The sequence below is a fragment of the Manis javanica genome, chromosome 13 (genome assembly GCF_040802235.1).
Source record: "Manis javanica isolate MJ-LG chromosome 13, MJ_LKY, whole genome shotgun sequence".
In the NCBI taxonomy this organism is placed as follows: domain Eukaryota; kingdom Metazoa; phylum Chordata; class Mammalia; order Pholidota; family Manidae; genus Manis; species Manis javanica.
In genome coordinates this window covers 82,351,862-82,423,950 of record NC_133168.1, presented here as the reverse complement: position 1 = coordinate 82,423,950, position 72,089 = coordinate 82,351,862, and the positions used below count along the sequence as shown (strand labels likewise).

At 42.6% G+C, this 72,089-nt stretch overlaps 1 pseudogene; it reads left to right on the top strand.

Annotated features, from left to right (window-relative positions):
* The first annotated feature begins 32,477 nt into the window (after positions 1-32,477).
* LOC118971471 (olfactory receptor 7A17-like) lies at positions 32,478-33,606 on the top strand (annotated as a pseudogene).
* Positions 33,607-72,089: the final 38,483 nt, after the last annotated feature.

The following is a 72,089-nucleotide window of genomic DNA, read 5'->3' as shown; positions in this document are numbered from 1 at the left end:
AGGCTGTCCTTATGTGAGGGGTACTTCAGCGGGCTGCCCCTGTGAATGGGGAAACAGTGTATCATCCTCCAATGGGTATGTGGTCTGAGATGGTTTGCCTCCTAAAGGACTGGGCCCCATCCCAGGACTCGAGGCAAGTGGAGGTGACACCTGAGGCTGTAGGGGTGGCTCTTGGTAGAGTGAGCAGATCCTTTGAGAAGTATAGTGCCCGTGAGGCAGTGGGGGCTGTGGGTTTGCTGCTTCTCACAGTCTTAAAAAGGTCTACAGAGGAGACCCAATAAATGGCAGCATGAGAACTAGATCTGCAAACTTCAGTAGATTTCCTGAGGAGGGAAATGCCATTGATGTGAGATGTGGCATAAGAGCATGAGCTGCAGACTTCTGTGGGTTCCCTGAGGTAAATGGCATTGATGCAGGAGGAGGTGGCATGAGAATGTGAGCTGCAAACCTCTGTGGATTCCGGGAAGAAGGAGATGGCCTTGATAAGGGAGGAGGCAGCAAGAGATTTCCGGCAGCAAGATGCCATTGGAGACAAGACGGCAGCGCTGCCAGGTGTTCTGAAGGAGGAAATGGCCATCAAGGAGAAAGGTGAACTCCTGAGAGAAGCACAGGCAGAGGTGGCACGAGAACACCAGCTGAAAAGTATTGAGCTGAAGGTAAGAGACCTTCTGAAGACTCAGGTAGCATTGCTGTGAGGCACATTAGAAAGCATAAAGGTTGTAGCAGAGGAGGCACTTGGGGGAGGGGAGAAAAAGGTGCCATCAGGCCCAGAAATGGAGGAGCTGGAGAAGGATGAAGGCATAGTGCCAGAGGCACTGGCGCTTCCTGTATTGAAAGAACGACCAGTGGTTGTAAAGAAAATAAAGACTCAGCAGCTGAAAGTTCCCCAAGAGAGGAGCAGGCCCTCCCCAGGTTGTGGAGCACTATATAGTCTGCACCTATAATCTGGCTATGCTGGTGGATTTGGGCTCCTGGTTTAGGCAGAAGCTCTCAGAGTTAATATCAGCTTGGTTCCTGGGTCTGTGGGACTTTGGGATGGATGGAACTGTTCTGTCAGGATCAGAGATGGGAAAGCTGTCTTCCCTGACAGTGAAGCCTGCCTTGACGCAGTGATTACAAAATGCACATTGGACCCCAGGGAGTCACTCCCTCCTAAAATGGCTTATGGCTGCACTTCATGCTGTATGGCCCAATGTGGGTGATCTGCCATCCTCTCCTGTTAGATGGCAGACATATGCTGAACTCCAACAGGTGCTACGAGAGCTAGGCATAAGAAATGCCATGTATAGTCCAGAGAATTATGGCCCAGATGAAGAGATTTTCACTACTGGGATGAGAAATGTTGTACTTCCAATGGCTCCTACATCCCTCTTAGGGTCTCTAGTGGCCATTCTTTCCCCTCACTTAGGGCAGCCCACAAGCAAGGTGACATGTACAGTAGCAGACTTAGCAGAGGCAGAAGAAATGAGAATCTGGAAAGAAATAAGACCTGTTACTCACAAGAAGAATTTACAGGGCCCTCTGAAAGTTACAAGGACCCAGATGTGGGTTGATTTAATACAGGCAGGATCAGATGGAAGGAAATTAGATGGGAAGTCAAATAGGCTCTTACTAGAGCTATGGCAACAGCTGGTACCAGATCAGCAGTTCCAGCCATTAAGACCAAAGAGGCAGAGGTCAGAGGCAGAGCCACGAGTCCGGCCTATGGGTTTGCAAGACTTCCTGATGGAAAATAAGCCAACCTCAGTTGAGCCCACACAGAAAGGTGATTGGGGAACATGGTTTGACTGAGGGAAAGGTCAAGGTATCTGCCCTGAGGGACAAGGATGTGACTGGAGGCCACATGTTGAAATAGCTATCCATTGGTTGCCAGTGAATATGCAACATGTTCTAGCTCTGGTGGACACAGGGTCTGAATGTTTACTGATTCATGGTAACCCTGAGCAGTTTCCTGGGCCCCCACTATCATAGATGGATATGGGGGGAAGGCTATATGAGTGATAAAAGCCCAAATCCCTTTGGGAATAGGGCATCTACCCCTGAAAGAGTATACTGTGTATATATCTCCTATTCCTGAATATATTTTGGGGATTGATATCCAGCAGGGTCTATGGTTGCAGACCACTGCAGGTGAGTTCAGACTGACAGTATGTGTGGTGAAGGCAGTTCTGAGGGGACATAATAGGCACCTGCCCATAGCTTTGCCTGTGCCTCAGCAGGTGACTAATACCAAACAATATAAACTGCCTAGAGGGCATAAAGAGATTGCAGAAACTCTCCAGGAGCTGGAAAAGGTGGGTATTATAAAGTTCACCCATAGTCCTTTCAATTCCCCCGGTGGCCAGTAAAAAACCAGATGGCTCCTAGCATATGACTGTGGATTACAGAGAACTGAAGAAAGACATACCCCCTATGCATGCTGCTGTTCCCTCTATTGCAGACTTGATGGATACCTTCAGCCATGAACTAGGAGCATACCATTATGTGGTAGATCTTGCTAATGCCTTCTTTTCCATTGACATTGAGCAGGAAAGTCAGGAACAGTTTGCCATCACATGGGAATGATGGCAATGGTCTTTCACCGTCCTTCCACAGGGATACCACAGCCCTACCATCTATCATGGGCTTGTAGCCCAGGACTTGGCTACATGGGAGATATTGCCAAGGGTGCAGCTGTACCATTATATTGATTAAGTCCTGCTCATGTCTGATTGTCTTTCAGATCTAGAATGTGCAGCACCTAGACTGCTGCAACATATACAGGAGAAAGGATGGGCTGTGGACAGCACCAAGGTTCAGGAACCTGGTTTGTCTGTTAAGTTCTTGGGGATCATCTGCTTAAGTAAGACCAAAGTTACACCAGAAGCAGTTATAGACAATGTCCAGGCCTTTCCTACCCCCACAACTGTAACATTGCTACAGGAGTTTCTGGTTGTTCTAGGCTACAGGAGAGTGTTTATACCACACTTGGTGCAAATACTGAAGCCCTTATACTGGTTGGCATGAAAGGGCGTCAGTTGGTACTGGGAGGAGACATGTGCATCTGCCTTTACTACAGCACAACAGGTATTCAAGTCCGTGCAGGCCTTGAGTGTGATAGACCAATCGAGGACCAGTGAGCTGAATGTTCATGTCACTGAAGACGGCTATGTCTGGGGTCTCTGGCAGAGGCTTGAAAGAACTCTCCAACCTGTTGGATTCTGGTCACAACTCTGGAAAGGGGCAGAGGTATGATACACTTTGATAGAAAAACAACTGCCTGCCGTGTATTATGCCTTTGCTGGCTACAGAACCCATCACTGGAATTGCCCCAATAAAGGTAATAACCACCTATACCATCTTGAGATAGGTACAATACTGGACCCAAAAGCCATGGAGTGGTGTGGCACAAACACCCACACTAGCCAAGTGGGGTGCTTACCTACAGCAGTGTAGTGTCATCTCTAGTAGCCCCTTGAGTGAAGAACTCCAACACTTGGGGCCGGTGACATATACTAGTGAAAAGCAGGAAGAAATTTCTTTTGAACCATTAGTAGCGCAGAGTCCCTACTTGAGGTAAGAACCCCTATGCCCAAAGATGCATGGTACACAGATGGCTCCAGCTGTGGGCAGCCCCCAAAATGGAGTGCCATAGCTTTCCATCCTAAGACTAAGACAATATGGGTGGAATATGGTGAGGGGAAGAGCAGTCAATGGGCAGAGTTGTTGGCTGTGTGGCTTGTGATCAGCCAGGAGCCCCCCCCCCATAGTTGTCTCACTGACAGCTGGGCTGTCTATTGGAGCTTGACCCTGTGGCTACCAACCTGGTAACATGCTAACTGGCTGGTTGGTCACTGACCCCTTTGGGAGCAAGAATTATGGCAAGACTTTTGGGCCTGTGGTCAGACTAAAATAATTACAGTATACCATATGAGAGGTCATTTGCCACTGGCATCCCCAGAAAATGATAGGGCAGATAAATTGGCCCAGATATGTTGGTTAGAAGGAATGCCTGCTTCTGATGTAGCCCAATGGCTACATCAGCATTTGTTTCATGAAGGGCAAAAGACAATGTGGGCTGTAGTCTTTCAGTGGAGCTTGCCTTTGACCTTTGAAGAAGTTATTAGAGCCCAGCAGGAGTGTGTCATGTGGTCCAAAATGGACTTACACAGAGTTCCACAGCAACATCGGACAATAGCTAAGGGGTCTATACCCCTCATCAGGTGGCAGATAGACTATATTGGGCCTCTACCTGTGTCAGAAGGATATCGGTATGCAATGACTTGTGTGGCCACAGCTACTGGACTTCTGGCTGCTTTTCCTACCTGTTGTACAGACCAGAAGATGACTAAAAGAGGTCTGGAGCATCCCTTTGCTGCCTGTGGCTGACCACAGGTGATTGAGTGTGATCAAGGCACCCATTTTATTGGACATACACTGCAAGAATGGGTACAGTAGCTGGGAATCAAGTGGAAGTTTCATGTGCCATACAATCCTACCACAGCAGGCATGATAGAGAGGCACAATGGCTTTTTAAGATCCAGACTAAAGTCAGATACCAATAGTCTGCGGGGATGGTCAATCTGCTTATGGACCGTGCTATGGCATTTGAATGAGAGACCCTGAAAGGGAGCCCTGAGCCCTGTGGACATGTTAAGACATGGCTGCCTCCCCTATACAACTGCAAGTACAAACCAAGGAAGAATCACTGAAGCCCAGGTTTGGCCACCAGAATAACATCTTACTGCCAGCACCAACTGCACTGAACCCCCGAGACTCCATTGAGTGGACCTTTCAACACATGGATGAACCATGGCTGGCTCTCCTGGCACCTTGGGGACAAGGCCTGGAAGCTGGCCTCCTGTGTAATCCTTGAATAACAGCAGGGTGGCTGCCAAAGGCCGCAGTAGTATATCCTGAATGGCCAGAAGGTAAGAGCATCTTACCGGGGAGTTTCATTTTATCATTGTGGCCAGTGCATGCACCTCCAGTAGCACTATATATAGACCCTTCAGTAGCCCCCACAGGGAAAGGGGTTAAAGTATGGTATAGTAGACCTGGAAGGGATCCCCTTCCTGCTGCAGTGCTATCACAGGACCACTGTCTTGCATGCATCCTACCTGATGGACAAGATTTGCCCATGTTGGTGGCATTAAAATCTGTATCTTATTGCCCCTAAATTCTTTTTGGACTGGGAACTTCCTCTGGCTTGAGAATTATTATAATTTTTATTAAGACCCTCCTCTGGCTTGAGAATTATTATAATTTTTGTATCAAAATCTTGCAGTATCTTAATTTTTGTTTTCTCTAAGTTGTTGCTGTCTTCTGTTGCTATTGTGCAATATGGTTTCAGTGCTCCAGCTTTCTTGGTTAGGGACCACTGTGGAAGATTTAAAGTATGTAGACTGTAAGGTGAGAATCCTGGAGGGATAGAGTGTGGGGAAGTTGGGGTTCCTATGGCCAGGACTCTCACTGAGCTTAAATCACCTGATGATGTAACTGGCCTGTTGATGGTATGCCACTTCCACACCTTTAGGCAATAAGCCATTATTGTGCTATATAAATAGCTCAGCCCAGTGCACTGGGTTTAGGAAGAAATGCTAGTGCTCGACCTACCACTGGAGAACAAACCAGGCAATAAACGCTTTCACCCCACAGAACGTTTTGCTGTCAATTTCTTTGGTCACACTGAATCCATAGTGAACTTGCCCAGGGCTGAAACCCATTGGCGAGATAACTCCTGAAAACTGAGCTGGAATTGTTGTGAGGCACTGTAGCAAAGGAAGCACTTGGGGGAGTGGAGAGATAGGTGCCATCAGTCCCAGAAATGGCGGAGCTGGGGAAAGATGAGGCACTGGCCCCTCCTGTATTGAAAGCACACCCAGTGCTTGTAAAGAAAATAAAGAGCCTGCAGCTGAAAGTTCCCCAAAGAGAGGAGCAGCCCCCTTCCAGGTCTTGGAGCACTCGATGGTCTGCCCCTATACTCAGGCTGTGCCAGTGGCTGTGGGACCCAGGGGTGGACAGAATTGTTCTTTCAGGATCAGAGATGGGAAAGCTGTCTTCCCTGACAGTGAAGCCCACAATGAGGCAGCGATTACATAATGCAAGGTGACACATACAGTAGCTGAAGCAATGAGAACCAGGAAAGAAACAAGACCTGTTACTCAAAGGAGGAATTTGAGAGGCCTTGTGAAAGTTACAAGGACCCAGATGTGGGTTGATTTGATACGGGCAGGAGTAGATGGAAGAAAATTAAGTGGGAAGCCAAATAGGATCTTACTGGAGCTATGGCAACAACGAAACCATAGGAGAAGTTCCAGCACAGGGACCATTGCAGAGGAGTAAGGGCACATAGATTGAGAGGAGAGAATACTGGAGGGGTGGAGTGTGGATAAAATGAGAGTTCCTGTGACCAGGATTTGCACCTGGCCCTGGTTTACTAGCTCACTGCATACCTGTGGGCAATATATGGCTGTTGACTCTATATAAAGAGCTCCACCCAGTATGCTAATCACGACATGGTGGCATGGCTGCAAGGCTGAAGGAGAGCAGAACAGAGGCTGGAGTAGTGGCAATGCTGAGGACAGAGGCCCAGAGAACAGCTGTCTGGAAAGGCTGTGCAGGCTGAGGGGCCCAGAGGACAGCTGTGCAGACAGAGGGACCCAGAGGCAAGGGGAGAGACCAGCTTGTTGCATGCAGACTTGCTCTGTGTGAATGGGATTTTAGTGACTGACCTGCCACCTGGAAATCAAGTTAGGTATAACCCTTTCACCTTAAGAGCATTTTACTGTCAATTTCTTTGGTCACACTGAATCCATAGCGAACTTGCCCAGGGCTGAAACCCATTGGTAAGACAACGTCCCTAGTGGAAATACAACCTTCCCCTCTGCTGCTAGGGTACAGTCCTGAGGATCCACTACACCATGCAAACTCCTACTCTTGACGTAGGAATAATTTCCTGGTTATGATGGATCAGTAACAGCTCATAGAATCAGACACAGGTTTCAGGCCCGATTACCTGTGCTCACAGAGGATCTGTGGGTTTTGAGCACAGCACATGTTCTAATCATCCAAGTTAGCCTTTGTTGCATGCAACTAAGAATGCTAATTGATAAAACCATACCGCATATCAAATAGATTGAAAGGATAAGAGTCTGCTGAAGAAATCCTCATTGATTTCATGGAAAGCTTCTCAGATGGCTCCCAATGCATCTGCATCTCCTGGTCATAACTTGCATAATCTCTTCTCACATTGTACCAGATGGATCTGTTTGATCAATACAATATGGATGAGGTGGTAATCTATCCTTCTAAAGATGGGGATAAAAGACAATATAGTTTCTATATAAGTTCACTCTTAGAATAAATATTTTGGAAGGAATTTGCTGCTACATGATGAAGATACTTTACAGAGAGTCCTACATGGTAAGGACATAAAGTTTCTCTGTCACCAACCAGCACTAACTTGCCATGCATGTAAGTGAGACATTTTGGAAGTGGACCTTTCAGCAGGAAATACTCTAACGATTGTAGCTCCAATTGAAAGCTTGACTGCAATATCATAAGAGATCCTGAGCCAGAACCACACAGCTAAGCCATTTCTGAAGTGTGACCTACAGAAATGTGGTATATGTTTGTTGTTCAAAGCCTCATTGTACGGAGGGAAATGCAGAATACTATAGATAACTCATACATCAAGTGTGAGGTTTCTCAAAACTTCTGGGGGACAGGAAATCAATAAATGATTTATCAATAACTGTATCTATATCCACCTTTTATGTGTACCATAAAGGTAAATGTTAGTGGTGAAAGAATTTAGTACAGTTATGGCATTCATAGGGTTTCTCTCAAGTATGAATTCTGTTGTGCACAATGAAACAAAAGCTATGACTGAAGGATTTTCCATGCTTATTTTTGCTCATATTTTGTTTTTTCCAGTATAGTTTCTCATATACTACATCAGATATGAGATTTTCCCAAATATTTTCCCACAGTTACAGTATTCATAATGTTTCTATCCTGTATTAATACTATTGTTCCCAGTAAGGGATATATCATGATGAAGGCCTTGACACAGTAATTTTATTAATGGTGATTCTCTATCATATGGATTTTCTTGTGCCTTTTGAAGTTATAAATACTGCTGAAGACATGAAAACACTGATTACATTCATAAGGTTTTACTACAGTGTGCCTTCTGACATGCAATGTAAAGAAACAGGGGTCTGTAGGTTACCTACCATAATTTCATTCATATAGTTTCTCTTATTTATGAATAGTAAGATAAAATTAACAGCCAAATTATTTCCCTCATTGATTATGGTCATGAAGTTTTTCTAAAGCATAAATTATCTTAACTGAGAATTGCAAAAGTCTGGTAGATTTTTGTGATAAAGACTTTAAAACATTGATTGTATTCATTGAGTTTTACTTTAATATCACACCCTTCATGTTGATTGAATGAATTATAGTGAATTGTACCCATACTTTACAGTTGTTCAAATATTCAATGCAGTTAAGCTAATTTTCTTTGGCAGAAATTCTGTAATTTATTAAATTGATTTTTGGCTACTATTAGATCTTCTTCAAGACTTCTACCCAGTTTGAGCTCTTAGAATTTAAGAAAATGACAGATGCTTTGACAGTCTTAATAATATTCACATGGCATTTAATTTGATAAATTTAAGATCAGTTTGTGTTTCAAATAGTCATTAATTTTGTCATTTTAAGGAACAGCTTGTTGAAATTCTGAACAAAGAAACAAGTTTAGTGCTAAACATATTTTTCTCAAAGTTCACAATATTTTCATAGTATCTTAAGAGAGACATTTTCTCAAGTGTAAATGATACTTTCCTTTAGTGGCTTTCCTGGTTGTTGCTTGGCTTTTCTAATTTATGGAATTTTCCTACTGTGCAAAATCAGAAATCATGCTTCTTAGGAGATAATATTTGGCTTTAGGAATAGTCTTCAAAAATAGAAAATAAATTTAATTTGATGGATACGAGAAAGTAAAGTACACACATGTGTAAAAGCATATTTTGAGGGATTAGCAATTTTGAGGAGGTTTGTGATAAAAGGGACATGAACATGTAAATTGTAGTGTTAAGAATTCTCCAAATTGAGGTAGAGCCAAGATGGTGGCATGAATAGAGCAGCAGAAATCTCCTTCCAAAAACACATATATTTTTGAAAATACAACAAATACAACTCTCCCTAAAAGAGAGACCAGAAGACACAGGACAACAGCCAGCATACATCCACACCTGCGAGAACCCAGCACCTAGCAAAGGGGGTAAGATACAAGCCATGGCCTGGTGGGACCCAAGTGTCGCTCACCCCAGGTCCCCAGTGGGAGGAGAGGAATTGGAGCTGTGAGGGAGAGGGAGCCCAGGACTGCTAAACACCCAGCCCTAGCCATCCACACCAGAGCGCAGACACACAGTGCATGTGTGGGGGTGCTGGAAATTAAGGAAACAGGACAATAAGACCTGTGAGCAGGTCCTCACAGCTGGCAACCCTGGGACAAAGAAAAGCAAGTGCTTTTTTAAAGTATTAAAGAGACAGGGACCCCACAGCTGGACAGAAGTGCCCAGGACACTTAGCCCAGCAGCTGGGAATCCTAGGGAACTCTGGGCACCCCTAAACCCCTGTGCATCAGGGTGGCTCAGAGGCCCCTCACAGAGATAAAGAACCTCCTTTCTGTTTTCCCACCAATGTGGCTCCACCATATCAGAGCAGCAGCCCAAGGCAGGCCACGTCCATAGCAACTGTGGAGCTAAACTCCATAGTGGCCGGGCAAGAATCAGAGGCCCCGTCTGCATGCAGCTGTGCATTACAAGCCAATAGAGGTCACTGTTCTCCCAGGAGAGGAAGGCCACAAACCAACAAGAAGGGACATTCTCCCAGCCACCACTTGCCCCAGCTCTGCAAACTATCTCTATCACCATGAAAAGGCAGACTCCGAGACAGACAAAAATCAAAGAGTCAACACCTGAGAAGGAGAAGTGAAACAAGTTTTAGAAGCATTTATAAGCAGAATGGATAAGATACAAGAGGCCATTGATGGAATAGAAACCAGAGAACAGGAACACATAGAAGCTGACACAGAGAGAGACAAAATGATCTCCAGGAATGAAACAATATTAAGAGAACTGTGTGACCAATACAAAAGGAACAATATCCAGATTATAGGGGTATCAGAAGAAGAAGAGGGAGAAAAAGGGATAGAAAGTGTCTTTGAAGAAATAATTGCTGAGAACTTCCCCAAGTTCTGAGGAAATAGTTGCTCAGACTATAGAAGTACACAGAACTCCCAACAGAAAGGACCCAAAAAGGACAACATGAAGACACATAATAATTAAAATGACGAAGATCAAGGACAAGGACAGAGTATTAAAGGCAGTGAGAGAGAGAAAAAATATCACCTACAAAGGAAAACCCATCAGGCTATCATCAGACTTCTTGACAGAAACCTTACAGGCCAGGAGAGAATGGCATGATATATTTAATGCAATGAAACAGAAGGGCCTTGAACCAAGGATACTGTACCCAGCATGATTATCATTTAAATATGAAGGAGGGATTAAACAATTCCCAGACAAAAAAGCTGAGGGAATTTGCCTCCCACAAACCACCTCTACAGGGTATTTTAGAGGGACTTCTCTAGATGGGAGCACTCCTAAAAAGAGCACAGAACAAAACACCCAATATATGAAGAATGGAGGAGGAGGAATAAAGAGGGAGAGAAATAATCATCAGGCTGCGTTTATAACAGCTCAATAAGTGAGTTAGGTTAGACAGTAAGGTAGTAAAGAAGCTAACCTTGAACCTTTGGTAACCAGTAATCTAAAGCCTGCAATGGCTATAAATACATATCTTTCAATAATCATCCTAAAAGTAAAAGGACTGAATGCACCAATCAAAAGACACAGAGTAATAGAATGGATAAAAAAGCAAGACCCATCTATATACTGCTTACAAGAGAGTCTCGTCAAACCCAAAGACATGCACAGATTAAAAGTCAAGGGATGGAAAAAGATATTTCATGCAAACAATAGGGAGAAAAAAGCAGGTGTTGCAATACTAGTATCAGACAAAATAGATGTCAAAACAAAGAAAGTAACAAGAGATAAAGAAGTATATTACATAATGATAAAGGGATTAGTCCACTAAGAGGATATAACCATTATAAACATATATGCACCCAATACAGGAGCACCAATATATGTGAAACAAATACTAACAGAATTAAAGGAGGAAATAGAATGCAATGCATTCATTCTGGGACACTTTAACAAACCACTCACTCCAAAGGACAGATCCACCAGACAGAAAATAAGTAAGGACACCGACTCTCTGAACAGATGGACCTAATAGACATCTATAGAACTCTACATCCAAAAGCAACAGGATATACATTCTTCTCAAGTACACATGTAATATTCTCCAGAATAGACCACATACTAGGCCACAAAAAGAGCCTCAGCAAATGCCAAAAGATTGAAATCCTACCAACCAACATTTCAGACCACAAAGGTATAAAACTAGAAATAAATTGTACAAAGAAAGCAAAAAGTCTCACAAACACAAGGAGGCTTAACAACATGCTTCTAAATAATTAGAGGATCAATAACCAAATTAAAATAGAGATCCAGCAATATATGGAAACAAATGACAACAACAACACAATGGCTCAACTTCTGTGGGATGCAGCAAAAGCAGTCTTAAGAGGAAATTATATATCAATCCAGTCATATTTAAAGAAGGAAGAACAATCCCAAATGAATAGTCTATTGTTACAATTATCAAAATAGGAAAAAGAAGAATAAATGAGGCCCAAAGTCAGCAGATGGAGGGACATAATAAAGATCAAAGAAGAAATAAACAAAGTTGAGAAGAATAAAACAATAGAAAAAATCAATGAAACCAACAGCAGATTCTTAGAGAAAATAAATAAAAAGAAAAAATCAATGAAACCAACAGCAGGTTCTTAGAGAAAATAAACAAAGTAGATAAGCTTCTAGCCAGACTTTTTAAGAGAAAAAGAGAGTCAACACATATCAACAGAATCAGAAACGAAAATGGAAAAATCACGATGGACCCCACAGAAATACAAAGAATTATTAGAGAATACTATGAAAACCTATATGCTAACAAGCTGGAAAACCTAGGAGAAAGGGACAATTTCCTAGAAAAATACAATCTTCCAAGACTGACCAAGGAAGAAACACAAAACTTGAACCAATTACGAGCAAAGAAATTGAAACGGTAATCAAAAAACCACCCAAGAACAAAACCCCAGGCCAGACGATTTACCTCGGAAATTTATCAGACACACAGAGAAGACATAATACCCATTATCCTTAAAGTTTTCCAAAAATATAGAAGAGGAGGGAATACTCCCAAAATCATTCTATGAAGCCAACATCACCCTAATACCAAAACCAAGCAAAGACCCCACCAAAAAAGAAAATTACAGACCAATATCCCTGATGAATGTAGATGCAAAAATACTCAATAAAATATTAGCAAACAGAATTCAAAAATATATCAAAAGGATCATATACCATGACCAAGTGGGATTCATCCCAGGGATGCAAGAATGGTACAACATTCAGAAACCCATCAACATAATCCACCACATCAAAAAAAAGAAAGACAAAAACACATGATCATCTCCATAGATGCTGAAAAAGCATTTGACAAAAATTCAACATCCATTCATGATAAAAACTCTCAGCAAAATGAGAATAGAGGGCAAGTACCTCAACATAATAAAGGCCATATATGATAAACCCACAGCCAACATTATACTGGACAGCGAGAAGCTGAAAGCTTTTCCTCTGAGATTGGGAACAAGACAGGGATGCCCACTGTCGCCGCTGTTATTCAACATAGTACTGGAGGTCCTAGCCACGGCAATCAGACAAAACAAAGAAATACAAGGAATCCAGATTGTTAAAGAAGAAGTTAAACTGTCACTATTTGCAGATGACATGATATTGTACATAAAAAACCCTAAAGACTCCACTCCAAAACTACTAGAACTGATATTGAATACAGCAAAGATGCAGGATACAAAATTAACACACAGAAATCTGTGGCTTTCCTATACACTAACAATGAACCAATAGAAAGAGAAATCAGGAAAACAATTCCATTCACAATTGCATCAAAAAGAATAAAATACCTAGGCATAAACCTAACAAAAGAAGTGAAAGACCTTATACCCTGAAAACTACAAGTCACTCTTAAGAGAAATTAAAGGGGACACTAACAAATGGAAACTCATCCCATGCTTGTGGCTAGGAAGAAATAATATCGTCAAAATGGCCATTCTGCCCAAAGCAATATTCAGATTTGATGCAATCCCTATCTAATTAAAAGCAACATTCTTCAAGGAAGTGGAATGAATAGTTCAAAAATTCATATGGAAACACCAAAGACCCCGAATAGCCAAAGCAATCCTGAGAAAGAAGAATAAAGTAGGGGGATCTCACTCCCCAATTTAAGCTCTAATACAAAGCCACAGTAATCAGGACAATTTGGTACTGGCACAAGAACAGAGCCACAGACCAGTGGAACAGATTAGAAACTCCAGACATTAACCCAAACATATATGGTCAGTTAATATTTGATAAAGGAGCCATGGACATACAATGGGGAAATGACAGTCTCTTCAACAGATGGTGCTGGCAAAACTGGACAGCTACATGTAAGAGAATGAAACTGGACCATTGTCTAACCCCATACACAAAAGTAAATTCAAAATGGATCAAAGACCTGAGTGTAAGTCATGAAACCATTAAACTCTTGGAAAAAAACATAGGCAAAAACCTCTTAGACATAAACATGAGTGACCTCTTCTTGAACATATCTACCCAGGCAAGGAAAACAACAGCAAAAATGAACAAGTGGGACTATATTAAGCTGAAAGCTTCTGTACAGCAAAAGACACCATCAATAGAATAAAAAGGTACCCTACAGTATGGGAGAATATATTTATAAATGATGGATAAAATAAAGGCTTGATGTCCAAAATATATAAAGAGCTCACTCACCTCAACAAAAAACAAATAATCCTATTAAAAAATGGGCAGAGGTACTGAACAGACAGTTCTCCAAAAAAGAAATACAGATGGCCAACAGACACATGAAAAGATGCTCCACATTGCTAATTATCAGAGAAATGCAAATTAAAACCACAATGAGGTATCACCTCACACCAGTAAATATGGCTACCATCCAAGAGAAAACAACAACAAATGTTGGCGAGGTTGTGGAGAAAGGGGAACCCTCCTACACTGTTGGTGGGAATATAAATTAGTTCAACCATTGTGGAAAGCAGTATGGAGGTTCCTCAAAATAGACCTACCATTTGCCCCAGGAATTCCACTCCTAGAAATTTATGCTAAGAATGCAGCAATCAAGTTTTAAAAAGACAGATGCACCCCCATGTTTATCACAGCACTATATACAATAGCCAAGAATTGGAAGCAACCTAAGGGTCCATCAGTAGATGAATGGATAAAGAAGATATGGTACATATACACAATGGAATATTATTCAGCCATAAGAAGAAAAACAAATCCTACCATTTGCAACAACATGGATGGAGCTAGAGGGTATTATGCTCAGTGAAATAAGCCAAGTGGAGAAAGAGAAATACCGAATGATTTCACTCATCTGTGAAGTATAAGAACAAAGGAAAAACTGAAGGAACAAAACAGCAGCAGAATCACAGAACCCAAGAATGGACTAACAGGTACTAAAGGGAAAGGGACTGGGGAGGATGGGTGGGTAGGGAGGGATAAGGGGGGGAGAAGAAAGGCGGTATTATGATTAGCATGCATAATGGGGTGGTGGCAGAAAGGGGTGGGATGCACAACATGGAGAAGACAAGTAGTGAGTCTACAACATTTTGCTATGCTGATGGACAGTGACTGTAAGGGGGTTTGTGCGGGAGACCTAGTATAGGGGAGAGCCTAGTAAACATAATGTTCTTCATATAATTGTAGATTAATGATAACAAAATAAAAGAAAGAAAAGGGGGATTACTCCCTGATAGGATAAAACTAACTGCAAATCACCAATTAATGCATGCTTTAAATATTCTTAATTTTGATCATTTATAGGGTGTCAGATGATCAACTATGGAAGTACATTTTTCTGATATATTCCTTTCTCTTAAAAAAATTAAAAAAGCAGTTCCAGTGTGGTGATCTCCATTAAGTTCTTCACTATGGTATAAAGGTCATATCAAAGTGTGAGCAAAGGGTTTGTTTTTGTTTATATAGAGGATCAAAGCCTAATTTGGCTACCCAGAAAACGAATTAAGATACAATATGAAGAAGAACTTCCAACATCAACATTCTCAGGAAGAGTCATTCCAGAAGATGATCATCAATAAACTTCAACAAAGATCCTGGTGCTGTTGCAGTGGTAGCTGCATTCATCCCTCTGGTTCCTGAACTTGCCATTGGAATGAAGAAGGAGATATCTAAGCTGGCCTGTGCATACAGTCAAACAACAAATTTGACTGGATCCATACTGTCGGAACTCAACCAAGAATTAGGAGAAGTGCTAGTTGCAGCACTCCTTGTGACTATAGAGTATCTACTGTTAAAAGAACATATGGGATGTGAACAGTTCCCAGGAATCTGTTGTTTTAATTTGTCTGATTTTTCTGAAAATAATCAAATTCACTTAGACAATATCCATCTTATCATTGATAAATTTTCACAAATGCCTAGGATGCCTAACTGGTTTTCTTGGTTTCACTGGATACGGCTGGTAATTGTAGGTCTGCTTTAGTTATGTAGCTGTATTTCTATTATGTTAATGTGTACATGCAATTTAATTAGTAATTTAAAACCTATACATGCTTATGTTACACTACAAGAAGATATGTCAAGGAAATAATCAATCTTCCCATGTTTTCTTTCATCTGCTACTTCTATAGCTTCTCTTCTTCCTTCATAATTACAGCCCCTAAGTAGAATTCATGCCTCATATCAAAATTACCGAGTATCATAATTCTTCCAAGTGGTAAAGACACCTCGAGGCAAATGCTGGGCATAGAAGTCACAGGACATAAATCTGCAAAGAAGTAAAAAGCTAACCTTTTCAAACAATATGGCTTCTCTCTCACTTACCAACTTTACATTTCCCTGTATGGCTCCGGAAGATGACTGGTTAGCCAGAGACGGGTAAGATTCCTCAAGGGAGGAACAACCTAAGACAGGCACAGTCCCAGGGGGGCCATCAGGTGAGAAATTGGGGATCAACAGAGGTGAGGCTCAGAACCTCACCCCCCTTTCTTTGAGAGAAATCTTCTACATCCGTGGATGTTTTGTTGCCCTCGTCTAGCTTGGATTTATACTTAGTCTACAGGCACACACCTGATCATCTACATTTGTCCTCTTACAGCACTAAACTATGTTTTCTAACTTTATCTTGCATCTACCTACCACTTCAGCATTTTATTAAAAATAATAATAATAATAATAACTAATAATAAGGGGGAAATGTGGGATTCACATATAAATCAAGTATAAAAATCAAACGAATAATCATAATTGACCTGATTGTGTGTATTTCATGATGCGTGATCAAAACCAAAAGTTTCTGTGATGACTGCCCTTGCACTGTTCACCATGTAAGAACTTATTTACTATGTAAGAACTTGTTCACCATGTAAAAACTTGTTCGTTATGCTTCAGAAGATTGGAGACTGTTGAGAATTAGGCTTAGGGTTGATTAATGATTGTGCATTGAGTCCCGTATACAGAATTTTATTGTTGTTAATAACCATATGATCAATAAATATGAGAGATGCCCTCTCAAATAAAAAAGAATGCTAACCATTTTGATGACAATATAAAAAAATGGGTTTTCTACATCGTTGATTGAATTGTACATGGGAATAGCTCATCTATGGGTCAGCTTGGCAACATATGTCAAAATCTTTAAAATGTGCATGATAGTTTACTCATATCCAAAAATAAGAATTTATTACAAAGAAGTATCTAGACTTTGTGCACAGATGTTAACTGTAGTAATTTCTGGTGATGTGATTTTGGGTTAAGTTTTGCCTTTGTACTTTTGTTGTTTTCCAAGTGTTCTGAATTAAGCTTGCATATCTTCCTTAGAGATAAGAAATAAATGAGGATAGACACTGAAAAAAAATAATTATATATCTAATATGTTGCAATATACTTTACATTATATATTATATATTATACACTGAGCTGAGTAAATATTATGGATACATTGTATTATATTATTCAGGCTACTTTTGTATGAGTTTAAATTTTTCTATAATAAAAAAGGGTATTTAACAACAAAAAAAGGACAAAAACAACATGATGCTGAAAAAGCTTTCGACAAAATTCAACATCCATTCATAATAAAAACTCTCATCAAAATGGGCATAGAGGGCAAGTACCTCAACATAATAAAGACCATATATGATAAACCCACAGCTAACATCATACTGAACAGTGAGAAGCTGAAAACTTTTCCTCTGAGATTGGAAACAAGACAGGGATGTCCACTCTCCCCTCAGTAATGCAACGTAGTACTGGAGGTCCTAGCCATGGCAATTAGATAAAACAAAGAAATACAAGGAATCCAAATTGGTAATGAAGAAGTTGAACTGTCACTATTTTCAGATGTCATGATATTGTACATAAAAAACCATAAATACTCTACTCCAAAACTACTAGAACTGATATCAGAATACAGCAAAGTTGCAGTATACAAAATTAACACACAGAAATCTGTGGCTTTCCTATACACTAACAATGAACTAATAGAGAAATCAGGAAAACAGTTCCATTCATAATTGCATCTAAAAGAATAATATACCTAGGAATAAACCTAACCAAGGAAATGAAAGACCTATAGCCTGAAAACTATAAGACATTCTTAAGAGAAATTATAGAGGACACTAGCAAATGGAAACTCATCCTATCCTTTTGGCTAGGAATAATTAATATGGTCAAAATGGACATCCTGCCCAAGCACTATACAGATTTGATTCAATCCCTATCAAATTACCAACAGCATTCTTTAACAAACTGGAAAAATAATTCAAAAATTTATATGGAAACACTGAAGACCCCAAATAGCCAAAACAATCCTGAGAAGGTAGCATAAAGTGTGTGTGGGGGAGCGGTATATAGCTCCCCAACTACAAGCTCTACTACAAAGCCACAGGAATCAAGACAATTTGGTACTGGTACAAGAACAAACAACACACAGACAAGTGGAACAGAATGGAGACTCCAAACATTAACCCAAACATATATGGTCAAGTAATATTCGATTAAGGTGCCATGGACATACAATGGGGAAATGACAGTCTCTTCAACAGATGGTGCTGGCAAAACTGGACAGCTACATGTAAGAGAATGAAACTGGATCACTGTCTAGCCCCATACACAAAAGTAAATTTGAAATGGATCAAAGACCTGAATATAAGTCATGAAACCATAAAACTCTTAGAAAAAAAACATTGTCAAAAATCTCTTGGACATAAACATGAGCGACTTCTTCATGAACACATCTCCCTGGAAAAGGGAAACAAAAGCAAAAATTAACAAGTGGGACTATATCAAGTTGAAAAGCTTCTGTACATCAAAGGCACCATCAATAGAACAAAAAGTCCCCTACAGTATGGGAGAATATATTCATAAATGACAGATCCGCTAAAGGGTTGACATCCAAACTACATAAAGAGCTCACGCACCTCAACAAACAGAAAGGAAATAATACAATTATAAAATGGGCAGAGAAGCTTTACAGATACTTTTCCAAAGAAGAAATTCAGGTGGCCAAAAGACACGTGAAAAGATGCTCCACATCACTAGTCATCAGAGAAATGCAACTTCAAACCACAATGAGATATCACCTCACACTAAGAAGGATCGCCACCATTCAAAAGACAAACAACAACAAATGTTGGCGAGGTTGTGGAGAAAGTGGAACCCTCCTACACTGTTGGTGGGAATGTAAGTTAGTTCAACCATTGTGGAAAGCAGTATGGAGGTTCCCCAAAAAGCTCAAAATAGACATACCATTAGACCCAGGAATTCCACTTCTAGGAATTTTCCCTAAGAATGCAGCACTCCAGTTTGAAAAAGAAATATGCACCCCTATGTTTATCGCTGCACTATTTACAATAGCCAAGAAATGGAAACAACCTAAGTGCCCATTAGTAGATGAATGGATAAAGTATATGTGGCACATATACGCAATAGAATATTATTCAGCCATAAGAAGAAAACAAATGCTACCATTTGCAACAACATCGATGGAGCTAGAGGGTATTATGCTCAGTGAAATAAGCCAGGAGGAGAAAGGCAAGTACCAAATTATTTCACTCATATGTGGAGTATAAGAACAAAGAAAAACTGAAGGAACAAAACAGCAGCAGAATCACAGAACCCAAGAATGGACTAACAGTTACCAAAGGGAAAGGGACTGGGGAGGATGGGTGGGAAGGGAGGGATAAGGTGGGGAAAAAGAAAGGAGGTGTTACAATTAGCATGTATAATGTGGAGGGTGGCATAGGGAGGGATGTGCAACACAGAGAAGATAAGGAGTGATTCTACAGCATCTTACTACAATGATGGACAGTGACTGTAATGGGATTTGTGGGGGGAACTTGGTGAAGCGGGGAGTCTAGTAAACATAATGTTCTTTATGTAATTGTAGATTAAAGATAACAAAATGAACTAAATTAAAGAATATCAGTATCCAAATATATTGTGGAGGATTTTTGCACCTATGTCCATATGGGTTACTGGTGTGTAATTTTATTCTTTTGGGTGCAATTTCAAGCAATGCTTTTTACTAGAGGATACTTGGCCATGTCTAGATTTTTGTTTGTCATCCCTAGGATGGGCAATCCAAGGATGCTGGTCAACACCTTATAAGGTTCAGGAGAACCCCCTGCAACAGAGAATGATCCACCCAAAATGCCAACAATGCAATTGTGAGAAATTGTGATTTAAGTCAATTTTGTGATTTTGAATAATAACTACTGAGTTCCAGAGATATGAGGAGATCTGTTAGGTTCACATAACATGCATCATAAAATCTGTCCTCATACAACAAACCGTTGAACAGAAAGCTGAAACAAACTCAGAAATACCCTGGCTTCATTCCTTTTTAATGGAGACCTATTCCTGGCAGAATGAAGAGAAAACATTTAGGAAAATATCCATGATTTGTGGGAGAGATGCTGTGTCTAAATATGCTCTATGCATACTGACTTTGTAAATGAGAAGAGTAAAGTTCCACACTTGTGGTCCTTAAGCTGGGGCACACACACACACACACACACACACACACACACACACACACACACACACACCTTTAGTTACTTAGCCAATGTTCATCCATGTCCATCATTGACCACTGAATGTGCAGCATAGGAACCATGCTGACATCTCTGGTTTTGATTCTGGTTTCCCTAATGTGACAGGATATTCAGGGTAAATGCTGGATTTTTCTTGTGCATTATATCTCCCACTTACATTATTTCCCACTGTGTATGTCTTACCTCTGTGGTTTCTCATAATTTTTCTGTGCAGACAGTGGAGGCTGGCATGCCTCCAGCACAGTCATCATTGGCTTCAGAGAGATCTCTCTACAATGCAAACACTCATATGGTTCCACTTCTGGAAACACTGGGGGAGGAAAGGAGAAAGAGCACAACTAAAGGAAAGCCTAAAATGGCTGTGGATGATACTTGGGAGGACAATGGGGGAAAATGGGGTGGTCATTATTGTTGAACTGAAAACCAAAGAAGATACAACGTATCAAGAAACAATAAGCTACAGTCATTGCTACATTTCACAAGTCCAGGATCTTAATGTTGGAGTAATGTGGGACATGTTAATGTTGACTTTTTCCCTCTAAAAAAAGGAGACACTCCTCTATTTCTTATAGTTCCTCCACTTGCAAGGATGCTCTGGTTTTCCAAGATATCATTAAAGAGATGACATTTGCCGGCTGGTTCTGTTTCCCTTGTGAACAATTGTTGGAACTGGGAGTTCTGTCCCCAGGAATGGAATGGAGAACTATTCACTCATGAGATCTCTGGAAAATGCAGTTTTGTTCTTCTGCTATTCGTAGAACCAAGTTACCATAGATGTACAATAAAAGAATGCGATTACAAAACTGAGGCTTCCAGGACTGAATTCTCATTGTGCCTCATTAAATATATATATTATTATCCTATTATCTGAGGTTTGTCTCCCTTTAGAAGGTAAAGACTAAAAGAAAATAGACTCGGTTTGGGCAGTCATGCCCCTTGAGGGTAATTATGCATCCCAGTGAGTCTTCTAAACAGTTTCAAGTTCCTTCCCTTATATGTGGCCTGTAGAGAGCATAGAAGGTTCCCTCTATATTTAAGTGTATTTAACCTAGTATACACTTAAAGTTTGGACAAGATCTGTTCAGTGCTGTGGGCTTTGAACCAGAAATGTAAAAATCATAAGAAAACTTTTTTATTCATTGTGTCTTTGTATCATTTGTACTTGTAATCTATCTAGAAATTCGTTGCTCCTTCTAAAAATATTAGTAATTACTGTCTATTATTTACCCTGTATTTTATCTTTCCATTTTATCTTATGTAAATTCAATAAAATTGTATTTTCTAAATATAAAATCCAAATCTAGACTCTCTTCACATTTACCAATATCATCCAATTGTTATTAGACCAAAATATTCCTCCAAATGGAAATGGGTCTTTAAATACTTGCCCATTTCTGGACATTAACTTTCTTTAGATGTGGGTTTATGACAATATTGTTTTGATTTATTTTAATGATATGTATTTTATATTAGAAAAATACATAAATGATCTTTGCTCAGCTTTGAAAGTTAAAATTTTTCCTTAACCATATTCTTATAAATGATCATCAGTGTCATGACTTTTGTGTTATTCCAGTGAGGATGCTGTCAAATCTTTGGAGTCATATTTTAAAATGCTTTATCTTCATTGTATACTAAACATTTAGTAAAGTCATTGAGTACTATTTATGTCTGGAATAATTTCATTCCTGTTGCCAGTTTCATTTTTCCAAATGAAAATTAGAATCATCTATGCTTGCTGCAAAAAAGTACCAAGGATTTTAATACACATTCCATAAAAGTTATAATTTAATTTTGAAAGAATCAACATGTTTATTATATTCAGATTCTCACTCCAATAACAGTATTTTTTTCTCTAGATATTTCAGTCTCTTTTTGGGTAAGCTTTCATGTAATATTGCAGATCATGCTAATTTATTGATAACAGTGCTTTAGCATATTTTAGGTTTAATTCCACTATGGTTCCAAACATTACATATTGGATATTGCTATTATATTACAAAAGCTTCTGATTTTCCTGTATTTATAAACTGTCATGATAATTTTGAGAATTTTATTCTTAATTTTAAGATTTTTCTTCCAAACTACATTCTCCAAGTAATATTTACAGTATCTAAAACCTAAGGACTGTGTGTGGTGTCTTATGCATGCTGGCACCTCAACAGAAATCATGTCCACACCTGCTCCATGGCTGCCTGCATCTTCATATGTTAGAATGCCTGTGCACCTGTTCCTCCCCACAGTACTCATGCCAACACCCCATCCAGGGCTAATGATGCCTCAGTACACGTCTCCCTGTGCACACATTTCTGCAGTTTTATGTTCAACTGAGGTCTAGAAAGGCAGGGACTGCACCAGGGAACAGTATCTGGGAAGAGTCAAGAGGAGAAGTTAGGATGGGGGCTTTATAAGCCAGTGTTCCACCCATTCCATTAAGTTTGTGTTGGAGATGAGAGCACCTGAGATCATAGTAAACACTGTCCAACTTCTCCCAATTCAGTTATTTTCCTCCCAGGATTACCAGGAGCGTACAGGCATGCACAAGAAGATGCAAACTGCACGGCTGGGGTCACGAGAGACTGGGTAAGCAAAAGCAGATATCTCGTATGTGACACAGGAAAGAGGAAAGAGGTTGGAGATGTCTCTGCCATTAAGGGAATCCATTCTCCTGACACTGAGAGCAGAAGTCAATAGCGTGATGGGGATTCTCAAAGTTCTCATTGTCCTGCCTATCAGACCATGTCCATGAGGACGAGGCCTAGGTTCTCCAGCATGCAGGGCCTTGGGTCAAACAGTTCGCCATTCTTCATGGAAGCAGGCTGAGCACACAGTCCACTCCCCAGTATAGGCAGTGGCTCTAGGAGAGAACTGTTTAATTCTCTGCAAACTGTCTTCTTGAAATAGTTTACATGTTTCTGCATGATTGGAAACTTCATTGACTTTAGTTCTCTAATAATGACCCACTGTGCTCCTGGGGCACAGGAAAAATGATTTTCACTCCATGAAGTTCCTTCAGAACAGAGAGGAGCTTGGGGCTTGGGGAATGAGGACTTGGAGTAGGACAGAATGAGGAAGAGCCCCACAGCAAGTGTCAGGTGTCTAAGAACTAGGCCAGGCATCATTTCATCATTGGGGTCTTCATTTGGAAGTAGGGGGGGAAATAATTGCTCCGCCTGAGATGAGGATGCCTTGAGTGAGTTAAACACCAGAGAGAAGAGACAAAGTGGGGAAAGTGTCTGCTGAGGTCCATCCCCACAGCCAAGGAAGCCTTCAGGTCCTACTTCTTTCTGCCTAGGACTCTGGAGAGACTTTGCATTGAGGACAACCTAGTAAATGCCTTGTGACGCAGTGATAGTGCTGGCTACCAGGTTTAAGGAGACTTCCTGTGCCAGTGCTGCCCAATGGTGAGTTGAGTAAAACTCATGCAGAGGTCATTGTAGCCATGCCCTTGCTCAAAATAACAAGAATTTCATTTTTTATGGCTGAATGTCATTGCATTATATATATATATATATATACACACACACATATGTCTCTATATATACACACACACATACACATATACCACATATACATATATACATACATACAAACTTTTCATAATGCATACATCCACTGATGGACTTTTAGTTTGTTTCTATGTTTCGATGGATTGGTCATTACAATTAATGCTGTAATGAACATGGGTGTGCATATATCTTTCCAAATTCAAATTTGCGTTCTTGCATTCTCATATATATACCCAGAAGTGGAACTACTGGATTTTATGGCAGTTCTATTTTTAATTTTTTGAGGAACTTCCATATCTTTTAATATATTTACTATACTAATTTACTTTCCCACCAATAAGGCATGACTTCACTTTTCTCTGCATCCTCTCTAACACTTGTTATTTCTTGTATTTTGGGTAATAGCCATTCGAACAGGTGTGGGTGATATATCATTGTTGTTTTTATTTTTGTTTCCCTGATTAGTGGTGTTGAGTACCTCTTTGTCTTCCTGTTGGCCATCTGTATTTCATTGGAATAATGTCCTCTGCCCATTTTTAAAAAATTGGATTGTTTGGAGTTTTTGTTTTCTGTTGAGTTTACGATATTTTATTTATATACTTAGGATAGTTTTTCTAAATTTGTAAGTATTGTTTTCAATTTAGTAGGTTCAATTTCCATTTATTGATGGTTTCCTTAGATGTACAGATGTAGACATGCCTTTTCGGATTTTTTTACTTTTCTTTCTTTTATTTTGGTAATCAGACCCTAAAAATCATTGTCAAAACCAGTGTCAAAGAGCTGACCACTTACTGTTTTAGTCAAGGAATTTTATGGTTTCAGAGATTACTTTCAATTCTTTAATCCATTTTGAGATAATTTCTGTGTGTGGCATAAGATAATGGTCCAGTTTCAGGCTTTTGCGTATGATGATCCAGATTTCCCAAAGCCATTGACTAAACAGACTACCACTTCCACACTATATATTATTGCCACATTTGTCATAACTTAATTAACCATATATGTGTCAGTTTATTTCTGGGTTCTTTCTTCTGTTCAATTGATATATGTGCTTTTTATGCCAATATCATATTGCTTGGGTTGCTGTAGTTTTGAAATATAGTTTGCGATCAGGGAGCATAATGACGCCTCCTTGCCTTCTCTTTTTCAAGAGTGTTTTGGCTATTCCAGATACTTGTGGTTCCATACAATTTGTTCTTTTTCTGTTTAAAAACGATGCTTGCATTTTGATGGGGAGTGCATTGAATCTGTCAATCACTTTGATAGTATGCACATTTTAATAATGTTAATTCCTCCAATCCAGTCATTATTTTTTAAATGTTATTGAAGTACAGTTGATATGCAGTATTATATTGGTTTCAAATATACACAACACAGTTTTTAAAGTTATATACATTATTAAATCACCACCCGAAGTAGTAGTTACTGGCAACATATAAAGAAGTTACAGACCTGTTAACAATATTCTCAATGTTGTACATCTACCCTGGAGACTAATTTATATTATGATTGTGATATTGTGCCTCTTTATCCCCTTCACCTATTTTGCCACGCACCCCAAACCCTCTGCCATAGTAACAACCAGTCATTTTTCAGCATCTATGAGTCTATTGCTGTTTGGTTCATTTTGTTTTGTTTTTAGATTCCATGAGTAAGTGAAATCATATGGTATTGTCTTCCTGTGCCTGGCATATTTGACTGAACATAGTGCCTCTAGGTCCATCCATGTTGCTGTAAATAGCAGGATTTCTTTTTTATGGCTAAATGATATTCCATTGTATATACATACAATGAATTATTTTGCATTTATCTACTGATGGATTCTTTTCAATGCTTCCATATCATGGATATCATAAAATGTGACAGCAAACATAGGAGTGCATATGTCTTTTCAAATCAGATGTTTTCTATTCTTTGAGTAAATTCCTAGGAGTGGAATTACTGGGTCATATGACACTTCTAATTTTTATTTTCTGAGGAACCTCCATACTGTTTTCCTAAGCAGCTGAAACAATATGTGCTTAATAGAAGCTCAAATAATGAATTCAGAGACTAAAATTCAGTTTCCTCTAAAAAATATAGAATAAATGTCTGTGTTACATTTCTATTACTGCTGTAAAAATTACCATTCTCAAGCTTTAAAAAGAATAAATTTATATTATTTTTCTTTGAAGTGTGAGAGCCTGAAATAAGCCTCAGTGGGCTAAGATCCAGATGTCTTCAGGGCCCAGTTCCTCCTGGAGGCTCCAGGAATGAATTCATGTCCTTTCCTATTTCAGATTCTAGTAGCCACAAGCATTCTTTGGTTCATCTTCTTTTCTGCATCTTCAAAGACAGATGTTGAATCTTCATATATCTAAGATTCCAACTACTCAACTTCTTATCACTATCTGGTTCCTCCTTCCTTTTCCACATTCAGAAGACTATGGAGATTACACTGGCCCCCCTTTATTACAAAAATTACATATGCAAAGTTTCTAGGGATTATAATGTGGACATCTCTAAGAGACTCCAATTCTATGTATGATAAAATCTTACAAAAGCATTTTATTTGGTGTTAATAGCCCTTAAATAAAAGAAAAAACAATTTGTTAGAGCCTCTGGAATGAGGAGATACACATTTGTTCAAAATATTATGCAAATAACTTTTTGTGAAGACATACAACTACCTGCCCCTCACTCTCTCACAGCACCACAGCCTTGCTACTCAAAGAATGAGCTGTAGACTGGTGCCTGCAGCATCAAAATCTCCTGGAATGTGTTGGAAATGTTGAACCCCTGGGCCCACTAGCACCTGCCATGTAAGAACCTGTATATGTACTAGAATTCTTGGTGATTCATTTGCACAGCGAAATTGGAGAAACCCTGGTCTAGAATAGATTTCCTTACATCCTCAATTTGAGATTTAAGACAGGATAATTATTTGTATTGAGAGCTTATCTACTCATTATAGGTGCTTAGCGGCATTCTTAAGACATTGAAAAATATGCCCAGGAAAAAAATTCATCTCCGGTTTGGAACTACTGACATAGTTTGAAAACAGGAGGCATCCTGACAGAATCCAATCAATGCCAATTACTTTCTCTGATGATAACTTCAAGCAGATCACGAATCTTCAATGCCCATCTCTGCAACTGGGGATGGAGTTCATAATACTACTTCCACACAGAATGGGCCCATAAAAATTAAATCCTATAAGTTGATAAACTCAAATTATAAGCCATAAAATTATATAAATACATCTCATAATTAACAAAGTCTCCATAATATGGGACTAACTGTGTGACTATTCCTAACTTCTGATATAAATATGATCCCTCATTAGTTTGACAAAATGTAGCGCCCAAGGTTTTATTTCATTGTGAAACACTTCTCTCCCCTTTGTAGAAGAAGTGAGTATCACTTTTGTGGATATCAGGGGTTGTGTTTCCAGTACAAATCAATACTTTGAGAATTTAGTGTCCTAATCAAGACAGAATCCCTGATCTCAGACTTTTTAGAGACTTTAGCTAAAGGACGTGCTCAGGTGGTGAGTGATTAGACCTCTGAAATGAAGGAGAATTCATGGAGAGTGATGAAAGAAGATTCACTTGACTTCTTTCATGGTCTCTTGTGAACATAGAATTAGCAGGAAAATTTTCCATTCTGTTCTGACCAGAAACCCACAGGGAAATTAAGTTCTCAGAGGTTCGAGAAACAATGGAAACAATATCTAATGTGCAGATATAAGGAGCACTAAATATCTCCTTTGCTGCAGTCACTCTGTTTATGCAACTCTGGGCTGCACAGGGCATGGTAGTTTCTGTTAGAGGCCCAAGTCTGGCTCGGAAACCAATGTTTGACACCTTCCTGCAGTCTTGTCTGAGGACAGAGCTTCAGTCTCCATCTTCAGTCATCCAAGGAGGGGTTTTGACTTTCACACAAAGACCTTCCTCTCATAGATCCCATCCAGGTGTGTCTGTAGTAGTTGAGAAGGATTATCTGAGGTCACCAGAGACCTTAACCAGCCTAGCCAGGGACAAAAGATGGCCATGGTTTTCTCTTTTATTTGATTAACTGGCTAATTTATAATTAATTTATATAATATGTTAAATAGAGAGGTGTGCATTAGGCTCAACAATACAAGGGTCATTGTTGAGAATTAAGTGAAGTGGAGAGAATTCCAGTTGTACGACAGTGTAGAATGAGTAGGAAGCATACAGTGATCTCGGTGAAATGAGAAAACATCCAAGAAGTTTTCCAGGCAATTAGAAGTAGGAAAATGGAGTGTTAAGTCTGGAAGAGTGTGCAGTGAGGTGAGGACATTAAAAATAATCAAGGGTATATTTGAGTATTCTTTGTATTCCTTAAAAAGATCCAGACTAATGGATGTCGGTAATACTTTGCAACAGCAGTTTTGACACTTACATTTCACAGTATTACTTTTTAACTTTGGATATTCATTTAAAATTTGTTTGATAAGTCTAAATAGGAATATGAAAATGTTTCATTTTGTAATTTCATTACTGTTGCTACTACATATATTTTGGGATTTGTTTGCCTTTCACTTTGTGTATGGTAATTGACTGCAAGTTCATCAGTTATGTTTTTATTATGATTGCATACTTTGAAGCAAAGATTGGAGGTTTTTTCATCAATGTTGTTTAGCATTTAATTATTTTACTTACATAGATGTATTGGGGATGATGCATGAAAATTTTGTGTGATAATTCAATAAGTGGGTCATACTGGATCCACTCTGCAATTGTGTTTCAACACAGAAATTTCTTGTGCATATTTTCAAAAATCACCTTTTATATATAATGTGTATTATACATCTGTTTTCCTTATTTCTACCTCTTGCATTTTGTGGTAAGATATTATTTAGAAGAACAATCATGATTCCTTTGTGGAAGACTTTCTTTGTATTCAACTAATAATATCTATCTTTACACAAACATGTTTTATTTCATTTACTTTTATATAGGTAGAAGTTGAAAGCTTAGATGCTGCTTCCTCCACTGCTTTTTAAAAAGTGTATTTTTATATTTTTATTTCCAGGTCTTCGTCAATTTAATCTTTAACTAAAGTCCCATGTTGATGTGATTAAATTATTGTGATTTTATATCTTTTTCTTCAGAAGTTAGTCTAATATTTTTATTCTATTTCATTGAATATAGTTATTGGAGTTCATTGTTCTTAACCTTGTTTATATTAACCGCCATGCTATTTTCTTTTTGAATTCTCATTTCCTTACTTTTTCCCTATACAAATATTCACAATCATAAATCCATAAACAAGGATGTAAAAACATGAGGTCCTGCTCTTTTGGATGTTATATGATAATGGAGAAGTCCGAGTCCAGTGAAATAACTGATATGATTTCCTCAGGGATAAATCATATGAAGAATATAAATTGTCAAGGAAGCTTCAGGATTTTCTGTAATATCTGGGGAGGCCTTTGCATTTTAGAGGAGAACAGAACCATGGCTAGAGTGTACTTATTGGATGTTATAAATGACATAAAATTCCCAAACCCAAAACAACAGAGGAAACAATGCCTCAAAGAAAAGAGAGAAGCGCCAATACATCTGCTACTGGGCCACATAAAAAAAAAAAAGTGTGGTCAATAAACAGGAATCACAATTAGACCAGGAGCTGACCTGAACATCATAACGGGGCGAGTGGAGCAGTGAGCCTGTGGCCCCTGGAGTCGGGGGTCACAGCAGAACCCACGCTGGCTGCCTGCTCTCTCTGAGCCTGGCTCTGATTGGGCTTTTCATTCATAGTGCTTTTCCCTCAATATACAAGAGTTAATCTTTGTAATATTACATTTACTACAGTAGATTCCAGATTTTTTTTACTGTTTCCCAGAGTAAAACAGACCTTTCACGTTGTAACAAATTATGCTTGCACTCACAACAAACCAAGAAATATAAATATATGAATGCACACACACAAATGTGTAAATGAACACAGATAAGTATTAAATGACTTGGTAGGTATCCTTGTGATGCATGATGCACCCTGGTATTTTATTTTGTGCCTTATTTACTCTATTCTACTTAATTTTTACAACCCATAGTCTGACACACCAATGGGTACCAATCTCAGATTATGGAAAGTATTCCCCTTGCATGTACTCCATACCCATGTTTGTATTTTTATGCATCTTTACTTTCATCATTGGCATTTTATATAGAAAATGTTCTCTCATTCCTTCATGCAGTAAATACTGATTCAGCTACTCTTCCTAACTAACTACTAACACTGGTATGGAGGGGATGGTGAGAATATATGACATTGATATATGCCTCAATTCAATCACAGTTTAGGAGGGAAAAATTGGAATTACAAAAAAATCACAGAATGATAGCCCCTACATCTAAATTCATTACATGAGGAAGTGTCCTTTTCCTGTGGGAATGTAAAGGGGAGAAAGGATCCAGGCATTCTGACAAAGGAGATGGAGATTTAAAGGTGGGGATGGTTTGAAAACATCCAGAGAGACCTGTGGGCAAGGCTCCAGGCAGAGGGAAGCAGGCGTACAGAGACAGCACTGAGGCTGCAGCATCAGGTGAAAGAAAGTCAAGTTCAGTGTTTGGGAGATCAGTGAGTTCAGACGCAGGACAGCGTGAGGATGAAGCTGGCAGAAGTTTTCCTGATGTCTAGCCTGATGTTAAGGTACAGAATTTGGGCTTCACTATTTTTAGGGAGACTTTCAATGGGGCAGTTTAAATCAGGGAAGCTGATCACCCTTGGAACACAGAAATATCTGTCTGAGTTGATATGAATATTAGCTAGAGGGGTACCAGCTGAGATAGATGAGAAACACAACGTGGAATTGAAACCAGGCTGTGAAGAAAGGACAGACAGATGGTAAATAAATGAAGGCACTGGTGAGATAAAAGAAAAAATCACCCTTATCTCATCAGCAGTGATAGGTAAGAACTAATGTTATGCTTTGAACTAACAGGAAGGAACTATAGGTTTTCCTTTGAAAGTATACTGAATAAACCTGTCCACCACTTTAGGAGGATGGATACCGCTATCCCCACTTACTCAGGTGAGGATATTAACCGGGTAAATAGTTTAAAAAGCTCTCCACATTCAAACAGCTAATATGTGGTAGAATAAGAGATGCAAAAGTTGGTTTTCTGATTCCAGAATTTACAATTTACTATCATTTCAGTGTATTTCACCATTTCATCTTTTAAAAGCCCTTACAATCAAATGTTGTATATTTGATATTGTAAATGTTGGGTTGCTTCCATATGCTTAGCTTTTTCAAAAGATATATTCACTCTGTAATTTGTCTTTACCATAAATAAATCACTCCTTTTTCTTTAGGATAAATTGTCTTTTGCTGCTTTATTAGTTGTTCTGGACATCGTAGGGATATAAGTGTATTTGGTATGCTGCCAGGGCCAAGGTTGCTCTATTACTTATCACAACCTCTCAGGGACCAGCTGACCCACTTAATCTTTTTCCCCATCTTATTCATTTTTTCCATTTTTTATGTTTTAATTTGTTCAAATATTTCATTAAATGAGGAATGGTCATATTAAAATGGAGCCCCATGTTCACACACCATGGAGACTCTGCCATTGGAATTGGGTGCTATTTTCATATTCTTTAGGTATAGGTCACCTGATGTAAGAGCTTGATCAGTAATATTCCTTCCCTAAATAACATGGCTGGGGTGAGAAGATCTTGGTAAGAAAATGGCCCCAGGGAGTCGTAGTGCACTGTGTGTGTTTCCGCTTTGTGGGGAACGAGCAGTTCTCCGAGCAGGAGTAGCTGAGCACATTTATTCCTGCAAGTGATCCTTGAAAGAAAGATGAAAGGACATTAATCAGTACATTTAAGTAATAAGGGGATCCATTCTACTCAAAGGTTCCCTTGAAAATTAATGAAGTTCAAGAACAAATAGACAATGGACTGCCTGTGTCTTGAAATTTCAGCGGCAGGGAAGCCACCTCCTTCCTCAGCATCTTCTGACACCACGTCCTCTCATTCTCCCTCTTGCTCCTTCTTCTCATGACACTGTCTCCATTTTGAGTCTTGCACATATATAGAAAATATCTTCCCCAGGCCTTTGCACTGGCTCTTTCTCTGCATGGCACACTTCCCCAGATAACTGCATGTGTCCCCATATATCTTGAGGTATCTATTCAAATGTCACCTTGTGTGCAGGTCTTCCTGAACTGTCACTGAAAATCAGCACCCCATCCACTATATTTTATACTTTTTTTCCTTAGCAACTCTCACCATCTCACATGATATATATTTATTTGCTTATATTCCTTCACCATGATTCTATCCTAGGGATTTTGTTACTTACCATCCTATGCTATTTAAGTAGAAAATGGTCAGTAGTTAACATATAATCCTCACATGCATGATATCATTTATCATTAAAACTGTAATACATAACATCTTGGGATAAAGGCTGAGAGTGGAACAGAAATTCCTAATCAAAAATGTCAAATAAGAATCCTTGAATGTGTTGAGAGTCATACAAATAATACACATAGATTATTTTACTGTAATATATGATAAATTGTAGCATTTCAAATGTCAGGAATGCCCATTTGTGTGAAAATTAATTGTGATATTTTTTCATTCCTACTTATCAGCACCACCACATGGGAGCAGGCAATGTTACACGAATCTCAAAATTTATTCTTCTGGGATTGTCAAAAGAACCAGAAATACAGGCCCTCATATTTGGGCTTTTCCTCTCCATGTACCTGATCGCTGTGTTTGGAAACCTGATCATCATCCTCGCTGTCATATCAGACTCCCACCTCCACACCCCTATGTACTTCTTCCTCTCCAACCTGTCTTTTGTAGACATCTGTTTCACCACCACCACCATCCCCAAAATGCTAGTCACTATATGGACAGAAAGCAAAGTTATAACCTTTGCAGGCTGCATCAGCCAGATGTACTTCTACATACACTTGGCAGTGTTAGATGACTTTCTTCTCGCTGTGATGGCCTATGACCGCTTTGTGGCCATCTGCCACCCTCTGCACTACACGGTCATCATGAGTGCCCGGCTCTGTGGGCTGCTGGTTCTGGTCTGCTGGGTCATAAGTGCCCTGCATTCCTTGTTAGAAATCTTAATGGTATCACAATTGTCCTTCTGTAAAGACTTGGAAATCCCCCACTTCTTTTGTGAAATCAAGCAGGTGATCCGGTTTTCCTGTTCTAACACCTCCCTTAATGACACTGTGATGTATGCAGCAGCAATGCTACTTGCTGGGGCTCCTCTAGCTGGCATAATTTACTCTTACTTGAAGGTCATTTCTGCCATATGTGGAATCTCATCAGCTCAGGGGAAGTATAAAGCATTTTCCACCTGTGCATCTCATCTCTCTGTTGTCTCCTTATATTACTGTACAAGCCTAGGAGTGTACCTCAGCTCTGCTGCTACCTACAGTTCACATTCAAGCGCAACAGCTTCGGTGATGTACACCTTGGTCACACCCATGCTCAACCCCATCATCTACAGTCTAAGAAACAAAGACATAAAAGGGGCTCTGAAAAGAGTCCTTTGTATGGAAGGTTTCAAAACGCAAATTGTTCTGGAGATGAAATGCCCATGATTTCAGGACTCAAAGCCTCAGGACCAGAAATGACTATTCCTTAATTAGTTTCTGAAAGGAGAACTTCTTTCTATTTCCTGAAATTTCAATTTCTTTCACTTTCAATTCTTTATACAATTTAAGTAATCCAAGTTATTAAACTTTCTGATTTTTCTCACAGACAGTTTCCCTTTGTCCATTTTTTCCTTCCACCACACCTTTTTTCAACTGTGAATCACTAAATATTTGGAAATTCCCATTTATTTCTTGGGGCAACATGGACATTTTAAGAATAATTTTTTCCATAATGACAACATTATCATTATTCATTTTTAACCCCTCACCATAGCCTCAGATACACCTCACTGTTAGCCTGGAGATAAAAAGAACACTGACCCTAACCTTAAGCAATAATGCTAGCTCTAACTAAAGCCATAAATCCACCCCAAACCTAACATAAACCTAATCCTAAACCTAGCTGTACATCCTAAACTTCACTCTCACCAACACTTCACTGTTAGCTGTAGATAAACTTAAACCTTCTCCTAAACTACCACCTTACCCTTACTCTAACCATATCCATTATTTCCCCCTAATTCTAAACTTAAGCCTCACTTTAAACCTTGATATATCCTGAGCTCTAACACTCATCCTAACCCTCAAACTCACCAGCAACTCACTGTTGTTTGAAAGCTAAACTGAACTTTTACCCTACAATTAACCCCTTACCCTAACACTAATCATGATTTTATCACTGTAAACCTAACTGAAACCAAACCCTATCCCTCACACCTAAACTGAGCCCCATGTGCCCAAAACCTGAACTCTGAGCCCTATCTCTAACCCCTGAACCAGAATCCCAAAGCTGAACTAAAACCTGAACTCCAAACCCTGAACAAAAACACAAAATTAAATCCTTAACACAAACCCCAAACTGTACACTGAGCTGTCCCAGAGCCTGACACCCTCTAACCAAACAGGAATCTTGGATACTTACCTGAGAAGCCTGTAACCTCTCACCCTGACCCCTCACCAAGAGCGTTAGGAATAGAAAGGGAGAACAATGTCCTCTTCAGACCCTGATTGAAAATGTTGAAAAACTGCCATAGAAACATTAATTAGTTCCTTGAATCTTCCTTCTAGGCTCATGGTTCTCTTGGAACTCCCACCTTTATGCATAGATGATTTCCTTAAAGGATCCTGGTAAAACCAGAAAGGAAATTTTTCCTGCCAAATCTCTGTTCCTAGTAGACTGGGCTGTAACCCAGCTGATAGAGTCATTTTGGTTTTTGTTTTCATGATTGTTCTTTTCTCTTGCTTCTCCTGCCTTGCCTGTGCCTCATTTGCCAGCACCTATCCTGCATTCTGAGTGAGTCATTTCTCAGACTCAAAATCCTGGGTGGATTAGGCTTCTTGAAATCTTCAAACATTTACTGGGGTCAAACACAAAACCACTGGCAGTTCCAGAAAACTTTTACTGTCATCAATGAAGGGGAAAACTTGATTGCTTTGTACAGAAAGCAGAGGCATGACACAACTTAGGCTTCATAATCCTTTTGCCAAAACAATGATTTCAGTTAGACATCAGTTGGGACCTTTCTTGTAGTCACTACTTATCAAATGTTTGTCTCTCCTAAGGGATAGCTTTCAAATGTGTTAAACACTAGCAACAGGTCTTCAAGTCTGATCTGGATTATGGGATTGAACTCTCAGTAAAGGGCATTCTGTGGATTTCTGTTCTGAGGAAACCCACTTTCCATGCCAAAAAGGGATGTGTAAAGTGGTCTTGTGGGTAACGGATGGACATTGCTTGCATTTATGCGAGGATGCCTCCTGCTCTCCTACTCTGGGTTGTGGACCCTAAGGATGGATGATTATTCCAATGGAGATACTTGGCAATGTGGGAATGCATTGGGCACCAACAATGCACAGGGCAACCAGAAAGAGAAAAGAGTATCCTGCCTCCAAAATTCAGTGTCCAAAGGTGAGAATAACCATGAATACAAGCTCACCTATATCTTTATGTGGGGTTCATTGTGGCAGGTGGTATCAAATGGCTCAAATTTTAATTGAAAACAATATGCCATGATTTTCCAGGCCAGAATAGTTTAGTCACAATTTTCCAAATGGAAAGAGTGAGAAAAATAGACCGAATAGATCTGGAGTTAGGGAGATATTATACCATGTTTTCCAGCTGGCTGTGTAGGTGTAGGTGGCCCATGATTTAATTAATGTATCTTGGTCCTAGATCTTGTAACGTTTAAATAATTGAATTCTTGCCTGGATGGTCAAGAAGGAACCCAGTCTAGCAGACATCTTGAGGTGAGCCCATTGTCTCTCACTGTGGGAATTTGACCTACAAACTATAAGAGCATATATAGTTTTAAAGGTAGGACTATGAAAATTCTTTACCTCAGTAATTTAATTCAAATATAGATTTACCCTGGAATATTTTGTTCAAAGCTATGGATATTCTATTTCCAATTCATTCATTTAGTTTCCTGTGGTTAATGGAATTTCACAAGGAAATGTCATCTCAGTGAGAAGGTCTTTAAGTTAGCTTGAAGATAATCTTATAATAAGCTGATGCCTTGTTCCCTCAAGTCATGATTAACTATCCCTAAATTGAACACTTACCTTAACCATCTGCTACCCCAATGTAAAACACTACTAACCATAATCCCTAGAGGAAGCCTTAAATCTAAGCCTAACACAAACCTTAACCCTAAACTTCAACACTAACTCAAACCCTAAAACTTAAATCTTATCTGCATCCTGATACCAAACTTCTGAAATCACAAACTGCCACCCTAAGGCCTGAACAAGAACCCCACAACCTAAGCAGTGCAAACCCAAACTCCAGGTGTGATTCCTAAGCAGGAAACTGACATCTGATCTCCAGTGTAAATCCTTGTATCCAAATCTATAGACTAACCCTGTGCCCCTCAGAACCCTGACAGCTAACTCTTGGTTCTCATCCTGAGCCCTGACCTGGATCAAGGAGAATGGATGCCAGTGTAGATGGATGGATGCAGGAGTTATGGAATGTGTGCTGCCAGTTCATGCACTTGGAAGTGCCTTGGCAGAGCTCTCCATACCTGTGATGAACACCTGATGCTCACTGTCTGAGATGATGCATCTTCTCAGGGCTCAAGACGGAATGTACCTAAAGGGTAGCATGACTGGTATGGAGCACTTGCATGAGCACCAGTGTTGCAATAGATATATGACATCACAGTGGTGACTGTGATGACTGTGTCCTAGGGACAGAGGCTCCTGGTGAGGGAAACATGTTCCTGTTTCAGTCCCTGTGACCTCAACTTTGGGTGCAATCCTTGGCAAGCTTGGGGCTAATTGCCCAGGAGGCTGTAGATAAAAAAGAATTTAAATCCAAGGTGCATGCTTGTGTTTGGGTCATAGTGACCTATACGGATCATAGAGTAGCCACTTGGTTCTTGCCTAACCCTGGTGAGTGTGGGTCCTTCTCCTGGACTGTTCTGTAGCCATGTTCCTAGAAAAGGGAGGTGCACGAGAGAAACAGCAGGTGACCCATCTGTGAGCACAGCACTCCTCTCTGCAAATTGTGGATGAGAATGCTCAACCTGCAGCCTAAATATCTCCCTTACCCTCACCTTAAACTTCACCCCTCATGCTCAACCTCACCGACACCTCACTGTTAGACTGGAGGTCATCTGAAACCCTACAGTAACCCTAATCACTTAATAACTCTAACTGAAGCCATAACTTCACCCTACACATAACACTAAACTTAATCCTAACCTGGAACTAAACCCTAACCTCATCCTCACCCATGTGGGCAGACAACGAGCATCAGCTGCCTTCATAGCCCTCCTCAGGGAGCCTGGGAACAGAGCCATGCCCGGACAAAAATGGTGAAGGTACCAGTGGGACCTGGCATGGGCAGAGACCAGGACTACTGAGCTTCCGAGCCCTAAGGCCACTGGTTGGGAAAACCCACTTCACCGGAATAGGTCACAACACACTGTGTACCTGGTGTCTTGCCAGTGGGTTTCAGCCCCGGGCAAGTTCGCTATGGATTCAGTATGACCAAAGAAAATAACAGCAAAAACGTTCTTGGGGTGAAAGTGTTATACCCAACATTATTTCCAGGTGGCAGGTCAGTCACTAAAATCCCATTCATCCTGATGCCAAACTTCTGAAACCACAAACCACCACCCTAAGGCCTGAACAAGAATCCCACAACCTAAGCAGTGCAAACGCAAACTCCAGGTCTGATTCCTAAGCAGGAAACTGACATCTGATTCACTCAGAGCGAGTCTGCATGCAGCATGCCAGTTGCTGCCTCTGGGCCCCTCTGTCTGCACTGCCATCCTTTGGGCCCCTCTGTCCACACAGCCATCCTGCACAGCAGTCCTCTGGGCCTCTCTTCCCAGGTGTCCCACACAGCCATCCTCCAAGCCTCTGTCCTCAGTGCTGCCAGCATGCCAGCCTCCACTCTGCTCTCATGCATCCTTGCAGCCATGCCACGGTTTCGCACCCAGAGCACTGAGCAGAGCTCTTTATATAGAGTCAACAGTCATGTATTGCCCACAGGTGTGCAGTGAGCTAGTCAATCACAGCCAGGTGAGAATCCTGGCCATAGGAACTTTCATTTTATCCACACTCCACACCTCCAGGATTCTCTCTTCTCATTCTATGTGCCCTTAGTTCTCTGCAATTGTTCCAGTGCAAGGAAGCTCGAACATTATTTTCCAGCCTCTTCAGCAAAATGTCTTGCAGACCCACAGGTCGGATTCATGGCTCTGTCTCTGGCCTCTGCCTCTTTGGTCTTAATGGATGGAACTTCTGCTCTGGTTTCAGTTGTTGCTTTAGCTCCAGTAAAACCCTATTTGGCTTCCTGTCTAATTTCCTTCCATCTATTCCTGCCCATATCAAATCAACCCACATCTGGGTCCTTGTAACCCTCACGGGGCCCCTCAAATTCCTCCTGCAAGTAACAGGTCTTATTTCTTTCTGGGTTCTTGTTGCTTCAGCTACCCTATGTGTCACCTCACATTTTGTAATCGCTGCCTCAAGGCGGACTGCACTGTCAGGGAAGACAGCTTTCCCATCTCTGATCCTGACAGAACAATTCCATCCACCCCTATGTCCCACAGCCACCAGCTCAGCCTGAGTATAAGGGTGGATCATAGAGTGCTCCATGACCTGGGGAGGGGACTTCTCCTCTCCTTGGGGAACTTTCAGCTGCTGAGTCTCTATTTTCATTACAACCAGTGGGCATGCTTTCAATACAGGAGGCACCAGTGCCTCTGGCATCACCCCTTCATCCTTCCCCAGCTCCTCCATTTCTGGGGAAGATGGCACCTTTCTCTCCACTCCCCCAAGTGCCTCCTCTGCTGCAGTGCCTCATAACAATGCCAGCTCAGTCTTCAGAAGGTCTCTTACTTTCAGCTCAATGCTTCGCAGCTGACGTTCTCATGCCACCTCCACCTGGGCTTCCCTCAGGAGTTTGTCTTTATCCTTGGTGACCTCTTTCTCCTCCAGAACACCTGGCAGTGCTGCCATATCATCTCCAATGGCACCTTGCTTCCGGCACTCTCATGCCACCTCCACCTGCATCAATGCCATCTCCTTCCTCAAAAAATCCCCAGAAGTTTGCCGCTCATGTTCTTGTGCTGCCATTTCTTGGGTTTCCTCTGTAGACTTTTTTAATACTGTGAGAAGCAGCCAACCCACAGTCCCTGCTGCCTTCCAGGAACTCTGCTTATCCAAAGATCTGCTTACTATAACAAGAGCCACCCCTTCTGCATCAGGTGTCACCCCCACTTGCCTCTAGTCCTGGGGTGAGGTCCATTCCTCCAGGAGGTAAGCCACCTGAGACCTCATACCCATTGGGAGATTATCCACTGTCTCCCCATTCACAGGGGCAGCCTGCTGAAGCACCCCTCCTGTAAGAGCAGCCTGTCTTTTCCCTTGATCAGCAGTTAATCCTGCCAACTATGCCAATTGTCATGCCAATGGGTTTCAGCCCTGGGCAAGTTCCCTATGAATTCAGTGTCACCAAAGAAATTGACAGCAAAACATTCTTGGAGTGAAAGTGTTATACCCAACTTTATTTCCAGGTGGCAGGTCAGTCACTAGAATCCCATTCACTCAGAGCGAGTCTGCATGCAGCAAGCCAATCTCTGCCTCTGGGCCCCTCTGTCTTCACAGTCATCCTCTGGGGCCCTCTGTCCACACAGCAGTCCCACACAGCAGACCTCTGGGCCTCTGTCCTCAGTGCTGCCACCACGCCAGCCTCTTCTCTGCTCTCCTGTGGCCTTGCAGCAGTGCCACCATGTCATGCCCAGAGCACTGGGTGGAGCTCTTTTTATAGAGTCAACAGCCATGTATTGCCCACAGGTGTGTGGGTGACTTTGTCAACCACAGCCACGAGAGAATCCTGGCCATAGGAACTCTCATTTTATCCACACCTGTAAAGCAGGCTCTGAGCACAAAAACCTGCCATCTCCTACCCTACTCCCCCATAGTGCTGTTAGCTATGCCACTGTGATTGAAAGCTGCCTGAATGGTGTAGTTCCAAGAAACAGGAAGAAGCCCTTATATAAGCTATAAACCCGCCTCAGTAAATTAGACCTGTGCCACAAGCCTTGTCTCCGGTGCCTGCTTTTTGGGGGTCATCGCCATCCTCACCATCCAGGAGCCCTGACCGGACAACACACCCACACTTCACTGTCAACCTAAAGACAAACTAAACAGTTCTCCTAATATATCCCCTTATTCTAAGCCTAACCATAATCATAATTTCACCCTTAAACTAGCCCTTAATGTAACCCTAATTCTAGATGTAGCACTAACACTATCAAATCCTCACCCTCTCCCTCAATTGCACCTCAGTGTTCTCAAAAGCAAAGTTGAACTCTTATCCTAACCTAACAACCTACCTACCATAACTCTAACATAATGATATCTTTTTGTAATACTAACCTTGAAGCCCACCCTAACCATTAACCCTAACCTGATCTTGAAATGCCAAACCCATGAAGCTGAACATTAACCAATGGAACAGAACCCAGAGGTGAACCCTAACCTAAACTCCAAATCCTGAATCCTAACACAAAGTCTTAGCCTTGAAGATGAACTAAAACCTGAACCCTGACCACTCTGAGACTGAAACTGTCAGGCTGAACTAGAATAATGGAACCTTATCCAAATCCTAACTCTTCCTGCTGAAGCATAACTGCTTACTCTCACCCTCACCCTCACCTGGAGTCTTAGGCAATGAAGCAAACAGGCATGTCCTCTTCAGACTCTGGTTGCATCTGCTGAAGGACTGCAGCAGAACCATTGTTTAGGTCCTTGGATCTGCCCTTTAGGTGCATGGCTCTCTTGGTAGTCCCACATTTATGCACACATGATTTCCTTCTGCGATTCTAGTAAAATCAGAAAGGAAATGTTTCCTACTGAGTCCCTGTTATTTGTATAATATGCTATAAGCCAGCTGAATGGAGGCATTTTGGGATTTGTTTTCATGTTTCTTCTTTTCTCTCGCTTCTCCTGCCTTTAATAGTTCTCAGTTGCCAGCACCGATCTGAAAAGCTGTGCCTTCTCAGAAACAAACATTTGATGAGGAGGAACTTAAGGACATTTGCCAACTCAGATCACATGGAAATGGCTCTGTTGACAAAAGGAACATGAAGTCCAAGGAGTCCCAGACCTCTGCTTTCAAAACAAAGCAACAAAGTTTTCAACTTCATTGCTTACAGGAAATGCAGCCTTCTGGAATGACCACCAATTGTTAGTCCACCCCAAGTGAGTGTTTGTACATTGCAAGAAACCTAAACAACACAGATTTCTCAGTCTGAGAAAAGATTCACAGGATGAAGATCAGGTGCTTGCAGTTGAGACCTATGCAAGGCAAGTGAAGCAAGACAAGAAAAACCCAAAAGACTCCAATCAATGAGCTTAGGCCCAGCCTACAAGAAACAGAGATTCAGCAGGAAACATTCCATTTCTGTTTTTACCAGTATCCTTCAAGGAAATCATCTGTGCATAAATGTGTGACTACCAAGGAATCCATGCAACTAAAGGGCAGATTCAACAAACTAAACAATGTTTCTGCTTCAGTCTTTGAGCATATGCAAATGAAGTCTGAAGAGAACATGGTTGTTCCTTTCCTTTCCCTAGGCTCCTGGTGAGGGGTCAGGGTGAGAGTCGACAGTTAGGCTTCACAGGTAAGGGTTAGGGTTTGGGTAAGTGTTCATGGTTTCAGTTTGTTGTGAGGGCTTTGGGTTCAGTGGGAGGGGTCTGGGTTTGGATTGCAGTTTGTGTTCAACTGATAGGCTTTGTGTCATGGTACAGGGATTGTGGTTTAGGTACATGTTCAACTCTAGAGTTCTGGTTCAGGGGTTAGATTTCCAGTTCTGCAGTTTGGGATTTTGGATCCTGTGTCCAAGTTAGAGGTCAGGGTTAGGGTTGGGCTTGGGTTAGGTTTACAGTGAAGATATGGTTATTGTTAGAGTTAGGGTAATCGGTCTGGGTTAGGATAAGATTACAGACTCATTGAGGTATGGGTCAAGGTGATGGTGAGGGTGTGTTAGTGATCAGCTAGGTCTAGGATTAGGGTAGGTTAAGGTTTAGCTTTAAGTGAAGCTATAGCGATGGTTTGAGTTAGGTTAAGGAATTAAGATAGAAGAAGGGTTAAGTGTGTCTATCAGTTAACATAAAGTGTGGGTGACCTTAGGTTAGAGTTTTGGTCCAGGTTTAGGGGTAAATTAAGGGTGGAGTTATGGCTTCAGTTAAAGTTAGCATAACGGGTTTGGGTTACATTCAGTTTACCTTCAGGCCAACAGTGATGTGTGGGTGAGGGTGATGTATGGGGTGACATTTATTTTGAGTGTGAGGGGAAGGTTTGGTTTATGTTGCATGTTAAGCATTCTCATCCCAATTTAATAAAGAGGAATGCTGGTCTGAGAAGAGGGTCACCTGGTGTTCCTCCCATGCCTCTGCCTTTTGTAAGACCATGGATACAGGACTGCCCTGGATAAGTACCAACACTCACTATGGATGAGGAGGATCATAATGGCTTTGTTTATGAATAATATGGGTCACCACAGCCCAAAGCACAAACATGCGTTTGGATCTGGGTCCCATTTCTACACAGCTGCAAGGGTGCTCAGTCCCCACCTCACTGAGAGCCTACCTCGCAGCTGAGGCCCCGAGCACTGAAGGGGGAACATGCTGTACTCAGCAGGTAGTATTTTTCTCTAGAAAATAGTCATTACATTTGCCACTGTGACATCATATATTCAGGGCAGCACTGGTGCTCATGAAAGTCCTCCCCACCAGATACCTTCCCATTGGAGGCATCCACTGCAGAGCCCTGAGAAGCTGCATCCTCTCAGACAGCGAACATCATGGGTCCAGGATCATGTAGAGAGAGCTCTCAAATTGCACTTCTGAATGTGTGAACCCTGAGAACACGTTCCACCCCTCTTGCATCACTGCAACCACACAGACATTCAAACCCCATGGCCCATGTCAGGGATCCCAGTGAGAGTCCAGGGTTATCTGTCATGTTTCTGGAGGGTGCAGGGTTAGGCTAAAGTTAGCATCACGGATTTGGGTTCAGGAGTTTAGGGTAGGTTTCAGGTGATGGTTTCATCCTTATGACTAAGATCTGCTCTTTGGGTTTATTGCAGTTGTTAGGCTCCTGTTTTGTGTTTGAAGGGGTCCAGGATTATGTTTCTTTCTCAGGGATCAGGGTGTGTGGTTGTGTGTTCAGGGTTTTGATGTCAGTATGTGGTTGTGTGTTCAGGGTTTTGATGTCAGTCCTGTAAGGGTTAAGGTTTAGTTTTGAGTGTTAGGATTAGTGTTACTGTTGAAGTTAAGGTGATCTTCTCACTGAGGTGAAATTTCAAACTTCCCGTAACCATACAAAGACCAGTGACTGAACTGGAAAACAGGATACCCATACCTTTGAACAAAACATTCCAGGCTAAATCTCTATGTGATAATTCAATTGATGGGGCAATCAATTTTCATAGTTTGGCTTCAAAGTTATATATGCTCTTACAGATTAGTACGACCTAAGCCTAGGGTAAGTAGCAATGGGCCCACATCAATATGTCTAAAAGACTGGGTTCCTTCTCAATCATTCAGGCTAAAACATAGTTTCTTTAACTCTTACAGTTCTAGGACCAAGCTCTATGACTTAATCCATAGACCCCCCTATGCCTTCACAACAAGCAGGAAAACATGGTGGAATATCTACCAAACTCCAGATATATTTAAGTCTATTTTCCCTATTCTTCCCATTTGGTTAGTGAATTGTGAGGACGCTAGTCATGCCTGGAAAATCATGGCAAATTTTCTAAATCAAATGATGATCCACTTACTGTCTGCCACATGAACCCCACTTAGAATTTAAGCTGTATTCGTCTGCAATGGGTTTTCTCACCTTGTGACACTGAATTTTGGAAGCAGGATTGTCTTTTCTGTTGCTTGTTGCCCTGTGCATTGTACATGCTGAGCTGCACTCATTCTGACATTGCAGAATATCCCCAGAGGCAATGACATCCATGGTTGAGTTCCACCGACAAGGATTTGGAGAAAGGGGGCATTCTGGCATAACTGCAAGCAATACCACAGCCCTTACCTAGATGAGAATCCTTGATGGACAAGTAAACCCTTTGAGATGCATTTTTTGGCATAAAAATGTGTTTTCCCAAAGAAGTAACTCACAGAATGCCCTTTCCTAAATATTAAATGTCACAATCCAGACCAGATGTGACGATCTGTTGTTAGTGTGTAACATATTTTAAAGATGTCCCTTGTCAGGTAAAAGTATTTGATAAGGAGGTTAAAGGACAGCTCCCAACTGATAACCCACTAAAACAGTTCCTTTGTCTGATCATGAGGTGTAAGAAGTGTCATGCCCCACTTTCAATACAAAGCAACAAAGTGCTCCCCTTCGTTGATGACAGGAAATGTAGTTTTCTGGAACAAATGGGTTTTTTTCTACCCAAAGTCAATGTTTGGTGATGGCAAGAAGCCTAATGAACACAGGTTCCCAATCTGAGGAAATATTCATTCAGGATGCAGATCAGGTGCTATGGGGCCTAGGCAGTGCAGCAGAAGCAAGAGAAAACAAATAAACACCAAAACAAAACCCAAAATGACTCCATGCAGCTGGTTAGAGCCCAAAATACCAGGAACAAAGATTTGGAGGGAAACTTTTCCTTTTGGTTTTTAACCATATCCAAGATAGAAATCATGTGTGCATAAATATGAGACTATCAAGACAGCTATGTGCCTATAGGCATATCTAAGCAACACAATAATGTTTCTGCTACAGTCTTAATAGCCATGATTGTTTCTTTGAATTCCTAAGGCTCCAGGTGAGGGGTCAGGATGAGAGTCGATGGTTAGGTTTCATGGGAAGTGTTAGGGTTTTGATAAGTGTCATGGATTCCAGTTCAGTTTGAAGGATTTGGGTTCAGTGGGAGGTGCCACAGTTCATGTTGTGGTTCATTTTCAAGGGTTAGACATTGACGTTGAGGTTTAGGTTCAACTCTGGGGTCTATTTCTGGGTTAGATTTCATGTTCTGAGCTATGGGATATTTCATCTGGTGTCCATGTTAGGGGAAAGGGGTAGGTTTGGATTTTGGTTTGGTTTATGGTGAAGATATAATTATGAATGCAGTTATGGTAGGGGTGAGAGTTAACACAGGGCTTCCACTTAGCTTTCAACCATCACTGAGGTGTGGATCTGTGTGATGGTGAGGATGAGTGCTTCGTTTCCACTATGTCTGGGTTTAGGGTTAGCTTAAGGGTTATCTTGAGAGTGAAGTTATGGTTATCTTTAGAATTAAGGTAAGGGGTTAAGTTAGGAAAAGGGCTAAGATTTTCTATCAGTTAACAATGAAGGGTGGGTGACCATGATGTTAGGGTTTTGGGCTAGTGTTACTGTTAAGTTTAGGGTTAGGTGTAGGGTAATGTTATGGCTTTGGTTAGAGTGAACCTCAGTGTTTAGGGTTAGGGTCAGTATTCAGTTTACCTCAAGGTTAACAGTGATGTGGATGTGAGTGTGAGGGTGAGGATTAAGGTACAAGTTGAGCATACTTACCCCCATTTTGCTGGGGGGAATGCTGGTCTCAGAGATGGGTCTCCTGGTGTTCCTCCCACAACCTTGCCTTTTGTAGGAACATGGCTTCAGGACAGTTCTGGAGAAAGAACAGCACTCACGATGGCCGCGGAGGATCTGAATGGCTTTCTCTATGAGCCGTATGGGTCACCACAGCCCAAAGCACACACAGGTGACTTGGATCTGGTTTACAGTTTCTCTATGGCTGCCTGTGTGTGGAGCACCCACTTCACCACTGGCTGCACCCACAGGTGAAGGAGAAGGCTCTGAAGTTGGAATATGCTCTGCTCACCAGGCAGCCTTTCTCTCAAGGAATCAGTCATCACACTTGGCATTGTGATGTCCTATACTTCAGGCAACACTGCTACTCATGCAAGTCCTCCATACCAGAAGTATGCAGATCCCTAAGAGACTGAGGTTGCTGGAGAGGATAACTAGTTCTGTCTTCAGGACCTGGGGCCTCACCCGTGGGTGCACTCCTTGGCAATGTGCACCTGACAGTGCTGTTGAGTGTAGAGCAACTGGAACCCTAATCCAAAGAGCCTGCTCCTGCTTAGTGTCACAGTGACCTAGATGGGCCATAGAGAAGCAGCTCAGTTATTGCCAGACTCTACTCAGTTGGTCCTCCTCCTGGCCTGTCCTGTACATATACTGCTAGAAAAACAGGGGCACAAGAAGAACTCCAGCTGACCCACCTCTGAGCCCAGTGGTCCCCACTGCATAATACGATGAGAATGCTCACACTGATACCTAATCATGTCCCTTACACTCATTCTAACCCTGAGCCCGCACCCTCTTTCCTCACCTTCACCCACACCTCACTGTTAGGCTGGAGCTAAACTGAAGGCTTAATGTAACCATAACCCCTTATGCGGCTTAAAAGAAGCCATGCCTTCACCATACAACTAACCTTAAACCTAACCTTTACTCGGGCCCTAAACCATAATCTCACTCACCCACAATTCACTGTTCACAGAAAGACAACAGCTCTACTAGACTATTCCCTAATCCTAACCCTAAACATAACCATAACTTCTCCTACAACTAATCCTTATTGTAACTCTAATTCTAGACACAGCCCAAACTCTACTGCGTATCCTCAGCCTCACACTTACCCACACATCACTGTTCATTGAAAGCTGTATGGACCCTTATCATCCCACTAAACCCTTACCCTAACTCTAACCATAATGAATCTTCACCATAAACCTAACACAAACACAAGCCTAATTCTTACCTCAAACCTGTAAACCACTTCCCATAATACTGAACTCAAGAACCTGAACTCTAACTTCTAAATGAGAACTCTAGATATACAGCAGACCCTGAACCCCAAACCCTGAACAACACTAAGCCTAACCTTGAACATGAATCCTGATCCCTCCCAGTGAAGCCAAAGACCTCAAACCAAAGTTGAACCCTGGACCTGTTATGAACCCTGTCCCTTACCCCAGTAACATAGCAGTCAACTCTCACCCTCAACCCTCACCTGGACATTAGGAATAGAAAGAAATAACCAGATCCTCTACAGACTCAAGTGTTATATACTGAAGGATTGCAGAAGACTGATTATTAGGGTCTATGGGTCCGCCCTTGAAGTACATGGTTCTCTTGGAAGTCCCACCTTTATGCAAAATGATTTCCTTGTGGGCTAGTGGTTAAAACAGAAAGGAAATATTTTATGTCAAATCTCTCTTATTAGTATTCTGGGCTCCAGATATCTGAATGGAGGTATTTTGGTTTTTTATGTATTTATTCTTTTCTCTTGCTTCTCCTGCCATCATAGGTCTCAATTGCCAGCACCTGATTTGTATTTTGAGTGAATCTTTTCTCAGACTGAGAAACCTGTGTTGATTAGGCTTCTTGAAATCTTCAAACATTGGTGGAGGAGACACAACCAGTTGTTTCAGAAATTTGCTTTTCCTGTCATCAAAGAACTGACAAAGTTTTCTGCATTGTGCTCAGTGTGGTGGCACGACACTCCTTAGGATCCATGATCCTTTTGCCAAAATAGCTTTTTTCATGGGATATCATTTGGGAGCTCTCCTGTACTCAATACTCATCAAATATTTGTTTCTGATGAGGAACAGCTTTAAAATATATCACACACTAGCAACAGATATTCAAATCCTATCTTGATTATAGGATTTAACATACAGAGAACTGCATTCTTTGAATTGCAGCTCTAAAAAACTCAATTTCCATGCAACAAAGGGATCTAGAAGGTGGACTTGTCCATCAAGAGTTGTCATCTGAGTAAGTGACAGGGCATTGCTTGCAGTTATGCCAGGAAGCCTTCTGTTCTCCAACTCCAGGGTTGTGGAACTCAAGCATAGTTTATTTTGCCTCTGGGTGTATTTTGCAATGATGGAATGCATGTAGCTCACTATCTACAATACAGAGCGACACGCTACAGAAAAGAGTGTCCTGACTCCACAATTCAGTGTCAGAATGTTAGAAAGGCAACTGAAGACAAACAGCTGAAATTTACAGGTGGGGTTTATTGGGGAAGACATTTTCAAGTGACTCATCATTTGATTTCAGAAGATTTGCCATTATTTTCCAGGCAAGACCAGGGTCCTCACAATTCTACATTTAAATGGAAAGAATGTGAAAAATAGATCAAATGATATCTGGAAGTATGGACATATTCCACTATGTTCTTCTTCTGTCTGTGAAGGTGGAGGTGCCCATGATTCAATTCATGTAGCTTGGTTCTAGAAATGGGAATATTAAAGCAATTGAATTATTGCCTGGATAATTAAGGAGGAACCCAGTCCAGCAGACACCTTGATGCTAGCCCCTTGTCACTCATTGTAGGCTTAGGACCTACTAAACTTTAAGAGCATACATACTTTTGAATCCAGAACTATGAAAATTGTTTATTATCAAATTAATTCTCACATCAAGTTTTCTCCAAGAGAAATTTTCCAGAGTCATGGATATTCTATTTCTAAATTCAGTCATTTAGTTTCCTATGTTTAAAGGAAGTTCACTTTGAAATTTTATCTCAGTTAGGTCATCTATAATTTAACTGGAAGATAATTTTCCCCATTAGATAATTCCACTTGCTCTAAACATATGTTTAACTCTATCCCTAAGTCTAACACCTACACTAACCAAAAAACAGACCCTCAGACATGATAGTAACTGGAATCCTAACCACTAACCGTGTCCCTAAAGTTAATACTATACCTCCAACCTAACCATAATAATAATACTAACCTTAACCCTGAACACTATCTCTAACCCTAACATCAACCCTAAACCTTAAAACTGTCCTCAACATGACTCCAAACTCTTGAAACCACAAACACCACCATAAGGCCTGAAGAAGAACCCCAAACCTGTACCCAGAAGCCCTGAACACAAACTCAAAACTTAGCTGCTACAACGGAACCCAAACACCAGGTATGACAACTAAACATGAAAAGGACATATGAAACAAGATATTCCTGAAACAAAGTGAAAAATCTTACACTACATGTCCTCAAACCCTTACAGATACCACTAGACTCTCCCAATAATCCTTGAGAAGGACTGAAGGGTATGGATCTCTGTGTGACTGGATGTATTCAGGAGGTGTGGAACATATGCTGGGTGTTCATGTATTTGGATGTACCTTCACAAATACCTCCAAACATGTGCCTGACCCTCTGATGTTCATTATCTGAGATGACGCAGCTCTCAGGGATAAGCAGTAGATGCATCCAATGAGAAGGACTTCTGATCTGAAACACTTGCATGAGCAGCAGTGTTGTGATAGGTCCATGACATCAGAGTGGTGACTGTAATGATGGTTTCATAGAAACAGAGGTTTCCTGTTGAACAGGAAAGATTCCCTCTTTATGGCCTGGGGCCTCAGGTGTGGATGCAGTCCTTGGTGAGATGCAAGCTGATCCCATTGGTGGCTATAGAGAAAATGGAACCCATATCCACGATGCCTGGATTTTCTTTGTGCCACGGTGATCCATATGGTTCAAAGGGAAAGTCATTCAGTTCCTGCTCATCACTAGCAAGTATGGGTTTTGCTCCTGGGCTGTTCTGTATCCACATTCCTTGAAACACAGGGGTTCAGGAAGAATTCCAGGGGACCCAACACAGAGTCCAGCATCCCTATCAGCACATTTGGAATGGTAATTCTCATCCTGAAGATTAAACCCCTCAGTTACCCTCAACCTCATCCTCTCCCTCATCCTCAGCCTCACCCACACCTTAATCCTGACCCTAAGCCTAAGCCTCACCCCTCATGCTAACTCTAAGTGAAGCCATAACTTTACCTTACATCTAACCCTAAACTTAACTGTAACCCACACTCAAAACCTTAACCTTACAGTCACCTACACTTCAGTGTTAGCCTAAAAGCAAACTTAAGCTTTCCTAACCTAAAATCTTAATCTAACTCTAACTATAACCATGACTTCCCCCTACAGCTCACCCTTAAACTAACCTTATCACAGTCACAGTCCAAATGCTAACACTCATCCTCCCCCTCTCCCTGACTAACAACTTGCTCTTGGTTGAAAGCTAAAGTGAACATATACTCTCACACTAAAGCCTTAAAGGAAGAGGAGACACATTTTCAGCTACACCCAGTGCCTTTCCCACCCCACTCCTTGCTGTGTGACTTCTCAGTTTCAGTTCCTAATGGAGAAACCAGATCTGCCATCACAGGCTATGCTCCCTGCCTGAACTCCACGTCCTTCTCCTCTCCTCTGTATCATCACAATGTATCATGACAACTTGTCTGATGTCTGTCATCACTGTTGGCCGCTGAGCTATGTGAAGTCTGGACTAATTTTTTACAGTCCAGGAGCTGGCTCTTCTGAAATATTCAAGAAAACATTCAAGACCTTTGACACTAGGCATTAGGCACCACCTCAGCCCCTCTCACACCAATGAGCACAGAGTGAAAGACAATCAGACACTTGTACCACCCACAAAATGTCTGTTTGGAAGACTGAAAAAGCAAGGACTTACCATCTCTGGTTCTGGTGTGGAAGGCAGGCTGGTGTCTCAGACCTGAGTGGGGACAGTGGGGGTGGGCATGGGACACTGGATGAACCTGGTCTCTGCAGCTTCCTGGGTCCCATCCCTGGTCTCTGGTGCCTGGCCTCTGGGAACTCCAAGGACTCTCTGGCCTCAAAGGTAGCCCCAAGGAAACTCGAAGCCTCCCAGGGGAAATGGGCACACCTGGGTAGAGCCCCTCTGCAGAAGGCTTAGCCATGGGCACATGGCAACTGCCCAGAATTCCTGTGGGTGCATCCAGGCTTAGCAGGTCTGTGGTGTCTAGCTGATTAACTCCACCTGGAGAGAGGGCAGGGAGAGGACAGAGGGTGTTACCTCCTTAGCAATTTAGAAAATTTGGAACCACATTTATACTTTGTAAGATGCATTCCTCCATAATCAGCCCCTGAGTAATAAATACCCATGATTACAAATGATCCTTGTGAACAAACAGCTATCCCATCATCAGCCTGGTTCTGGAAGCTGTGATAATGTAAATGGACAAGGCAACACTGCCATGCACTGCATCACCAGTGTGTGCCAGGCACTGGCTACGTATGCTCTCCCTCTCTGTGGCCAGTCTTGTCAGTATTGATTAACATTAATGGTGGAGCTCCTCAAACTTTAATCCACATGTAAATCACTTGTTTAAATGTAGGTTCTGATACAGTAGATCTTGCTGAGTTCCTTCATGTCTAACAGTCCCCAGAGACTGCTGCTCCTCGGACTTTACAGAGATTTAAAGCATGAGAATTTGGGAAAAACTGGCAACCACTGACGGTTAGCAAGTTGGCTGGCTTGTTGAGTGGGTGGGTGAATGGATGGATGCATAGATGGGTGGATGAGTGGGTGAGTGGTTGGATGAATAGATGTATGGGTGGATGGTTGGATGGATGGTTGGATGGATGGGTAGGTGGGTGGATGGGTGTGTGGGTGGATGGATGATGGATGAGTTGTTGAGTGGATGGATGGATAAGTGGAGGAATGCCACAGCAATCATTAACTTTCCCCTACAAAACAACAAAGTCTCCTCTTTCTTCTGTATCCTCAGTTACTCTCTACAATGCATCCTCCACAGAGCTTAGTGTTCATTGACTTTCCATCTCCAGGACAAAGTTCAAAACCTTGCCACAGCCTCCAGGTCCAGCTGCCATCTATTGCCTCAGTGTGTTGTGCTACTTACCTTCTTGCTCTCAGGGCTGTCCCAACTCTACCTGCCCATGGTGCTTTCAAAGTGCAGTGTTCCTTCTCACCCCAGGGCCTCTGCACAGCCCTGGAATCTCTTCTCCACCTCTGTGCCCAAGTATGTCCTTCTCCCTTGCAGCTAATAATTACTCATTATGTAGCATATTTATTGTCTATCTTCCCACTGGAATGACGCTTCAAGAAGGCAAGGAATGAATCCATTTTGCTCACGATTTATCTCCAGAGCCCAAGACAGCACCTGGCAAAGAGCAGGCAGTAAATGCTTCTTTAATGATCAAACATGCCAAGTATATAGCAATTAAAATCATACTGCTTTCTCAAGAGAGCCCAAGCTCGGTATGATGCTAATTCTGCAAGAGACTTTTCAGATGGGTCATGGAAATAGGGCCAGATGGGGTGATGACTGATGTCAATAGATTACATGCACAGAGATATCAGGACATAATATGCAATGTTGACTTTTAAATGCAATGTTGACCAAATGACTAGGGCCTGAATGCCCCCCAACCCCCACCCACTGCTAGCTGGGATTCAGATTCCAATAGACCTTGCAGAGTTGATATTTTGAACCAGACAATTTTCTGCCTTGGGGGGATGTTCTCTCTCTAGGTGTGACAAGCTGAAATGTCTCCAGGCATTGCCAAAGTCCCATGGGTCAGAATCACCTTAGTTCAGATCCAGTGCCAACAGTGGGCCCCAGTGATGAGGGACACAAGCTACTTTTTGATGCACTGTCTTGATCCAGGAGTTGCATCTATACTATCTAGAGTAGAGGTATATCATATTTGGAGGGTCATGAATACTTGAGTATTTAATGAAACATATTAATTTTCTGGGGGCAGGATGGGGATGTCTAGACATTCAACCCACTTCCTCAATATTTAGGAAGATTGCTGATTCTCTGAAGTCCATGTATGCCCTCTGACAACCTGCCTCAGAATTTATGCACTTCAGCCTAAATGGCCCAAGTCCATGAAAGTGGGTGGATTAGCATTTTTTCATTAATAGTATTTAAGGGTATATTGCCATCCTCATTCCAAGTAAAAAGGAAAATAGAGCTACACACAGCAAGCTAAAATGTAAGTACCGAAATTGGGGGTGGGAGGTGGTGGTGGAAAATGAAGGAGTGTCTGTTAAAAGGCAGTACCTATTTTTCATGCTACAAAATGCTTTATAGTAAGTCAAAGTTGGGTGTAAATTGGCTCTGAGGCAATGCTAAGGGAGAAACATAATCAGCTTATACATTCCATTGTCCTGCAGGATCCCCCAAGAGGGGCCAGTATTTTCCCTCTTTTCTCTCTCTGCCTTCCTCTTTTTTAAAATTCTTCCCCAATTTCCACAAAATACAATTTTAGGTTACTCAGGAACAAGCCCATAGGAAATTGGTAGAAATAGTTGCAGCTTAGTCAAGAACTATTTAATAAGGAATCCCTAAATGCCAGCGCGGCTTCGCAATGCCTTCCAGCATGCTGCCTGCTTCACAGCAGGTGCTAGGCAAAGGTAATTCTTACCATTGAATTATAGTTATGGACACAACCATACAGTGAAATGGATGTTAGCCAGAGACACCCTATAGGTAGGGAAACCAACATTCATGGAGAGGTGTGGCGGGGTCACATAGCTGGCAAGCATCAAGGTTGCTGTTTGGTGCATATTAATTTTCCAGGAAAGCCTCATAGGGGCAGAAAAGCCTGGCATGTCCTGGGATACAGCACAGACTTTGAGAAGATGATCAGTGGATATGCAGGGAGTGGATACATTTCACAAAGCCAGTGAGATTCACTTCCCTGCAATCAGAGACAATTTATTTCCCAAGCAGGTACCCACACCTTGCAAAGTGCTGGCATGGTACCTGGGACCCAGGAAGCTGAAGATGTGCAGCCCAGAACGAAGCGTTCTATTCTAGGACAAAGCATCCCCAGAGGGCTTGGGCCCCTCCTGACCTGGGGCTGTCTCACCACTTTCTCTGCCCATGAAAGATGGGGGCACACACATATTTAGGAAGCTCATGGGTTCAGCAAACACTGAGAAACTGTGAAACCTGATTTTAAATGGAACACTTAAGAAAAACTAAACTTGGAGAGTATAGTTCCCAGAAAAAGACAAGACACAATGCCCCATCTCCAAGCTCTTGAGAAAGTAGAAGGAAAGAGACAAACAATGTCACCCAAAGGGGAAACTTGCTGGTTTCTTTTGAAATTGTCATTGTAAGGTGTAAGATACTATCTAATTTTGGTTGTGACTTGATTATCCCTGATGATGAGTGATGTTGAACATCTTTTTCATGTACCTGTGGGCCATTTGGATATCTTCTTTGGAAAAAAAAATATTTACTCTACTCATTTTTTAATCACATTTTTATTTTGCTAGAGTAGATGTTAAACATTCTCAACACAAAAAAGGCATGATAATTATGTATGATGAAGGTGTGAGCTAACAGTATGATGGTAACAGGTTGCAATGTATAAATGTGTCAACCTACATAATGTTTTAAGTCAATTCTATCTCAGTAAAGCTGGAGGGGAAAAGAAGACCTTGATCATGTTGTTGATAAATGGAAAACTCATGCTTGGGCCCAATCTCCAGAGTGAATGGAGAAGCAGGAAGCTCAGAGGTATGCATAAAGTTAAGGTACTGGCCAAATCCCTGTCTACCGGTGGGCATGTCCCAGGCTGGGGGTGTGTTGGGTAGTGAGACCCTGCAGCTACTCTGGGGATGTCCCTTCTGTGGAAGAGGTGTGAATCTGCCTTTTTACTTGGAGAACTCAAAATGAGCCTTTAAAATGGAATGAGAAACTTCTTACTCCGTTATACTATGATATTGACCATTTCATGGAGTAGCAAAGCCCCCATCTGTGAATCTTGGGTCTCCTAACTTCTCCTGTGAAAATGTTAGAATATACTCAGAAAGTTATGATGCTTTGAGTATTTAAGACAGATTTTTAAGGAAACTTAATTACAAGGGTCTATCACTTTTCACAATGGCTTTGTTTGTCAACCTGCATTCAAAGTTCCTGAAAATACCACACTTGTCTCTTGCGAGCCTGTGCAAACAGTGTCAGAATTTCAATCTGATCTCATCACACCACACACTGCCTGTAGTCATGGCATGGTTTAGATAGACTCTCATATACTCAGTATACCCAGACCTCTGAGACCAGCCCACGTCTTTCTTTTTCTTGAGGTCCAGAACCAAATAGTCTGCTGCCCCTTTTGGGAAACCTCATGGACCTCACTTCCTAAATGGGTGCAATTGGTTACCCTCTTGTGATCAGTACCCTTCTCCCCTTCTCTTGTTTAATGATTCCAACATCCATTTATTGGTCCCATAAACCCAGGAGCCACCCCATCTTCTGCCCTAAGCCCTTATCCCCAAACACTGCCCTTCCCCCATCGTAATATCCACTGTTGCATATTACAAAGCATTGGTTGAAGCCTCATGTCTCACTTTCAGCTCTATGGAAAAAAAGATGAGACATACTTTTCAATCATGACATCTCCAGTGCCTACTACACTCCCTAGGCTTGAATCCGTTCATCCATAAACCTTTCTTGAGCACCTGCTATTACTTAAGCATTATGCAGCAGGAGATGATAAACCAGAAGAGATTACGTCTCTCCTGGAGAAGTGTGAGGTCCAGGAGCCCCGAGAAGTCAGGGTCAATGTACAGAGCTTAGTGCTCCCAACCCCACAACCACATTCTATCCAAGCAACACCTGCCATGCTCACATAGCTTGGCAGTGATACAGCTCATGGCAGTAATTCAAACATGAGCAGCAGTGCCCTGAGGTTCCATCCTTGGGTGGGGGGAGGATAGTGTGGGAAAAGTCACCATGTTTCTTAAGATGTGAGTTTTTTAAATGTCCATGCAATAACCCTGGAGAAGCTGCAGGAGTCTGTGTCTGCTGGGGTTTGGCAGAGGCTGGGCACTTGGGGTGAGAACCTGTGTCTGGGTCGGGGAGGATTCCCCTCTAGGTGCTGAGGCAGGCAGTGTTCACATGAGTGAATGGGTACCAGGGTACAGGAATTCATCCTGAAAAGGGATGTGAGATGCCCCCACTGGAGCCCACAGTCCTGAGCTCCCCCACCAGGACTCTGTAGCTCAAGGGCTGCGGGCCTTGGCCTGATAGGGAAAGATTTACAAGGACAGCAGTCCAGCCCAGTTGTCTCCCCTGTCTCTCCCTCTCCTCAACACACACATACAAAAACACTCCCTTGGTTTCTCCCTCTGCCGAACCCTGGTTCCCAAGGTTCGCTCCCTAAACGCCCTCTCCCTTGCCTGTTCGCTTGCTGAGCATGAAGGAATGTTACAGAAAAGGAAGCAGAAAGATGTATGTTGCTCCCTTTGCCTTTGTTCAGGGCTCAGACTTTTTGGAGGATTCCTCCCCTCTGAGCCCGCCTGTGTGAAATAAAGCCTCAACACTCCAAGACCTCCAAACGCTGCTTGGTTTTTCCATCAGTGATCCTGTCCAGGTTTTTTCAGTGTTTTCTGTAACAGGCCAAGTCAAGTTCTCATAGCCTTCAGACTTGGAGGGGATGTGGGGGGCAATAGAGGGACACACTGAGCAGAGACAGTCATGGGGCTCATCAGAGACCCCAGGAGACCCTGAAATTGAGCTGCCTCAGGTCCCTTTTATAATGGCACTGATCCCATTCATGAGGGCCCCAGCATCATGACCTGATTACCTCCCAAAGTCCCCACCTCCTAATACTGTTGCACTGGACATAAGGATTTCAACACAGGCATTTAGGAGCAGGAGATACAGACATTCAGATCATAACACCTATTAACTTTAACTTAAAAATATATGGCTATTAGCAAAAATTTAAATTACACACGTGGCTTACATTGTATTTTTATCAGGCAGTGTGAGCAGAATGACCTTCATTTTACAGAAGAGCAAACCAAGGCACAGAGAGGTAAATGACATGCCCAGTGTAACACAGCTCGTGAGCGGCAAGGTCATGATTGGAATTCAGAATGTGTGGCTCCAAGCCAGGGCATTGAGCCACTGTCATGGCCCCAGCACCCCTCATGCATCAAGGGGGTCTGTGGGAGGAGGTTTTGTGAAGATCAGAGACCACTGCTGCCCACCGGAGGGACCAGTTGCACCAAAATCATCTGCATGGCACAGAGAAAGCTGGGAGCTGAGCAACATGCTTGCACTTGTCCGTCTGTCCCTTAAAGATTCCCATACAGGGCGGATCTCCATCTCATTCAATTGGAACCCTATCACACAGCAAGAGGGAAGTATTTTTTTTTTCTTTGAGAGGGCATCTCTCATATTTATTGATCAAATGGTTGTTAACAACAATAAAATTCAGTATAGGGGGTTCAATGCTCAATGTACAATCATTAATCCATCTCAAGTCTAATTCTCGTCAGTCTCCAATCTTCTGAAGCATAACGAACAAGTTCTTACATGGTGAACGAATTCTTACAGAGTGAATAAATTCTTACATGGTGAACAGTACAAGGGCATTCATCACAGAAACTTTCGGTTTTGATCACGCATTATGACCTATAAACAATCAGGTCAAATATGAATATTCGTTTGATTTTTGTACTTGATTTATATGTGGATCCCACATTTCTCCCTTTATTATTATTATTATTTTTATTTTTAATAAAATGCTGAAGTGGTAGGTAGATGCAAGATAAAGGTAGAAAACATAGTTTAGTGCTGTAAGAGGGCAAATGTAGATGATCAGATGATCAGGTGTGTGCCTATGGACTAAGTATTAATCCACGCTAGACAAGGGCAGCAAAACATCCACGGATGCAGAAGATTTCTCTCAAAGCAGGTGGGATGAGGTTCTGAGCCTCACCTCTGTTGATCCCCAAATTCTCACCTGATGGCCCCCCTGCGACTGTGCCTGTCTTAGGTTGTTCCTCCCTTGAGGAATCTTACCCATCTCTGGCTAACCAGTCATCTTCCGGGGCCATACAGGGAAATGTAAAGTTGGTAAGTGAGAGAGAAGCCACATTGTTTGAAAAGGTTAGCTTTTTACTTCTTTGCAGATTTATGCCCTATGGCTTCTATGCCCAGCACTTGTCTCGAGGTATCTTTACCACCTGGAGGAATTATGATACTCGGTAAATTCGATATGAGGCACGAATTCTATTTTAGGGTTGTAATTAGGAAGAAAGAAGAAAAGCTATAGATGTAGCATATGGAAGGAAACATGGGAGGATTGATTATTTCTTTGACATATCTTCTTGTAGAGTACCTTAAGTATGTATAGGTTTTAAACTACTAACTAATTTGCACACACATATTAACATAATAGGAATATGGTGACATAAACAAAGCAAATCTATAATTACCATCCATCTCCAGTGAAGCCAAGAAAACCATTTAGGCACACTAGGCATTTGTGAAAATTTGTCTATGATATGATGGATATTGTCCAACTGTACTTGAACAGTCTGAGAGAAATCAGACAAATTAAAGCAGCCCATTTCTGGGATCTGTTCACATCCCATATGTTCTTTTAACCGTAGATAGTCTATAGTCATAAGATTTTGGAATGCTACACCTTGCACCCCTCCCACCTCCTGGTTGAGTTCCAACAGTACAGATCCGGTCAAATTCGTTGTCTCACTGTATACACATGCCAGCCTAGACATCTCCCTCCTTATTCCTATGGCAAGTCCAGGAGACGATGGGCTGGATGCAGCCACAACCGCAGCATCGTCCGGATCCCTGTGGAGGCTTTTTGATGATCATCCCCCGGCACAAGACCTCCAGAGAGTGCTGATGCTGGAAGCTCCTCCTCATATCGTATCTTAGTTCATTTTCTGGGTATCCAAGCTAGGCCTTGATCTTCTGCATAGAAACAAACAGACCCTTTGCAAGAGGGAAGTATTTTTGAGTGTCAAATGGATGAAAAGCAATTTGGAACAATTTGTGTGGAACAAGACACATTGTGTTTCTGGGCGATTGATTTAAAGGACATGAACTCCTTTGCTCTGTCTGAGTGTGGCTGTTTCTAAGGACAAAGCCAAAGCCACCACCTGGCTCTGAGGGACACCTGTCCCTAGCAGAAATGCCCTCAGTTCATCAGAGTCACTAGGACTCAAGCCATTTCCTGTGACTTCAGGGGCTCAGGAAAATATTAGAAGAGAAATATGAACTCTTTTCTTTGCCTTGGTAGATCACCTACAGAAAGCCACACTCGGCCGTCACTAGAGCCCAGAAGGTGCGGTCAGAGATATTCAAACCTGTCCTACTTCCCATGTGTACCAATGGCAGGGGGACATGCCAACTCTTCATACAAATCCAATGACCCCCACAGGCCCACCCACTTAGAAACACACCACCTTTGTACTGATGTCAAGGATGCACACAACCAGAACCACACCTGCTGGACTCTTCCACAGTCATTATATCTGTCCTACTGAGCACAAGTCCCCTGCATCTGTTACAGAACAAAACACTCTAGAAACAACAGCAACCAGACCTGTGGACCTGGTGTTCTCGCATTCAAAGAATCCAATAGTACAAAGATGCATTAGAGGTAAGGGGGTATTTCAAAGTTCACAGTATGTCAGCAGATATTGAGGAAGCATCGTTCATGTGTGAAGTGTGGTGATGCCAGAGCATCGGTGGCCTCCTGAAGGGACCCGTCCTTCCTCCTGTGGAAAGCTGCATGTATCTCCCCCCTCTGAATCTGGACTCAGCCATGGGACTTGTTTTGACCAATTTAGAGCAGGGCAGAAGAGACCTTGTGGTCTTCTGAAGCTGAGCCTTGAGACATGTGGAGCTTGTGTTTTGTGGGGTTTGGAAGGCTTCTCCCAGGAATTCATCCACCATGTGGTGCGATGTCCAAGCCAAGTGGAGCAGAGTGAGGATGCTCCGTCCGACAGCCCAGCACCAGCTCCCACCCACGGGAACAAATCATCCAGAAGCCTGCATGGACAGAAGAACATCCTACTCCAACCCAGCCACATCACAGAGCTATGAGATGGGAGATGGTTGTTTTAAGCTGCCACATTTTAAAAAACAGATCAATAAATAACAGCAATAATCTTGAAAAGCAAAATAAATAAGCTTTTCTCATGCACTGTGGGTGGGAATGTAAACTGGTGTAGCCACTGTGGAAAATGATGTAGAGTTCCTCAAAAATTTAAAAGATCCTATGATCCAGTGATTCCACTTCTTGGTGTCTTTATAAAGAGAATGAAAATGCCAACTTGAAAGACATCTGTGCCTCATGGTTATTGCAGCATTATTTATAATAGCCAAGATACAGGAGCAACCTAAGTGCTCACTGATTGACGAGGGGATAAAGAAAATGTGTTACATATACAGGGTGTAATATTAATCAACCACAAAAAAGAAGGAAATCCTGCCATTTACAACAACATGAATGGACCCTCAGGGCTTTATGCTAAGTGGAATAAGCCAGGCAGACAAATAGCCTACGATCTGATGTACATGTTAACTTTAAAAAACAAAACAAAAATGACTCATAGATACAGACACAGATTGGTGGTTGGTGTGTGTCAGGGGTGGGAAGAATGGGTAAAAGGGGTAAAAAGGTACAAACTTCCAGTTTTAAAATAGACAAGTTCTGGAGAGGTGACGTACATGGTGATTTAGTTAACAAGCCTGCATTGTATATTTGGAAGTTGCTAAGAGAGTAGATCTTAACATTCGCATCACAAGGAAAAACATGTGGAACTATGTGATGACAGATGTTAACCTGGTGATCATTTCTCAGTGTATACAAATACCAAATCATGACATCATGTGCCTTAAACTAGTCTAATATTATATGTAAGTCATATCTCCATTTAACAAAATAAACAAGTTCTTACTCTCAGATGTGTGAACAGATATTCAACCTCCTCAACCTAAACACATTTTTCCACAGATCCTGTACACAGTCTCCCACAGCTTCCTGAAATTACACACACAAAGATGCAACATGAGCATCTGACCCCCAAATATTGACAGTCCCACCGGCAAACAGGAGCACCACTCACCAACCAACCGGCCCCCGGATTTAACCCCAAAAATGAACAGACATCTGTATACTGACACAAGCCAATTCCTGGGCATAACCATGCACATTCTTACTACCCATATAGATGACTAGACCATAGTGAGAAACATATATGATTACCAATGGCGTAGCCAGACAAGCAGGCAGTGTTCAGATGCCTCTCAAGCCCTAACCAGGGACCATTCATTCATTCATTGAATTCTTTGGACAAATGCATACTGAGTCCTTACTGTGTGCCAGACTGTGTTTTCACCATTTAGGATACATCAATGAGCAAAACAAAGATTCCTACCTTGGAAAGTATATAAAGAGTCTGGAATATCTAGTACCAGAAAGTAAGGAAGTGCTTAAAGATTAATGGGGACATATCAACAGGACAGAGGAGGCAGATTGAAGGACCTCCCAATGGCCAAGGCTGGGATAAATTGGTATCAATAAGGATAGTCACCAAGGATACTCCATTGAATGTGTAAGAATCAGAGGTTATGTTGACATAAATAACGAATAAATAACTAAATGCCACATGAGAAAGCACCCAACAGGTACCATCCTGATTGGCACCTCGGTCTTGGACTTCTAATCTTCAGAAACATCAGAAAGTACATTTCAATCATTTAAGCCACTTAAACTATTTTGTTATGGCAGCCCAAGTGCTCTAAGACATTCTGATTTCCCGTTGCTACTCAAAATTTCCTCCCATCTCAGCCAGTGTCATCACCATGTCCTTACCACCTGAAGCTCTCCTAGGACACCGCATGGTCCTTGCCCCAAGGGGTGGTGATATCAGTGACTAGCACAAAGCCTGGCATGGAGAAGGTCTTTTGGTGTTCTGAGACTCAGTTTCCAATGGTGAGGGGCTGGTCCCCCTCATCAAGAAGGAATTCTTGGACAACAGCAGAGTGTCTGGAAATTCAACTCAATTCTGGGACTATCTACCTGGAGACAGCATCAGATGCCATGGGTTAAGGGTTCAGTCCTACAAGACTGCCCCCCAACACACACTTCAGACACCAATGCAAGCTGGACTTGTCACCTGTACTTCTGACCAACTGGCTACAGATCAGTGGTTCCCAAGACGCCTGTACCTGGGTTTGATTAATTTCCCAGAGCAGGTCATGGAACTCAGAGAAACAGTTGGCATGGTTATGTCTCAAAGAAACAACTTAAGCAATTCCCTAGCCGAGTGAGGCCCACTGAGGTCTGAAAGAAGGCACTGAGGTGCAATCCTGATTCCAGCACTGGCCAGCTGCATGCGCTTCTCTGGGCCTCAGTTTCCCCATCAGAAAGCGGGAATGGCAATAATAAAACTTTCCTCAGAATATTCTTGTGTGGACTTCATGTGAAGGGGCATCGTGATGGTCCCAGCCAAGATTGTTCTCAGTAGAGGTGGGCTGCTATTTTCACTCGCCTAAGCTAAGGGGCAGCCTATCTCAGACCAGAAGCTTTGTAGAGAAGTCCATGGCTCCTTAAACAGAGCCCGAAATCCTCAGGCTGTTGCTCACTGCCTGGTAGGCCCCCTGCATTGTTATTACTCAATCCACACCTCCCACATACTCTGCATTCCAACAAAACTGGGCAGTGCATCACAAGCAAAACACAGCTTGTGATGTCTACCCCAGGACTTTTGCTTATTCTGTCTCCAGAGAGCTCATGTCACAGGGGACGGAATGGGCATCACTATTTATCAACCTGGACTGTACCCATTTCACCTCTTGAATGCTGTTGACATTTAGCAAGTGACAAAACCTCTCTGACTTCAGTTTCTCCATATGTACTAGAGTGGATAATGTATACAGTAGAGATAATGAATGAGGACTAAAAGTGTATGGGAGACTCACCTGGACCAGAGAGGTATAGTAATAATAATTACTACTATAGTAAAATAGATGGAATAGTAATATCAATAATAGATGTTAATTAGTTATGTTATGTATAATTGTAATTATTATAATGCATGTTATATATAATTGAAGTATAATTATATATATCATGACATAATACATAAAATTAATTTAATTATATACCAAGCAGGATCAGTCACAAGGCTGCCCATGCTGGAGGAAATCTCCACATAATTTTCTTCTTCAAAACCAAAAGAGCATCCCTGGGGAAAAATAGGAGACTATGCTGATTGGGGCAGGTGGGTGGGGTTTGTACTGCAGGGAGCAATTTTTTTTCTTTCAAGAAGTGGAGGGGAGCAACAATGTGGATTGGAAACAAACAGAAGCTTTAAGAGGGTAACTTTCTGAGTTTGACCCAAGGGCTGTGCTCTCCCCTGGGATCATGAGGACTGACAGCTGGGGCTCCTTTAAATGAAACTAGATTTGCAAGATTCCAAGTATTCAAAAACAGATCAGAGGTCCTGGTCTTAAACTGGTTCTCTCATTTGTTTAATTTGGTGTGTGGAGCTTGGAGGCTGGGGTTTAAGGAAACCTGGGGGCAGAAAGTCCCCTGCCCTGCCTGCTCCCCCAGACAGGCTCTTTGGTTTTGATACCAGCCATGTGCTCAGAAAGGGCTTCTCTGCCCTTCTCTGCTCCAAAACCTGACATCTATCTTTCTGTCCAACCAATAAATGTACACTGAGTGTCTAACATAAGCTACATTGAAGCTAAGAATTACAATAGCACCCCAACCCCATCTATCAAGGGATATGTTCAAAAACCCTCAGTGGATGCCTGAACCCCATATATACCATGTTTCTCCTTTCCATACATTCCTATGCTACAGATGATTTTATAAATCAGGCACAATAAGAGATTAGCAACAATAATGATGGAAAAAATACAACAATATACTGTAATAAAAGTGATGTGAATGTAGTCTCTCTCTTACAAAAATATCTTTTTATGCTGGCCTCACCCTTCTCATGATGTGAGATGGCAAAATGCCTATGTGGCAAGTTGGATGCTGTGTGAGTGATGGAGGCATTGTGATCTGGCATTACGTGGCTATTGACCTGACATTTTGAGACAGGGACCATGGATGTAGTCAGAGTAGGGTGAGGGCCTCTGGAGGGGGCAGGGAGGGATATTTGCAGTCAGAGCAGTGTAACTACATGCAAAGTAACCCCCCTGCTAAAACTCTATGTTAAACTTTGAGCTCTAGAATCATTCTTTATTGACATCTGTTAATGTTTCCAAGATAAAGAAGAGTAGCACATGTTTTATCATGCTAACCATTTATAATCATGTGTAAAGTTCATTTTAGCAAACTAAAAGGCCCAGGCCTATGTGCTGTCTTTCCTCCTTCAGATCTGATGAAGTAATTTTGCAAACTGGGCAACTAATTTAGCAAGAAAGCCCATGCATAAACAACACAGTAAAAGGCAGGAAAGATTCCACCTTAAAGATAAGATTGCATTTTAATACCCAAGAAGTTAAGACGTTACAAATTCTTCACTTACTCTTTAGCAAACAATGCCTCAGCCCACCTTGGGGGCTGAGCAGGTGACCTTGTTTCATATGCCCTCAGACCAAGATGCTGGTATCTCAGGGAGAAATCATCAGAGGAAGTTGCTTGTGTTAAGTTAATTGTAGATATTCAGAGACCACTTAAAAAGTCCACACCCCAAGTTTTTTTCATGTTCTCAAAAAATCCTCAACTGCCTATAAAACCCCTAGACAATGCACCACTACAGACTCCTACACTGCTGGTGGGGTTGTAAATTAGTTCAACCATTGTGGAATGCAGTATGGATGTTCCTCAAAAAGCTCAAAACAGAGATACTGTTTGACCCTGGAATCCCACTTGTAGGAATTTACCCTAAGAATGCAGCAGCCCAGTTTGAAAAAGACAGATGCATCCCTATGTTTATTGCAGCACTATTTACAGTAGGCAAGAAATGGAAGCAACCTAAGTGTCCATCAGTTGATGAATGGATAAAGAAGATGTGGTACATATACACAATGGAATATTATTCAGCTATAAGAAGAAAACAAATCCTACCATTTGCAACAACATGGATGGAGCTAGAGGGTATTATGCTCAGTGAAATAAGCCAAAAGGAGAAAGACAAATGATTTCACTCATCTGTGGAATATAAGAACAAAGGGAAAACAGAAGGAACAAAACAGCAGCAGAATCACAGAACCCAAGAATGGACTAACAATTACCATAGGGAATGAGACTGGGGAGAATGGGAGGGTAGGGTGGATTAGGGTGGAGAAGAAGAAAGGGGGTATTATGATTAGCATTTATAATGTGGGGTGTGGGGGAAAGTGGAAGAAGACAAGTAGTGATTCTATAACATCTTACTATGCTCATAGACAGTGACTGTAATGGGGTTTCTGGGGGGACTTGGGGTAGGGGAGAGCCTAGTAAGCATAATGCTCTTCATGTAATTGTAGATTAATGATAACAAAATAAAAATAAATAAATAAATGAATGAATGAATGAATGAATAAATAAATAAACAAAAAGTAGAGTGGCCTCTGTTGGTGGGGTGTTTGGAAACATGAAGAATGAGAAACAGACAGAGACCACACGGGAAAGGGCAACCAGTGTGGCTGACACTCACTGCCATCTGAGAATGATCCTGAGCTCTTGTGCACACATGTCCCCTCCTCCCCTGATGACCAGGACCAGCAGAAGCCCTTATGTGAGGGCAGAAGGCATCTGAGCAAGAGGAGTACCAGGAGCCACATCTGGCCACTGGGGGCCCTGCCACATTCTGGTCATTCAAGGCATCAGGAACACATGGAGGCCAGTCCTTGGCCTCAGGGTAGCCCCGCACCCCCTCCCCAGGTCCGAGGCAGCCAGGTGGCCGAGTTCCGGCAGGTATCAAATGTTGGCCTAATCTGAGAGGCCAGGCGGGGCTCAGAAGGGCCCCCTCATCTGTTCCCAAGCCCTGATTGGCTACCCGGCCCTTGGTGTAGCCTGCCTATGCTCCCAAGTGGGTATGGGGTGGACATCCAGGCTCAGCGGGGGTGTCAGGGAAAGGCTCCTGCGGGAGGCACTCCCGGACCCAGCGCTGAATTTCAGCAATTGTGGTTCACAGGCAATATGGCTTTTGGGGGTTGCTTCCCGGTTAAAAAGTTTTTAAAAAAAATTACATCTCACAATTGCTTTGGTATAAAGGCAAATATGATTCACAGTGGAATTCTATTCATTTTTGCATTCACTTATCTCACTTGTGATTTTAAAAGATTAAAACATTCTTGTGAGCTACTGAAAGGATCCTGGGCCCCAGGGCACTGTGCCTGCTGGACCTCAAGAATGAACCAGCTCTGCCAAGTTTTGAAAAATGCCTCCCTGTAGGAAAGAAAGGGCTGAAATTCTTCTGAGAAGTTCCACGCCCTCTGAAAGCTCACAAATGTGTGAGCCCACTGAATCCAGCCTTTCACAAACCTGTGTAATCAAAGACAGGTTTTAAGAACAGAGAGGTTGAGAAAGTTGCTAAAGTTGCACAGTCAATTTGAACACAGGCTCATTCACTGCCAAAGAACTTGCAATTCATCACCATCCTGTGCTGCTCAGTTCCTGTTGGGTCAGAGCAGAAGGGTGTGGGGGGGGGTTCAAGAGGTTGGGGTTGTAAAGGAGTGCAGAGAGCATTAAGAGTCAGGAAAAAGAACTAATAAAACTTAGCTAAACCTTAACAGCAGACCATTCCGGAATAGTAAGAGATTCAATGTCTATACTTAGAGAGAGACCAGATCAAAGGAAGAGAGAGCGAGAGGCCAGCCAAGGGCTATTTGAATCCTAGTTTACTAAATCCCCATGGTTTACAACCCTGATATCCACCCTGGCAGGGCCCTTGCTTATTTTTATACTGCTTCTCACTTTAGGTCCCTGTATCTTAAACCGGCTAATAGCCTTTGTTAGGGAAAGAGTGAGTGCTGTTCAGGTGCTAATGCTGAGACCGCAGTATCATTCACTCACACAGCAGGAAGAAACAAACATTCCATGATTGGAATGGTCAAAGGAAAGTGGGGAAATGTAGAATCTAAGCATTAGTAAGATTAGTAAATTAGCATAAGCATAGCCATCTTAGAAACCTAGAAACCATTTTCTGAGAGTGTGACTCAGAGGAAAGAAAAAAAAAACAAACAAAAAACAAACCCTGGGCCTGGGTAAGGCCTTGAAAAACAAGTTAATCATGAGCACCGGGTGGTGGGCAGCTGTGACCCTTGGTCAGCTAACCTTGGTCAGTTAATCTTACATACCAAGCTTATTGTGCAGAACCTCCCTAACCATTGAGGAGTAGTCTTACCCTGCCCTTGCTTAACCCCAGGATATATGTCTTGCAAGAATAATGTATAGTTATAGAAAATTGCTATGAGTTAAGTGCTTTGAAATTGCTATATAAACCCTTGGCTCTGAGTGCTCGAGGTCCTTGTTGAGACCCGCTGCGTCGGGCTGACTTGGACCTCAGCTAGCTAGCTGAATAAAGACTTTGCTTGAATTTACATCTCTATGCCTGTGTAGTTTGTTCTCTGGGGAAGCCTCGGAAGCCTGGACCCTAACATTTGGGGGCTCGTCCGGGATTCGAGTGGCTTAGCTGAGAACAAAGGACAGCTGGAGGCAAGGTCTACTTGTCCGGACGGGGCAGTGTAATTCGAGGGTCGCCCCCTCGTGTCTGCATAAATCCATTATAAAGCGGGAGTCGCCATCCCGTGTATGGTCTCGGGTTAGTGGTCCCGAGTGAGGAAGTCCAGGCTGGTAGTCCCGGCCCCCAGGTTAGTGACCCTGGGTAAAAGTCCCGGTAACCAATCCTGGCCCTAGGGTCCGAGTGACTCGGCCTTAGGAAGGCAAATCCGATCGGCAGAAAACTGGCACCCGAGGAGGAAAAGATCGAGCTCGTCACCCTGCGGCAGTCCGAGTGGACACCTTTTGGGAGAATTACGAGAGTTTTTGAGGACCCTGAAAGTGGTGAGTGTGGTGTGCACCAGAGTGAGAGAAGGACCGGTCCGAACGAGTGCGATCAGATGTGGTGTGTATGTTTGGTGTTATCATTGATTGTTTTACTGTGTTTTGGTTTTGGTTTATATTTCTTTTTGCACTTCTCATTTTAAGTTTCCTTGTTCTAAGGTTCTCCTGCTCTCTCCGTTCCTCCTTTCTGCCACTACATCATTCCCTGCGAGCACGGGTCGGGCAATTAAGAGCCATTAAGGTGCCCGCCGCTAGAAGACTCCCGTGACAGGATAAAGGGGACACAGCTGCGAATCCCAGATAAATTCGCGTCCCCCGCGGAAGAAAAACTGTGCAACGATAGGCACTCGTTTATAAGCACATACAACAGTCATTTTGTTTGAAGTGGCATCTTCATCCTTCGCCTTTGTCTCCCTCATATTCTTTTTCCTTCTTCTTTCTCACCATGGGTCAGACTCAGGCTACTCCTAAGAGTCTGATCCTCTCCCATTTCCCCAAGGTCAAGGAACAGGCCTTAAGTATGAGCCTTGGCATCAAGAAGGGTAAGCTCGACACCTTTTGCTCAGTCGAGAGTAGGCTGGCCGGCCCAGGGGTCTCTTTCTTTGGACCTTATTGGCAAGATCAAAGCCATTATCTCCCGGCCAGGTCCTGAGGGCCACCCTGACCAACTTCCCTATATTCTTGTCTGGGAAAATTTGGCCGAGAATCCCCCTTCCTGGTTGGAGCCCTTTTTGGTGGTGAAGCCTCATACTGACCCACAAAAGACCTCCGTCCTAGTTGCCCAGGAAAAATCAAAGCCCTCTGATCGCAGGGCCAGAAATTCTGTGTGCCCAAGTGCGCCGCCTGTCCTCCCCAACAGTTCTCCTCTTTACCCCCTCCCGCCGATTGAGCAGCCACCCCCGTATGCAGAGGAGAGGGGTGAAGCTGCCGGGGGGATAGAAAATGCGGCTAGGGAACCCAGCAGGAACCAGGTGGCTGCAGCTTCCCCAGATTCTTCAGCAGAGGGAGGCGGGAGGCTGGAAAGAGCTTCCTCACACTCCCCCGCCCTGGCCCCACACTGGGTGCCAGGTAGAACTGGAGGAATGCAGCTAAGGTCTCGAGGGGCCAGGGAACAAGAAGGGGAGGCTCCCTCCTCCACCTCAGAAGGAGCAGTGCCAGTTCTGCCTGTGCGTGCCATCGGTACCGGCATTGCTCAGCAATATCAATATTGGCCCTTTTCATCTAGTGACCTTTATAATTGGAGGACTCAGAATCCTCCCTTCTCAGAGGACCCCAAGTGTCTTATAGGTTTAGTGGAGTCCATTATGTTTACCCATCGTCCCACATGGGACGACTGCCAGCAATTACTCCGCACTCTCTTCACAACGGAAGAACGAGAGCGTATCCTCAATGAAGCCAGGAAAAATGTCCTCGGAGAAAATGGAAGACCCACTACCCTCCAGCCCATCATCGACGAGGCGTTCCCAGTTATGCGCCCAGATTGGGACTTCGGAACTGAAGAAGGTAGGGAGCATCTCCGGGTCTACCGCCAGACTCTGATGACAGGTCTCCGGCGGCCGCCAGATGGCCCACTAACTTGGGTAAGGTAAAAACTATTGTTCAGGGGGAAATGGAAAGCCCAGCCGCGTATCTGGAAAGGCTGTTTGATGCTTACCGGCAGTATACCCCCATAAACCCGGAAGCAGAGGAACATAGGTCAGCTGTAGTCCTCTCATTCATCAACCAGGCAGCCCCCGATATCCGGAGAAAACTCCACAAGCGGGAGGACCTAGGGGAGATCTCTATTAGAGAGCTGCTGCAGCAGGCAGAGAAGGTCTTCAATGCTAGAGAAACTCCGGAAGATAGAGAAGAAAGGCTGAGGAAAGAGAAATGGGTAATGCAGGAGAAAAATAGGAAGGAAGACAGAGAATTTCAGAAAAGGGAGAACAAGAAGCAGAGGGAAGAGATGGCCAGGATATTCCTGGCCGGGGTGAAGGAGGGCCCTAGGCCACCTCAAGGAACAGGACCCCGTCAATCCCGACTAGGACAAGATCAGTGCGCCCTGTGTAAGAAATATGGACATTGAAAGAGGGAGTGCCCCCAAAGGAGGGAACAAGGGAGAGGGAACCCTGTTAAGACCCTGCACCTAGGAGAGGAGGATTGACGGGGACGGGGCTCAGCACCCCTCCCCGAGTCCTGGGTAACCCTGTGCGTGGAGGGGACTCCCATTGGGTTTATGGTAGATACTGGGGCACAGTATTCAGTTCTCAACCAGGCCCATGGCCCCCTAAACCCAGGATGCACAAGTATAGTCCAGGGAGTGACAGGGTCCAGGAAATGTGCCTGGACTACTAACAGAAAAGTGGACCTAGGAAGGCATCAGGTCTCTCACTCATTCCTGGTCGTACCCGAAAGCCCCACACCGTTGCTGGGCAGAGACTTATTAACCAAGGTCGGGGCTCGCATTCATTTTGAACCCGAAGGGATAAAAATCATGGACAAAGAAGGGCAGCCCCTACAACTGGCGCATGTGTTAACTCTTTCCCTGGCCGATGAACATCGTCTGTTTAAGGCGGATCAAGAAAAGGGGGGCCAGGGAGAGATAGACTCTTGGGTACAGAAGTTCCCTTCTGCATGGGCCGAGACCGGAGGAATTGGTCTCGCTAAACACCTATCCCCGGTCGTTGTTCAACTCAAAGCCGCAGCTCTACCCATCTGGGTCTGGCAATATCCAATGCCAGAAGAGGCTAGGAAAGGGATAGCACCCCATATCCATAGACTGTTAGATACAGGAATCCTTAAGACCTGCCAATCTGCATGGAATACGCCGCTGCTTCCAGTGAGGAAGCCTGGCAGTAAAGATTATAGGCCAGTGCAAGACTTGCGGAAAGTCAATGAGAGGGTAGAAGACATCCATCCTACAGTGCCTAACCCTTACACCTTACTCAGCCACCTGCCACCCACGCATGTGTGGTATACTACTCTGGACCTGAAAGATGCCTTCTTTAGTATTCCACTCTCTGAAGTTAGTCAGCCTTTGTTTGCCTTTGAGTGGCAAGAGCCAGGGGGAGGAAGAAAAGGGCCGCTTACCTGGACTAGACTGCCTCAGGGCTTCAAGAACTCTCCCACCTTATTCAATGAAGCCCTAAGCCAGGACTTGGAGCCCTTTCGCAGGAGCCACCCCCACGTGACGTTGTTGCAGTATGTAGATGACCTGTTGCTGGCCACAGAAACCCGTGAAGAGTGCGAAGAAGCCACGGGGAACTTGCCGGCTGAACTAGGTGAACTGGGATATCGAGCCAGCGCCAAGAAAGCCCACATCTGTCAGAGGTCAGTAGTCTACTTGGGGTACACAATATCTAATGGGGCCAGATGGCTAACACAGGCCATGAAGCAAACTGTCCTGGCTATCCCCATCCCTTTCTCACCCCGGGGAGTGAGAGAATTTCTTGGCTCAGCCGGGTTTTGCAGGCTCTGGATTCCAGGGTACGCAGAAATAGCCCGACCACTATATGAAGCAACCAAAGAAGGGCCGGGCTGGCAATGGATGCAGGAACAACAAGAGGCGTTTGACAGACTAAAAGAAGCTCTCCTCTGGGCCCCCGCCCTATCTCTGCCAGACCCAGAAAAACCCTTTATCCTGTTTGTAGATGAAAAGAAGGGAGTGGCTAAAGGAGTTCTGGCTCAGCAGCTGGGCCCGTGGAAGAGACCTGTGTCCTATTTGTCCAAGCGGCTAGACCCAGTGGCCTCCGGGTGGGCACCTTGTCTGCGTATCCTAGCAGCCATCGCTCTACTGGTAAAAGAGGCAGACAAGCTGACTTTTGGCCCAAATCTGAGAATAACAGCCCCACATACCGTGGAGGGGATCCTCAAGCATCCTCCAGGAAAATGGATGACGAACGCAAGACTCACCCACTATCAAGGGCTCCTACTAGATTCTCCCCGAATCGCCTTCTCTGACCCGGTAACCCTAAATCCTGCCACCCTTCTGCCGGACCCAGATCTGACGACCCCCATCCATGACTGTAGAGATATCCTTTCTGAAATTATCCAGGTGCGAGCAGACCTGAAAGACACACCATTACTGAACTGTGAGCTAAATTGGTATATGGATGGGAGCAGCTTTGTGCAGGAGGGGGTCAGGAGAGCAGGGGCAGCAGTAGTAACCCACGATGGGGAAGTTGTCTGGAGCACAGCTCTGCCCCCTGGCACCTCAGCACAGAAGGCGGAACTTATTGCTCTCGCTGAGGCCCTGGAAAGAGCAGAAGGAAAGCAGGCCAACATTTACACAGATAGCAGATACGCCTTTGGCACTGTCCATGTCCATGGTGCCATCTACCGAGAAAGAGGATTCCGTTCCGCGGAAGGGAAGGGACTGAGGAATCTGCAAGAAGTCCAAAGACTATTAGCTGCTGTTGAAAAACCTAAAGCAGTAGCAGTTATACA